The sequence below is a fragment of the Pinus tabuliformis genome, chromosome X (assembly GCF_031772625.1).
Source record: "Pinus tabuliformis cultivar Carrire ecotype Pingquan chromosome X, CPIR1, whole genome shotgun sequence".
NCBI classification, from domain to species: domain Eukaryota; kingdom Viridiplantae; phylum Streptophyta; class Pinopsida; order Pinales; family Pinaceae; genus Pinus; species Pinus tabuliformis.
The window spans coordinates 1,732,585,715-1,732,657,803 of NC_142308.1; the positions used below are offsets into that span (position 1 = coordinate 1,732,585,715).

General features: G+C 38.2%; 2 protein-coding genes and 2 pseudogenes across 2 annotated transcripts; 2 read left to right on the forward strand and 2 right to left on the reverse strand.

The window, feature by feature from the left end:
* The first annotated feature begins 5,850 nt into the window (after window positions 1–5,850).
* On the forward strand, window positions 5,851–6,566 carry LOC149146710 (uncharacterized). The gene has a single exon (XM_089452841.1). It carries the CDS (start codon window positions 5,851–5,853, stop codon window positions 6,412–6,414), a length of 564 nt encoding a protein of 187 aa, XP_089308967.1. The 3' UTR covers window positions 6,415–6,566.
* An 18,297-nt stretch (window positions 6,567–24,863) lies between these two features.
* On the forward strand, window positions 24,864–25,744 carry LOC149146711 (glutamate receptor 3.2-like). Its single transcript, XM_089450026.1, has 2 exons — window positions 24,864–24,951; window positions 25,064–25,744. The coding sequence occupies exon 2, from the start codon at window positions 25,097–25,099 to the stop codon at window positions 25,712–25,714; it is 618 nt and encodes a 205-aa protein (XP_089306152.1). The 5' UTR covers window positions 24,864–24,951; window positions 25,064–25,096; the 3' UTR covers window positions 25,715–25,744.
* Window positions 25,745–30,840: 5,096 nt separating this feature from the next.
* Window positions 30,841–31,164, reverse strand: LOC149146712 (phospholipase A1-Igamma2, chloroplastic pseudogene; annotated as a pseudogene).
* Window positions 31,165–31,167: 3 nt separating this feature from the next.
* Window positions 31,168–31,650, reverse strand: LOC149146713 (phospholipase A1-Igamma1, chloroplastic pseudogene; annotated as a pseudogene).
* Between the last annotated feature and the right edge of the window lie 40,439 nt (window positions 31,651–72,089).

A 72,089-nucleotide genomic window follows, 5' to 3' on the forward strand; every position in this document is an offset into this window, starting at 1 on the left:
ACTCCCTAGACACCCCTTTTCTTTGGAAACCTACAAAGAATACAACATGTAAAACAAAAACTATAGTGATTAAATGAAAATAGTTCGATTCCATACATAAAATCACAATTATTTATTATATTCTCCATTAAAAATTAGCAACTAATATAAGATTGTTCATTTCATGTTAATTTTACATTGCATAGAATTAAAAAATACACATTTAAAGGTATTTTTTCTTCTAATTTCCTTATATATAAAGAAATGTATTGATATAAATTATTATTATTATAGTATATTATTATGTTTAATAAAATACTTCACAGAGATGGTGCTAGGGACATGAGCACACGTGATGTATGGGTCGCATTGTACCACTACATTACAAAGGAAATCGCCTAACCCATAGCCCGAGGAAACCAGTAATTGATCCATACTAGATCTAATATATGAAAGTCATTATGGTGAGGAATGTGAGGGCTTTTGTTATTCATAATGCTGAGCCGGAGGAAATTAGCTCTTAATGATCCTAAGGATAACACGATTTTGTTGTTTATGGTCTCTATTATTGAAGATGATCACTCAATTAATAATGGGAAAGTGATGTTGGATCTTCCTAACCGGCTCCTCTGCGTGTTGTTTACTCCAACAATTCATCTAGATAAGAATTGTTAAGCAATTTTCTGAGCTCCAATAGGTCAACCTGCTTGTGTTAGTACCATTTTCATTAAGGATGAAGGCATTATTGACACAATCGGCCTCATGTACAACTAAAATATTAATTTCATGCTAACATTTTTCCTCTAGAATGGTAGAAAAGGTTGGAAGTGATCTACATATGGTGCTAAGTATCTTTGGGTTCATTGCTTCATGGATAACAATATCAGGGCTTGTGTCTCCATGGATTACAATATTAGGGATCGACATTATGCCTCAGGGAAGGGAGGGATGGGGAAGGCAAGGGACAGGTAGGATATTCTGCTTTAGCGCTGGATAAGGGGTGGAAGAGTCTATATAAGTACACTGGGAGTATACTCCATTAAATACTACAGAGGAGTTTGAGATAATAGAGGAGGTAGTGAGACTAGAAGGTATGTCCATTCACAATGCAAATATAAATAATGAGACATGGATTTGGATTTCTGATGGTAGTAGCAGGAGAGCTAGCGATTTGAAATACGTCAAGGCAATGGTTTATTACTATCACATAAACACTCTAGTAAGGAAGGTATCGATGGTTCGAGACGAATGAGACCTACCAATAAATATTGTTACAACTAGATGAGGTGATTCTTCAAGTCAAAGATATTGGCACCAAGTGTATGGCCTTAAATAAGACGACCCACAAGCTCGAGTTTGCAAGGCTAGGGCACACTCAAAGATAAATATCTAATATCCCATTCAACATCCCTTATGAATGATTTCTAAGAAGCACAAGTTTTCTTCTTTTTTGTTTCTTGGTCACAAGATTAACAATTATACATTCCTTCCCGGATGCGGGTGGCACCATCACCCTTAATGCTTCTCATGCAGAGAATTAAAGTCCGGTACTACCAGCTGCAAAGCAGCGTGGCTTCCCGAGACTTAACCTCATGCGAGCAGGAGGAAGGTATTAATGCAGGATCGGTTAGCAGATCTGCATTAATGGATTGCGCTGATTGACGCAACATTCTCTCAGTTATAATCATGTTGTTCCTCAGCGGTTTTATCATGCCTTATGCTCAGTCGCTCGGCAATGGAACCTGGTTAGCAGAGGCTATTGGTGATGGACTGATTTTGGTTCACTGCCGGGAGCTCCAGGCCAACATTATCAAGGGTAAGTTCTCCCCTGTTCTGGATTTACGCATTGGTTGTATTGTGTTGTCGTCTGTAAGTTCTGTTGGGCATCCCTCTCACCTCAACCGACTCTGTTATGTCGTCTCTCCTGTCTATAATCTCTCTGCGCCCTACCACCTGTCTGTCATTATGGTTCGTTCAGGTAAGAGGCATCGTTCAGGGGGGCGTCGTGACAGCCGCTTGCATCCCTCAGCCGGTCACGCTATGGAAACTGCGCTGGAACCCTTCAATCCCCCCCCCGTCCATGAAGCTGGGCCATCATTAAGCTCTGGTCGTAAGCCTATTCCGAACAGTGCCTTCCAAACCACACACTTTAAATTTCAAAGTAATTTGAACAAGCCCCTTATTACTGCTCACATCACCATTATTCTTTCGGAAGAGGAAAATCAGGTCTCCCCTCTGGCCTGCATCGCTCCTGATCCTTCCCAAAGCGGTGAGCATTCCACGGACAAAGACAGCTTGGAGAATTGGAAAAATGAGAAGTTTGGACAGGAGGAATTTCTCAAAGATCTTCCTCCCCTTGAAGATACAGAACCCGTTACTGAGGAAGGGACTCAAGGTGAAGCAAGCCATTCCATGGCAATCCCTGGCAGCGATTTGGGCAGCAATGAAAGTCTGAGAACCGGCGGTGCAGGTCTGGCTCAGGAGAAGAATCATGGCATGGCAAAGGAGGGGTAGCGCCACCTGGGACTGCCTCTTTATTTTTTGTTTCGGCTACTATTTCAGGCTCACAGTCAGGGTTCAGCACTCATGACCTATGGTTTTTGGCTTCCAGCTGGGGATTTGGTGATACATTTTGTGCTGGTTTGCATTGATTTTGTGTTTCTGTGGCTCAGTTCTCTTTCTCGGCTAAACATGTCACTCTCTATGTCTTTTATCTGGTTTCTTGATCTTTGTAACTGGTCTCCCCAGCTTCTGTTTGTAAGGGGGCAGTTCTGTTCTGTTGAGTGCTCTCAAACTATGTCTCATGAGGCCTCGACACTATGTAAAAATATTTTGCCTTACAGTTAATAGAATTTAGTATTTGCAGAGAAAAAAAAACAATTATACATTCCTCTTTAACAATTATACATTCATCTTTAAGTATATTAATACTTTGAATTTTTGATAAACAACTTCCAATAAGCTAGATGGTCACATGGCTTATTTTGTGTTGTTAGTTTTTCTTTCTTAGTGGCAAGCCAACCAACTTAATATATGTAAAACTAGCACAATCATATAAATTAAATAGTTTGTAAATACTAATAGGCATCAATCCATGAAAAACATAAAAAGACCATGTAAGAGATGTTGTAATGTCATGTTATTTTATGTTATATAAACATTTTGACAAGGCCAAATTACATAAAATTAAAATTAAAATTAAAAAATATAATTAATAATTAATAATTGTAATTAATATATATGTGTGTTAAACCATCGTAGATCCATCTTAACTCCTAACCAAGCATCGAGGCAGATCAAATCTCTCAAGGTGAAAAACTTTCTAATCTCAGCATATGTGACGATGTATAATAAAGTAAATGCTTTGATTGCATCGAGGTGCTATCTAGCCGAGTATAGAAGAAATGTTGTAATGTTATGTAAACATTTTTACTCAATAAAATAAAATTAAAATTAAAATTATTTAGAAAAATTCTCTCTCTCAACCAACCTAGTTCCAAGCATGGAGAGGGATCATACATTTAAAGGTTTTGATCCCTCCCAAGGCTTTATAGATCGGCAGTGAAGATGGATCTAAGTTGGTTATTATTGTTAATTATAAAAGAATGAACATATGAGTTCTCACATTACTTTGGTCACCAATTGAGATGCCCTTGAGACATATTAACATAAATTATTATTTTAACATTTTATTATATTTACATAAAATAATTTAAAGTTTTGTTTCTTTTCTAATTTCCTCATTATATAAATACAATTATATTAACATTTTATTATATTTAAAAAATAATTTAAAGTTTTGTTTCTCTAATTTCCTTGTTATTTAGGAGAAATTATATCAACATAAATTGTTATTATTATCTTGGAGACTAAGGATGATATTAAAAACACTATCAGCCCCATGGAGGTAGGCGAGTTGGTAATCACATTGCGGTGAAGTTCGTTTGCAAGGCAGGCTCCGTATTGAAGGTCACGAGTTCAAATCCCCTGGACTAACCCGGAGCTGTGTGGAGAGGGGTGAGCGCAATCTCCAAGGGGTTACAGTGGCAGTGGCCAGAATCGACCCCGTGTTACGTGAGTTGCGAGGCTGTCCTAGTTGCCGATTCCCCTGTTAGCAAAAAAAAAAAATATTAAAAACACTATCACCTCCAAATTTAAGGATAATTTTTGGGATGATAAAGAGTTAGAGGGAAAAGTGAAGCTAAGATATTAATTATAAGGATTCGATCAAGGGTCACTCTTGCTAACCAGAATTATCTTTCTATCTTGACCCGTGCTAAGAAGAAAATGAACATTGCAAAGATAAGAACTAATTCTCATGAGCTGCAAAGTGAAATTGGGCTTTGATCTATTCCCAAAACACCTTGGGACTCCCTCTTTGTGATACTAGGAGAGTTGTAGATGAAAATCACTTTTCTTGGATTGCCAGCTTTACTCACATACATTTGTCATACTACCAACCTTCTTGACATGTTAAGTTAACAAAACTACAATGACAGTGATCTAGGAATGCTTCTCTCCCTTCTTTTTGAATAAAGAAATAAAATATTAAAGAGTCACCATTAATCGCTTACCCTCTTAAAGTCCAATAAACCATATTAGTGTTTATGGACATTAACCATCATCATCAAAATCTCATTATAAATAAAAATATGTTTTAAATTATATCAAGAACTATATTAATGTAAAATATTTATCAATATTTTATAAATTTTGAAAATATATAAAAATATTTGTTGTAAAATCAATTTTGTGAATTTGAAACATGTAATTAAATTGGTAAGGAAACATGTTAATAGTTTAAAATCCAGTAAAATTTAATAAAAGAGAAAAATTAATTATTATAAATCAACTTGTATTTTGAGATAAAAATCAATAATAACTATTCTCACTGCTTTATTGATTTAAAATTATAATTATAATAGGTATTTCCAATTCAATAAAATTATAATTATAATAGATATTTCTAATTATTATTTTTTTAATAAAAAAAAGTTTTATAATTAATCTCACTTGTTTAAAATCTGCTTCGTAAGTCCATCAACGTACTTTATAATTTTTTATACCCCATTTTCTTAAGCATATGTGAACATTGTCGTCCTTGACCTTCCAAAGTTAAAAGAAATTGACACTTAACTTTTTTGCGTATGGGTTTATTGATGCCTAAGAATTGTCTCGATGATAAAAAATAGTCGTATTAAAAAAAATAAAAGTAAAAATTAGTAAGAGTAATGTTTGAATTATGTTTTTGATAATGGAAATAGATTTATCATCATCAAAAATTTTTGGAGCACTCAAAATCTTGAAGTTTAACAACTATAATCTAAATTTACAAAAAAATTTACTAATAATTTTTCATAATTTTCAAAACAAATTTACAAGCTCCCCGTAGTATTTATATAATAATAGTAAAGTGACGTCAGGAGAGGTATTCTCTTCGGGATAAATCATAAATAAGTTATTGTTAAAGAAATTTATTGTTAATCGAGTCCCTTATTTACTCATTCTTAACTCGCTTGTTTACTGTTTGGCAAGTTGTGCAACTTGCGCCTCAGAAACACGAAGTCCGCCGTAACACAACTCAACAAGAATTGTTGCAGCCGTTGCGCCACGCTTTGCCATCATCTTTAAACGCCAATAGAAATCTTTTTCTTTCGCTTTCTCCGTTCCATGCCACCTCATCGCTAAATGATGAGTTAAGAAAACGGCCAATGATTCCTCTATTAAAGACAAACTGACTGTTTCCACGTCGGCCGATGACAACGAAATCCTTACACTCTCCTGAGTCCCGCCATCTGAAGTCTGCCACCTGGCCTTGTCAACTAATTCTTTGACAGGAAACCCTGCGTGCATCATCTACTCACAATATCCATGGCCACATTTTCTACAAAATCCCACCACACGAAGTTCCAATATCTCATATCAAATGTGGCAATGCCACTGCTGTTTCACACATCGAATCCCGAGTCGCAGATGGATGAATCCCACCGCCACACACGCCCTCCCAACCCTACATTCGCAGGCTTGCTTTTCTCCTGCTGCTTCTGCTGCGGGTCGAACGACGAGCGCTCAATCTTTCGGCCCTCGTGCCTTCAAAAGGTCACGCGATCGAACCCCAGGGCGGATTCCGTAGTCGGGGACTCTCAGAATTGGTGGCGCAGGGGCTGGAACAGCGTCAGACGGGCCAGTGAATGGTCGGAATCTGTCATTGACGACGCCGGAAATTGCTGCAGCGGGCCCAAATTGAAACACTTCGTTCGCGGGTTCAAGACCGATGGAAAAAGCATTTGCAGTTCGAAGCATTCGAGATTCAATTACGATCCTCTGAGTTACGAGCTCAACTTCGACGACGGGTCTCGGCAGGACCAAGAATATCAGCTCCAGGGTTTGTCTTTATCTGCCATCAAGGTTGGGGAGTGTATAGGTAGGCCATGAATGAAACCCTAAAAGCCCTGGCAAATCCCTAAAGACTGCATGCAATGGTGGAGTGGAATTTGTTTTGAGGTTTTCCCTCCTTCGCCCTGGGTTTACTGGACTCGAAACCCTGCCCTTCCATGTAACATCAGTCAGAATCTTATGACTGAATACTGAGGAACTATATATTCTTCTTTTGCATATTTAAAATAAGGTGCATTTAATTTATTTATTTTTCTCTTTTTTTAAACGATAATTTTAAAATTCAGGAAGGACAGGTTTACGTTGTTAAATTTGAATAATCTGAATGTTTCAATTTTTTTTTAAATGGTGTGGCATTTATTTACATATTTTTTAATATGTTTGTAAAAGCATTATCATTAAAGATATCAAAATAGAAAAGAATTGTTTTATATGATTAATATCTATTTTATAATATATTTTAAATTCGAATTCAAGTTTTTGTCATCTATATCATAATGTATAAAATATTATTTCGAAAAAAATTACATTGAAGATTTTGGTTGACACGTTTCGAACAACAACACAAACAACTGTGGTTCATTTTGTTCTGAAAATGAACCACGGACATGATAAACCACGTTTGTTGGTTCTAAACGCCTCGACAAAAATCTTCAATATAATTTATTCCCAAAAAATATTTTATACATTTTATATTGTTTAGATTTCAAAAATTATAAAATTAATTAAATTATAATTTTGTTTTAAATTATTAACATCAATTATTATAAAAATAATTAATAATGATATACACATTATAATAATAATGATTAAGGTTTATTAAAACTTACATTTAGAAAAATATGTGACAAATTTTTTGAACATAAAAATTTAAAAGGCCCATCTTTGATCTCTAATTATTATTTAGAATATTATATACTAGCATTTGCACCAAATGTTGCAAAGGAAACGCCCTAAAGCATAAATTGAGGAACAATCAGGACATGGAATGGGCAAATCTAAATGAAATGTAGAGATGTAGTAGAAATGTAATTGATTTAGGGTGCCTTACACTATTTTTTATTAATTATTGAATTAATATTACATATAAATTGTTGTTCATGACTATGAAGCTACCAAGTTGCTCAATGGGAAAGCTATAGCCAAAGGAGAGGAGAGGTAGGAAGAATACTATATATTGTACATGTGAGTTAATTTGAATTTACTTTAAAATCATAGTAATTTAGTTTCAATTTGAATTTATTTATTTCTAAAGTCACTTTTATTCATAAAAATTAATTAATGGTTGTGAAACACTGAAAGTACAAAACATATGTAATATCTCTATAAAAACATATGTAATATCTCTATAAAACAGATGAAAAAAAGGACAAAGGGTTCGGAGAGAAAACATTACTGTGTAAATTTGAGATAAATTGAATCTGATTGGACCAAAAATTCTTGATTTTATGGTCCAAAGATTCTTGAGATGCTACTTTCCTATCTATTTCTTTATGTTGAATTTTTTTCTTTCTAGGTTATTTTATTTTATATGTAATCTTCAATCTTTTATTGAAAGTAAATATTTTGAAATTTATCATTGATGTCTTATTTTCTTACAATCAAATACCTTCATTTTTGGAAAGCAAATATTTTAGAATTTCTCATTGATGCTTTATTTTCTTGCAATCAAATACTTTCATTTCCTTCTAAATCTACTTTAGAATTCATCCTCGTTGGATTCTCTACTATAGTGGACTATCATCCCCATTCAACTTTCAACTACACCGATAATCTAAGAAAGTTTCATATATCCTGCTTTTAATATCTATAGCCAGGTAATGGAGGATCTATCAGATTTCTTGCTAATTATCATCACTCCATCCTCAATGGATATTTCACTCTGTCCTACAACATTTTAACCCTTAATATCCCTAATATCCATACCTAGGTAATGGAGGATCCATCAGATTTCGGGTTAATTATATGACTCCATGCCTAATGGATATTTCACTTTGTCCTACAACATTTTAAATGGATCCATCAGATTTCTTGCTAATTATCATAACTCCATGCCCAATGGATATTTCACTTTGTCTTACAACATTTTAAATCTTATCGTACATAATATCTAGCCATTATATTGATTAAATAACGAGTTACTGAGGTGACACAGGGTGACTGAGTTATGAGAGATAACTCTCTCTAAGCTGGAAAGGTCCACTTCCAATCTAAAAACTAATTCAATGTTACCTTTGGATTTTCCTTTACACAGCGCAGTAAAATTCCCAGTGATAACATGTACTTTAAACCATTAATAATAAATTCTACTAATTACCACAATTAAAATGATGTACTTTAAACCATTAATGTAAATGTAAGTACAAATTCTATTAATTACCACCTTTAAAATGACCTAATAACAGATAGTGGGAATATTGGGTGGAACCCACTTGTCATAATTATATTAACTCCACCCATTTAAAAATTCAATCACCATTATTGATATTCATTGTTAGATTCACTGGAATGTAACTTATGGTTAAAAACTCTGCAAGTTACAACCTAATATGAATATTCACCATCAATCTCAACTCACTCTGACCCTTCAATATATCAAAAGTGTAAGTTGACTTTAAGTTCTATGTATGTTACGATATGGTATGAATATAGACCTTCAATCATGGGTCATGAGAGCTGTCAGATCCAGTGAAAGTGTAACTTGCTTTTAAACTTTACTTAATTTATGATGTCTTATGGAATTTGGATATTTCTTCACCTTTCACCATTGGATTATTAGATCAAGAGCTTTGGGTTAATGTGCTCACATCTTCTATTCCAATATGGAATAACAACCATCAGATTTATTTCAATTTTCACTATTTGATCCATTAGATCAGCAATTCATTGTTATGAAGTGTTTAGTATAACTTTCAATATGATATTATGGAAATTGATCGCAACTTTTTCATCGCTATTGGAACTATCAGATCGACTGGTTTGTCACAAAATGACCTCTATTTTACATTATAACGTAGGATTTTAGTTATATACACAGTTCATTGCTAAGATTGTAAAAGATGGATTATTGGAAACAGTGAGCCAAAGCAATAAGTCATCTTTGAAGAGATTTCTCACCTTTGGACTGTTGAAGACTGATATGTTTGCTGAGGGTTCTTGTGGAAGAGTATTGAAATTACTTACGGTTATATGAATCTTTTGGTAGATCTGACGAGAAGACAAGGGTTTCTAGTATTTTTGGTTTCTTTGTAAAGGGTGTCCAGTTTCTTCTCTTCAAGTTGTGATCCTAGGTCTGAAGCTTCACCAATAGCACTAATAGCTAAAGACCTTGACACATGACAGAAACCTTGTGTGACAAATCCTTAACGATTTGTTGATGTTGTAAGAGTAACACTGATTGCATGACATTGACTTATGCGTGACTGTAACAATGATAGCAATGAGAATCCTATTAATTGGTTGTATATTGCATATTCATCACCCTCATTTCTATCTAATTCTATCTTTGTAAGCGTGGCTATTTGCATACACAGTTCATTTCTAAGATTGTGAAAGATGGATTGTTGGAAAAAGTGAGTCAAAGCAATAAGTCATCTCTGAAGAGATTTCTCACCTTTGGATTGTTGAAGACTGATATGTTTGCTGAGGATTCTTGTGGAAGAGTATTGAAATTACTTACGATTATATGAATCTTTTGGTAGATCTGACGAGAAGACAAGGGTTTCTGGTATTTTTGGTTTCTTCATAGAGGGTGTCGTTGGGTTTCAATTTACAAGGTTATTTTCCCTGGAAAAATGCTAGTAGCACGGATCTGTAGTTGTTCTCCATATTACTCAATTATCACAATGATTTTCCTCTGAAATTCTCTTTGGTGAATATGAATTTTTAGTGTTAGATTTTGCTGGTGATAAATCTAACAACACTGATGGTTGCATGTGTTTGATTTGTAATTTCTGAAATCTAATCATCTTTGCCAAAATCTGAGGAACGAGGTTTTTTTCAAGGTCCTTCTACCACGAATCCTTCATCAGAGAATATATTGGTAAGTCTCAAAGATGTCGACTTGAACAACGTTTCATGAAGGACAACATAAAACCGATATCCCAATTCATTCATTTCATTATCCCCACTGATTCATCACATGATAAAATGAGAAAATCTGAACATCTTTTAACAAATATAACACCTCAATTGGAAGACTATATCCAGGAATACTCCAGGAATACTGAAACCATGATCAAAGACACAAAAGAATGATCAAACAGAACACATGCCAACTTATAAGACAAAACACATCATAGACTCTTTAGCTCATGATGTTGAAGGCAGATGGAAATCAGTGCAGAAGGCCACCCCAAATGGTCATGATCGAAGCCAAGAAGCAGAAAAACCCATTCATAGATACAATGATAACGTGCACGCGAGGAGCTATGACAGTCCAATAATCTGACAGGTTCAAAGCATGGGAAAATCAACCCTAAGGAAGCCACAAATAACTTCACAATAAAATATAAAATATAAAATCCTGCATGTCGCCTTCTTCATTACCAAGAATTGACTAGCATACATCGATAATCAACAAATTACAAGGACTCACCATGCAATGTAAAGTAGTCCACAACTAAAGGATCAATGGAAACAAATTAGCTACCTGTATGCCTTTCATCAAGTTTCCTTCAACAGGCATCATTCCAGGCAGAGATGTTCAAGGCCAAGTAGCCGTCGCTGGTCCAAAATACCTGCTGAACAAATCCTTGTTTCAGCTCAGAAAATGATTGCCTATTACAAGAAAAAACAAAACAACATGATCAACATAACAGGGTAGAGAGATGTTCATACACAAGAGTAGATAAGGCTCCAGGCCACCCTGCTACAACCATGGATATGGGTGAAGGTCCAACAACTCCATTGGTGGAGCAATTGACAGCACATGAAGCTGAAACGACAAGAGATGGAACATCTGATGGAACCCGACAGTTAGAATTATGATGATGTATACTAGTATGAAAACGTGACCATGACAAATGGAAGAGGTTTTTTAGATGGAAAACAAGCAAGAAAACAAAATCCATAAATTGGATTTTTAGATTAATCTCTTGTCACTAAAAGCAAGTTCACTAACCAGGTTTCTCTTGTTTCTGCATTCTTGAATCAGTCTCGGTGATTACCTCCTGCTTCTGTGGCAATAATTTGCTTGAATCATTATCATTTCCTCGTATACTGTCTACCTGAATTTCTTCCTTAATGTTTTCCACCTTTATATGTCTTTCAACAACACTTCCCTCTATGAGGTCTCCCTTACAAGAGCTCTTCTCCCCTTCTTTGTAATCTGAACTATCTTCCCTTTTCTCCTGATCTCTTACTTTATCTACTGATATAGATTTGCCTTCAAATGCACTGCTGACTCCCATCTGTTACAATCACAAAGCAGAATTTACATGAAATACTTCACCAATGACATGCATTCTTACCTAAGTGGCTGCAATAAAATTTTATACACTAATATAATTCATCCTTGTTATAGTCAATTTATTTCAAAAAACTACTACACAACATGGGATGCAGAAAGTGAAGCACTCTTACAGTTCCTTTTGCTAGCAATTCAGTAGTGGCTCTGTTTGCCGCAACAAAGGTACTGTGAATATCTGAAATGTTAGCTTCTTTCTCTGGAGGTACCTGAACAAAAACCATCATATAGTTATTTAGACCACCTCCCTATCTATCGGGAATATCAGAAATTAAAAGTTGATTGAATTGACAAAAAACATACCATCAGGTCTATCTCCATTTTCTCTAAAGAAGTAGTCTTAGCATCCACGATTGAAGGAGAGCTATCCAGACAGAAATCCAACAAAGCAGCTTAAGGAACTGGAGGAAAAAAAAAAATCCTAACTATAGGAAATTGCATGCATGTGCATCTGTGTTCTGAAAGACTTACATCACTGGAGATGCAAATTTCCCTATTGAATTTTGAGATGCTACTTTCCTATCTGTTTCTTTATGTTGAATTTTTTTCTTTTTAGGTGATTTTATTTTATATGTAATCTTTAATCTTTGATTGAAAGTAAATATTTTGAAATTTATCATTGATGTCTTATTTTCTTACAATCAAATACTTTCATTTTTTGGAAAGCAAATATTTTAGAATTTCTCATTGATGCTTTATTTTCTTACAATCAAATACTTTCATTTCCTTCTAAAGCTACTTTAGAATTCATCGTCATTGGATGCTCTATTGTAGTGGACTATCATCCCCATTCAACTTTCAACTACACTAATAATCTAAGAAAGTTTCATCTATCCTGCTTTTAATATCTGTAGCCAGGTAATGGAGGATCTATCAGATTTCTTGCTAATTATCATCACTCCATCCTCAATGGATATTTCACTCTGTCCTACAACATTTTAACCCTTAATATCCCTAATATCCATACCCAGGCAATGGAGGATCCATCAGATTTCGGGCTAATTATCATGACTCCATGCCTAATGGATATTTCACTCTGTCCTACAACATTTTAAATGGATCCATCAGATTTCTTGCTAATTATCATTACTCGATGCCCAATGGATATTTCACTTTGTCTTACAACATTTTAATTCTTATCGTACATAATATCTAGCCATTATACTAATTAAATAGCGAGTTATTGAGGTGACACAGGGTGACTGAGTTATGAGAGATAACTCTCTCTAAGCTGGAAAGGTCCACTTCCAATCTAAAAACTAATTCAATGTTACCTTGGGTTTTCCTTTACATAGCCCGGTAAAATTCCCATTGATAACATGTACTTTAAACCATTAATAATAAATTATACTAATTACCACAATTAAATGATGTACTTTAAACCATTAATGTAAATGTAAGTACAAATTCTATTAATTACCACCATTAAAATGACCTAATAACAGATAGTGGGAATATTGGGTGGAACCCACTTGTTATAATTCTATTAACTCCACCCATTTAAAAATTCAATCACCATTATTGATATTCATTGTTAGATTCACTGGAATGTAACTTATGGTTAAAAACTCTGCAAGTTACAACCTAATATGAATATTCACCATCAATCTCAACTCACTCTGACCCTTCAATATATCAAAAGTGTAAGTTGACTTTAAGTTCTATGTATGTTACGATATGGTATGAATATAGAACTTCAATCATGGGTCATGAGAGCTGTCAGATCCAGTGAAAGTGTAACTTGCTTTTAAACTTTACTTAATTTCTGATTTCTTATGGAATTTGGATATTTCTTCACCTTTCACCATTGGATTATTAGATCAAGAGCTTTGGGTTAATGTGCTCACATCTTCTATTCCAATATGGAATAACAACCATTAGATTTATTTCAATTTTCACTATTTGATCCATTAGATTAGCAATTCATTGTTATGAAGTGGTTAGTATAACTTTCGATATGATGTTATGGAAATTGATCGACACTTTTTCATCACTATTGGAACTATCAGATCGACTGGTTTGTCATAAAATGACCTCTATTTTACATTATAACATATGATTTTAGTTATATACACAGTTCATTTCTAAGATTGTAAAAGATGGATTATTGGAAACAGTGAGCCAAAGAAATAAGTCATCTCTGAAGAGATTTCTCACCTTTGAATAAGGCTCCAGGCCACCCTACTACAACCATGGATATGGGTGAAGGTCCAACAGCTCCATTGGTGGAGCAACTGACAGCACATGAAGCTGAAACCGCGAGAGATGGAACATCTGATGGAACCCGACAGTTAGAAATATGATGATGTATATTAGTATGAAAACATGACCATGACTAATGGAAGAGGTTTTTTAGATGGAAAACAAGCAAGAAAACAAAATCCATAAATTGAATTTTCAGATTAATCTCTTGTCACTAAAAGATCAAGTTCACTAACCAGGTTTCTCTTGTTTCTGCATTCTTGAATCAGTCTTGGTGATTACCTCCTGCTTTTGTGGCAATAATTTGCTTGAATCATTATCGTTTCCTCGTATACTTTTTACGTGACTTTCTTCCTTAATGTTTTCCACCTTTATATGTCTTTCAACAACACTTCCCTCTATGAGGAGACCTTACAAGAGCTCTTCTCCCCTTCTTTGTACTCTGAACCATCTTCCCTTTTCTCTTGATCTCTTACTTTATCTACTGATATAGATTTGCCTTCAAATGCACTGTTGACTCCCATCTGTTACAATCACAAAGAAGAATTTACACGAAATACTTCATCAATGACATGCATTCTTACTTAAGTGTCTGCAATAAACTTTTATACACTAATATACTTCATCCTTGTTATAGGCAATTTATCCCATATTTCAAAAAACTACTACGCAACGTTGGATGCAGAAAGTGAAGCACTCTTAAAGTTCCTTCTGCTGGAAATTCAGTAGTGGCTCTGTCTGCCGCAACAATGGTACTGTCAATATCTGAAATGTTAGCTTCTTTCTCTGGAGGCACATGAACAAAAATCCATCATATAGTTATTTAGACCTCCTCCCTATCTATCGGGAAAATCAGAAATTAAAATTTGATTGAATTGAAAATAAAACATACCATCAGGTCTATCTCCATTTTCTCTAAAGAAGTAGTCTTAGCATCCACAATTGGAGGAGAGCTGTCTAGACAGAAATCCAACAAAGAAGCTTAAGGAACTGGAGGAAAAAAAAAAAAAAAATCCTAACTATAGGAAATTGCATGCATGTGCATCTATGACCAACTCACAGGCCCTCCGCATAGTAAAAATATGGCCTAACATTGACAAATGCTAGCTCCCATATATAGAAACAAAGCAAAACAACTAAAGAAATATCTAAAAACTTGCATAACAAAACCACCACACCATAATGTAAATCAACCAAAAGAAAGTAAGCCAAATTCACAAAATTAAGGAAGAAATATTAACAGCTGATAATAAGAGCACATCAACCACTTTAACTTGGGTACAATACCATGTTAGCAATGATTATCTAATCACACTAAATATCCATTAAAAGATTGAAAATATATTTATATAATGTTACATCATACGTAACCCATTAAGAAGTTGAAAAGATATTAGTGTAATAGATTAGTTAATACCTTTAACGTCATATTATTTTTATATTAATTTATTTACGAGTAAGGAAAATAAAAGTATAAAATTATTATTATAATCCTAATATATATATATATATATATATATATATATATATAGATATATTAGATTTATATTAATTATCAATATAAATATAATATTAGTTTTATGTTTTTTATTTTATTAGTTTTATTTTGATTAAGAAAAATATTAAATATAACAACATTTTTTCATACTAGGATGTTTATATGTGAGTTAAGTATATTTCTCAACCTCAAATATAAAATATTCACATATTTAACTCTTACACATCTCACATTTAAAAAATCTAATACCTACAAATCTACTCCATACTAAATTAAATAATTAAATTAAATTAAATGATATATATTAAAAAAATAACATTTAATTTTTTTTTTTGGGTTATAATCAAATATATATTATATATTAAATAAAATCACATTAAAAATCCACATTCACATAAATTTTAAATTTTAAAAATCCATGTTCACATATAATATAATATTGGGATGTTCCATATTAATAATGTAATTATTAATTAAATTTATTTTAATTAAATTAAGAATAATATAATTAGTTTTAAATTAGATTAAAATATTCATATTTTTCATACCTTTAAATTTAATAAACCAAAGATATTTCAAAGAAAATAATCCTTTTATAGTCTATAAATTCAAAGTTAAGGTTCATTTAAGAAACATGTTTTTGATACAAACCACAAAATACAACCATTTTATTTATCTCATCGTCAACCAACCAAACATCCTTGGCACTTACATGTTCAGGGTAGCGGGCCTATATTCCTTGCAAATTCAATGCTATCACCTGAAATTTCTGCTAATCCATACTGGTGAGTGAACCCGATGTCCAGCAAGTTTCTTGAGGGAAAGGGCACACCATTAAGAAAATTGTCTTTGATATGAAATATGCGATTCAAATTCCCAAATAAGCGAATGAATTTTTGAGAATATCTATTACAAATGGAATAAACAAACTAAACAAAATATGAAGTAATTGATTACTTGAGTGGGAGGGAGAATTGTGGATAACGTTTAGCACAGAAATCCTCCATTTCTTGCAGAGTGAGAGGTGGAGAAGAACATATATATCGACCTCTCCCAGAGGGATGCTCCATCAAGAATATGTGAGCATTACAAGCATCCTCAGTGTGGACTAATAAAATGGAACCCATGATATCAAGAAGCTCCGTTAACCATTCAAAATATTCAGCGTTGCCTGAGAGATGTGAACATTAATATAAGAACAGAAAAAATGGGCATTTTTCTGTTAATGGCAGATCTCAAAATTATGCTCTTACCCATTGGATACTGAGAATCAAAATGTTCAACATTGATACAGAGATGCGACTTTAATATAAGATTAGATGAAATGAACATTTTTATATTGATTTCAGATTTCATGTATCTTATTGATATGAAACAAAACTATGCTTATACCCATGAGATACAGAGAATCCATAATCAACCTAAACTCAAAGAAATAAAACAATCCATAAGAGAAACACCAAGCCATGAAAATTTACAAAAATAAGATCAAATATCTAATGAACGCATACCATACGTGTGACGAATGGCAACGCTTGTTCAATGCTGGCCGGAAGTGTGGGTGTAAGAAAAGGTCTTGCAACTATAGCTGGAGCTATCGTCACTACTTCAATACCATGATCCTCTGGGCCATATTGAAGAGCTGCTTGCTCTGCTAATGTTTTTACTACATAATACATCTTAAAATCAAGTGATTCGTTACTCCTTATTGTTTTGACAAGATAAAAATGTAAATTACATTTTTCTAAATATCAAGAGATTTGCATTTCAAAGTAATTTCAAAATAATGGTTGAGAAGCTCATTTTACAATCGAGTCAAAATAATGATTGTGTTGGGTAAGAGATTGTGTTAAGAAGCTCATTTTACAGTGGAATATGAAAATTATTTGGGATTTCATCACTTCTTAAAACCGGTCTACATTTATCTAATTCTAAATCTATTATGAGCATATAACTTTACAACTCATAAATTTGATCCTCTGCACCCTAACCCTAATAAATCCAGATTGATTAGATTTATCTAATTCTAAATCTATTATGAGCATGCAAATTTACAACTCATAAATTTGATCTTTTGGACCCTAAATCTAGATTGATTATATTTGAAGTTAAAATAAACTTACAGATCTTTTAATACAAATCTTTGAAGTGAGTAGTAGCAGCGAACTTACCCAGAAAATAGGCTTTTCATGTCTCATGATATCGATTGGGGTCCAGCAAGATTCATCGAGGCGGTCCCTCAATTTTCCATCATCATTAAGTGGCGAGGCTGTAGTTATGGATGATGTGTAAATTACATGCCTCACAGACTTTGCCTGACTGCAAGTCCTTAAAATATCAAGAGTACCATTCACCTCAGCTTCGATAACATTCGTCTGTGTCTGAAGAAAAAGTACATTAAAAGGGAAAATTTATATCCAAAAAAGGGGTCAAAATCCAGTAATAAATTCGTTGTTTCCGGAAGTTTTGCATTCGGGTGGTTGTTAAAAAATACCTGTGCTTCAATGGCGAAATCCATTGTAGTTGCCAAATGAAAAACGTACTCACAACCCTCAATGGCAGCATGGAAGCTTCCCTCTTGGTGAAGGTCGGCTTTGAAGAGTTTGAGCCTCTCTTTTTCTCCCTGCAAGCACAAAATATGGCGAGTTTTGCTATCGTTGCCTGCATCATGTGAAAGACGGTTGACGGTTCGTATGGACCGTCGCGCCTGGCATTGCTCAATTCAAATCAATGGTTAATGATTACCCGATCGTCTAACAACCAAATCGAATGGCACATATTTTGACACGACAACAGTTTGGAGAGTTCATTTCAGAGGGAAACGCCTGTAAATATGTAAAGAAATAAATATGCTAGGCAATAAATATGTAAAGTAAAACTGAAAATAGAGCCGCGTGACGAGACACATCAAAAGGATGGATGGGAGGCTGAATTTTTATAAACAATTCATACTCCAATTTTTATTCTGTGTAAATATAGACACAGTGTGAAACAATTATCCACAATTATTTTCTCTAAATATCTGAATGGCAAAGGAAAAAAATATCACCTAGAAATTCCAAACTTATTATAGATTGATTAATGGAACATTCGAAATAAGAAACTACACCTTGTTATCAATATATCAAAATATGATTTCAAATCTCATGCATTTCTCACATTCATAGAATCAAAGGATCCATGAATTGTGTAAGAACAAATCTAAATGCCATAGTTTAACTAGCTGAGGAATTGTCTGGATTGTTATGGAAATTTAGGTTATATTTAGAAAACATGTGGTAAAGATTTTTGTAAATCCAAGTTATAGTTGTTAAATTTCAAAATTTTAAGTGTCCTAGATGTTTTTGATGGTGCTAAATCTATTTCTACTATCAAAAATTGTTAAGTTATGGTATGTTCTATGCTTATAACAGTTTACTTCTTTTTTTTATTATATTCCACCGATTAGCAATCACATGTACATAAAATAAAGTGCAGATAGAACATTAAACGATCGACAGAAAACAAGCCAAGACAAGAGACACAAGATGTGGCGGCTAGCCAGGGAAAAACCCCACAATGTGTGGGGAAACCCTTTGATCAAATCTTCTTTTATCTTCAATAATTCAGCAGAGAGAAATAGTACAATAAATCTGATTCATATCAGCAGTAGAAAACCCTAGATCATTAGCATCAGCATTAGCGGCTTCTTTATCAAACTAGGGCAGACCATATCTCACAAACCGACAGTCGGATTGACTTCATTCCACCACCAAAAGTTTCGGCTTCCAGAGGAGGTTCAGATGAACCTACAGCGCAGTTCAGATGAGGAGATCTTCTAGGCCACACGAGTCAATCTTTAGTTCTGCAGTTGCAGCTTCAGTTTCAGTAGTTTCCGGCTTCAAACTAGGGCAGTCGATATCTTGCAAAATGTTCGTCGGATTGACTTCATTCCACCACCAAAAGTTGCGGCTTTCAAAGGAGGTTCAGATGAACCTACAGCGCAGTTCCAAAGAGAAGATATTCTAGGCCATGCAAGTCAATCTTTACCTCTGCAGTTGCAGCTTCAAATTCAACAACTTCCAGCTTCACATGTGTGAGAGAGAGAGACCCATTTCAGCGCAGTAGTGAAGAGACTCATATCTGCGCAGTAGAGAGAGAGAGAGAAGTGATGAGATGAGTGAGTCCAAATGAGGAAAAGTCCTCTTATATTTATACACAACGTTGGTGGGTGAATAGATGCGACTGTTGGGCTTCTGAGCCTACATGAGTTGTAGGTCGACTTGATAATAATTCCATAGTCAAAATAAATTCATATCTCCATGAATACTTATCGGAATTGGATGATCTTTATATCAATCCTACACCTCCTGATGAGAGGAATCTAATAAAAATATTATTAGCCATAACAATGTAAACTTTGAAACGGGAACTGATACTGTTACCCGTTTTGTAGAGGTGGCAAAAAAATGACCCGATTTTCAAAAGTGTTGATGCAGAATACACATGTTTTTTTAAGAACATGCTTTTTGGAACTTTAATTTTTTTCATGTGCATTAAGTGGGTGAGGCTCGGTGAATGGTAGTGATTTTCATCCTGATTTTAAAAAGTGTGTATTCTGCATCACACCCTTTTTTTAAAAGACCTATTTTTTGACTTTAAATTTTCTAGTGTGTGAAATGTAAAAAATTATTTTCTAAATTTGATAGTTTTTGAAGTTGTCATTGTATTCATATTTTCTTGTTCTCTATCTTAATTTTTTTTTTTTTTTAGTGGGGTTTTTATTGTTTTGCATTTTTAAATTAGAAAGTCTATAGTTTGAATTTTAGATAATCTACATATTTAGACATCCTTAATTAATTTTTCAATCCACATGAAATAATTGTTTCTAAAAAACAACATTTTTTAACAATGGACATAAAAAATAACCATTTTTAACATAAATATAAGCAAAAAACTAAACGTTTTGATAATTTTTTGCTAGAATTAACATGTCAAAATTACAATTTTTATACAAAAATATTAACTAAAAATGGTCAAATAATAGTTTTTTTTATGAATTTCATGTCAAAAAGATAATAATAACTACTTTTTTTTTCAAAAATTAATGATTAACTTAAATCTAACCTCATTTAGTAACCTAAACAATGTGATACACAAAACTTTAATATTCATCAACCATGTGTAAGACCAACATTATTGTTTTGCCAAAACTAACCATAAAAAATAATTTATCTAATGAATTCGCATCGTGTGACTGCACATATATTGTTGTGGCTATTTAGCACAAAGTTTTGTACCCCACGATTATGATGTCACTCAATCCTAACGAGCCTTCCCTCGCTTATCAGATGATCTACTTGCTCGTACAATTAAAATCAAATTTTTTCATGAGCTACTAACTAGATTCCTTGGTCAATACATCACCGTGTATCAGCTGGGGGATGATAAATTATCAAGGTTTGTTGGGCTGATAAACCACTATTAGAGTGCTTTCCACGACTAATAAACCACATGTAACTAAAATATTGTATGAAATGACCATGATTTCCAAGAGTGTTGGCATGTAACAATAAGATTTTGTAAAGACTTTGTTTTTATAAAGATGTGCTCCCAATTGGTTGATGTCAAGAAACAATTACGAACTTTGTAAAAACTGTTTCTTTTCTTGAATGGTTTTGGCAAATACCATTAGTTTATGGACACCAATATTTTTAAAGGGGGGATTGATTATGGGGAATTAACCCAAAATATATGTGCAAGGACATTTATTCTTAGGGAATTGATTATTTTGTGCCTACAAGTTTATACATTTTAGCATGTGAGCTTGACTCTACTTTATACTGGAAGGAGAATTTATTTTTATTTTTTATTTCTATGGTAGTAAATTATATGAGCAAGTAAAAATTGTGGAATATAATGGAAGATTACAATCCTAAAAATAATTTTTCCAACATGCATATTTTTTTCATTCTAACCATAGAATTGATATATTTCCATTCAATAAATTTGATTCATCCGTTTTCGTAAATCAAAAGTTTAAATGAATCCATACTTAAAACTGACCTTACTAAAGATAAAAAATTGATTTAAGAAATGAATATAAAATAGTGGTACGTTTCCGTAAGAGGCTTCTATTTATATCCTTTTAACATATACGAGGAGAGGGTTAGAAATTACTACTTTGGGTGGTTGTGATATTATAATTTGTTTACATAGTAATAATGAGATAGTGTAAATTTGTTGTGATATTATAATTTGTTTGCAGAGTAATAATGAGATAGTGTAAATTTTTTTAGTTTGGTATGTATTTATTTTTTATATAAATATTTTTTTGGTTGATGTATATTTTAATGGTTATTTTTGTGGAAAATGTTATATGTTTTGAAGTAAAAGAAAAGATTTTGATTTATAGTGTTAATATGGCATTAGTTGGGATTCATTCTAATAATTTTTTTGGCATAAGACTTAGATTTTTTATTTTCTAAAAGATATATTTTATTATAAATGTAATTAAAGATTCATTTTAATTTCAAGCTTAATATATGCTGAGAGAAACCAAATTTCTTAGAGAGCAAATACTTTCAAATTTAAAAAAGTGTTTAATTGAGGAACTGTATCCCTCTCATTTCATGATATCTTTAAAGTTAAGATATATATATATATATATATAAAAGGAGTAATTTGGAGAAAAACTATTATCCTTCCTTTAAATTTTACCAATATACATATCATATAGAGTAATAACAATATAATTTGTATTTATAACAATAACCCTATAATTTTAAAAATACAATAAAAAGGAAAAACTTGTTTAAAACATGTTTAAATTAGTGTCATACACTAGTGAAAACAAATAGTTGGATACCACTTTTCCAACTAAAATTAATGCTATATTGTGAAACTCCAACCCCATTGCTGAAATTCCCTGATTATGTAACTCATAATGGTTCTATTCAGTGTTCCCTTTTACGATTCATGGTTATGGAAGCTTTTCCCTTGGCTGCCGACATCTGGAGGACATTTTCGACAGAAGGCAGTTGTCATTGCATCACGGTACTGTCAAACTAGAGGGAAATAATGATGAAATTGAAATTGGTATCCAATTATCTAATCAAAAGGCACCTTGGAGTCATATTATTGGTTGTACATGAAAATTAATAATCCTGACACTATGTTTTTTTTTAATCTCAACAGGTCCATATCAAATTTAATTGACTGTCACTGTAAACTTACGTTATAAACCAACGAAGCTTACCATTAAACCCCATATGTTAATGGCGCTATGTACAATATGTTAAGGATGCTATGCACAACTAAGGATGGGCCGTTGAGTTTCGCCACACTCGCTGCATGGCTCTCCCCAAGCTTTTGTTCCATTCAACTGATCTTGAATCTCGTCAGAAGGGTCTTCAAAATCAGCATCCAACCAGCTCCTTTGCAAGATCGTCCGTCTCGGCATCGGAAAGACTGGGAGTAGTACATTCAGATACATGGCAAGGAATTTCACTCCATCCATGCCAGTTGGACTTGTTGTCACATCGTCTGTTGGCTCGAGTTTCAAGACGCCGTTGAGTTTCAAGATGATGGGCTCCAGTTTCAAGATGATCACTTACAAGATTGCTCTGAACAGTTCGATAGTGAGCCTGAAGTAATATCATGATAAGGGACGTTGACACTGACTTATGTCAATATTGATGATGGTTCGAAGCCTGAATTAAGACGATTATTTACGGTGGACTGTTTATGTGAATTTATAATTTAGTTTGATCCCTCTGGTAATTCATTTTACTATTTGTGACGATTATGAAATAAAAAAATGTACGGGTGAATTTAGATTCAGAACCACGATTTTAATTAACAGTGGGTTGTCTTTTTAATTATCTAGCAGAATTGTTCAATCGAGAAAATGTGGCCAGATATTTCTTATTATTTTTAGTTTCCTGGATGTTAACATATCATTTATTCATTTTTTCAACAATTTTATATGGTTAAGAATGTCTATGTAATTTAGTATTGAACTCCTTAATCAATTTTAATACGTTTCAGCTGTGATATCATCCAAGTTATGGATAGCCCCCCACATGAAATTAACCCATCCCTCCAATAATATATATCAATCAAATTGCTTCACTTCGGTATATCTCCGCAATAGATGTCAATAGAAGATTAATGCACCAATAGATGTCGTTGGTGTCAGCTGAGCGTTCATTTGAGCATTTCTTCCGATTTGTAGAATCTTCAAGTGTTCATTTGAGCATTTCTTCTGATTTGTAGAATCTTTACTTGATAGAACACCTGGAATCGAGGACAAGGGAGCTATGATAATCTTGTCTGATTCACGTTTTTCTAAACCCTGAAATTTAGATACCAAGATTTTAAAAAACTTTCATTAAATTCAATAATAATCTTACCAAAATTTTCTTATTTTTAAACTAATTTATAAACTATTTAGACTAAGCCAAAAAAAATTTCTATTATTTAACCAAGAAAAAATTAATAATAAATTTATTTCTAATATGCCTTTTACACTTACCATGCGTTTCAAGTGACAAAAAGTAAAAGGACGGTTTTAGTACGGAGGTGATGAGAGTAGTTTAGACAAAGACTTGTAGGGTGAATCTTTAATTACTGTTCAAAGCATTACACTTGTTATATTAATGCTAATCCCACATTACAAAATATAATATAACAATACTTGTTGAAATACAGGACATCCTTTCCACGCACGTTGCGATACCCTTGGCCAAAGGAGGGGAGGCGTCAGCTGCAGCTTCTTGCTTCCGGTTTTCATTAACTACCTCAACTCACCTAGTCATCTTATTCTCATTTTTTTGTCAGTCTATCAGTCCATCCATTCATGTGAATCCGCCTTCTGCAATGACAAACCTACCAACCGGACCGCAACAGAAGACGATGCTTCAGCGGCTTCAGCGTCTTCTGCCTGCACCTCTTATCTTTGGTACTCTGATCTTGTCAATCATCGTGGCGAGAGCCATGCAGCGAGTGTGGCGAAACTCAATGGCCCATCCTTAACATCCTTAACGGCCCATTGATAATATAAAATTATATTATCAAATATAATTTTATATTATAGATATTTTTGATCTAAAATGTTTTGCTGAATAATAAACTAGAGCTCACAAGCGTACGGGTCGATTCCCGGAATCGACCCGCCGCCGGTCGGGCGGCGCGGGGGTGGCGCTGCGCAGCGCCACCCCCGCGCCGCCCGACCGGCGGCGGGTCGATTCCGGGAATCGACCCGTACGCTTGTGAGCTCTAGTTTATTATTCCGCAAAACATTTTAGATCAAAAATATCTATAATATAAAATTATATTTGACGAAATCCCTTATATTTGCATTTTCCTGTCTGAACAAAGGGGATTCACAATAGTTGGCGACACATATAGAACCGGGGGCTTAGGCTTCGTATGTTTCCATCCCATTCATTTTATTTGTTGCTATAGGGTTAAGACTAGTAAAATTGTACTCGTTTTTGGTGTTCGAAACATACAGTGACTTTGATTTTATTTATTCACAGGCATTTCCAAAGGGATCTCCGCTCGTATCGGACATGTCAACGTCGGTGTTGGAGGTTGCAGAGGGCCCGAAAAGTCAGGAAATGCGGAAGAAATATTTCAACAACAGTACAGACTGTAGCAGCGGAGGGCCTCAAGAAAATTCGAATAGGCTAAGCATGGAGAGCTTCTGGGGCCTCTTCCTCATTACGGGTTCCGCTTCAGCGATGGGTCTGCTCATATATTTGGGCCGTCTCCTTTACACATATGTTCGCCATCGCCTTCCACAGGAGCAACAGCACTTCCCCTCCACAAAACATTTAATCTCAAGCCGCTTTAAAAGCTTCCTGAATTACATGGACGAGAAAAAGGAATCCGAAAACTCTAAGGAAACCAGTGGAGAAAGTGATGAAAATCTCCCTAAGGCCCCCAATTTTGGTACCAGTATTTCTACTCCGCCGGCGTGGGAAAGTCCAGTGAGCGTAAACACCGGTGGTCACATAGAAGAAGAACGAAGCGACGATGAAGACAGCGGTGGTCACATAGAAGGCGGCGGCGGTGTAACCACCGGTGGAGATCCCATAGAAGAAGACGACGACTATGAAGACACCTCCTCCTCCGCGTGGTCATCGCGCTCTTCTTCATTCCTTTGGCTGCCGGGGGCAACATCTTAATGATCAACATCTTAAGGTTCTTATCATATTTGAGCTTCAAAACACACCCTTTGCTTAATCACGTCTGTGCTGGATGCGACACTGTTTAATATTCGTTGGCTTTCAATAATCACAGCTGTAACTTTGAAAACTGGTTTGTAAGTTACATCTTCTCATTAAAGAATAGAAAAAATTTATCATAATTCAAGTCAAATTAGGAGTGGGACAACTCTGTCGCCGCCCGACCGGCGGCGGGTCGATTCCGGGAATCGACCCGTACGCTTGTGAGCTCTAGTTTATTATTCCTCAAAACATTTTAGTTCAAAAATATCTATAATATAAAATTATATTTGATAATATCGCTAACTTGAAAACGCATGCCCGAAACACTAGCTTTGATATTATATCCTCAAACTCTCAATAAATTATTTACAAACAATCACAATTTCTAAAAAATGACTAAATCATTAAAATGTTATCGTCACGTGAAACCCTAACATTATTTAACTAGTCCTGAACTTGCCATTCCCTCGAACGTTCCATTCCATGAAACAATAACATCAAAACGGAATAATTGAGCACTTATAATCACCTTAAAAAAATGTTTTGCGGAATAATTGAGTTGTAGACAATGATTTAGATTATTTATGCGCGGTTCAACCCAACTTTAGAATGAGCAAGGATTTCAAAAATTTCAAAGTACATGAATTTTGCTCAAGGAAATTTGGTTTATATATATATATTGGATATAATATATTACATAGAAAAATTGAACTTGTTTCCGAACTTTGGGTTATCATATCAAGTTTTGTATGGGACGTTGACATGTGTTACGAGTATATCTTATGGTCATGACCGTATTAAAGATTCGGCGTGATGCTTTATATTATAATGTTTTGGATTTTAATGTTTTAAAACTTTAACCTTGGTCTGTTGCAGAAAATGACTTGTAAATCGTCGGAGAATGGTCATTATTGTTTTAGTTAGGGCCATATGCAATATAAGAACAACATGGTTATTAAATCGTTGATGATCCTCATAAGAGATGGCACCTCTTTTACAAAGTACATTCATTATTGATTCGGTAATAAAAATGTTTGGCGTGCTGGCACTGCATTGGCAATATCAAAAATATCTATAACAGAGATGGAAATGCGTGAACAGAGATCATTCCCATGAAAATTTCAAGGTATCCTGACGGTGCACCTACCAGTTACTGGGCTAGTCGTCGAGTCACGTCCTAGAGTAGGTCACAATCTGTGGAGAATTGCATGAGACTCACAAAAGTCACATAGTCACGATTAATGAAAGCTACATTCTAGAGGCCCTTTTAAATATTTATAGTGCGATTGCTTTGTGTGTAAATGGCTGACCCTTTTATCACCTTTGGCATTGACACAATGTTGACATAGTGCCCTGTGTTCGCACTGTCTCTTCCTTTCGTGCTACATCAACATTCAACCTGGTGTATGATGCCTTTGATGATTTCCACGCTGATTTTTTCTACGTTCAGATGACACCCCCATATAATTGCGTCTTACTATGCCTTAATTATTTGTCGTGGTCTCTACCATTTCACTTCAAATCCATAACATGTCTTCTTATTCCAATTTAATCCCATCAACAAACTCGAACCATATTCGGCATCACACCTATATGCAGCCATAGCATTTTTTTATCATGATCAGCGTCTCTGGTATGGGATATTGATAATACACATTGAGATATCGCATTCCCATAATAATTGGTTTAGATACAAATTTCCATAGTGTTGGCTTGGAAACTACTCGATTATATATATAGATATATATAAGAGAAATGCAAACATTTGCTTGTCATCCCATTACACCTCTTGATTCCATTTTTTCAAAAGTCTTTTGCCTTAAGTTATATCTCTCTATCGCATGTGTGAGGAATAGAGCTACTGAGTGCACCCTTTACTTATTCGAAATCATCTTGTTGGTAATTGGTTCAGAAAAATGTTTTTTTGGTAATTTTTCATGGGTGCTTTTGAGGCAACCTATCTTATGGGTGTTTTTCTCATATTCTAGTTACCAATTAAGAATAACTTTTACTACACAAACATGGTTTCCATTGTCATGTATATCATCTATTCGCTCGAAAATTCCTTCGCCACAAAGTTATGCATTTGAATCTAAGACATAGTTTATAATAATGTGATTCCAAACCATGGTTGTTGCAAGTACTATTGTGTCGAGCACACACATGCTCGTGGGAAAAGGTTCTCCATTTTTTGTATTTCATGATCCTTTTATATAGATAGGCCTTGCACAATGTATCAAACGTTGGAAAATATGATATCATTGATAGCAGAATAAAAGAGAATATTAGATGTGCTAAGAATCTAGCTATTCAATTTCACATCATGATTATAATAATAGATTTAAACTGCTTCTAAGATTGTATTATTGATTTTTAATTTATAAAATTATTTTTTCAATTTGGTTTGGTGAAATAAAGAAACAAATAGTTCTATCTAATAGCATGTTTGTTACCTAATTGACTTTTCAAGTGTTAGTCTTGGAAAGGGATTTAGAGAATTAGTTATCAAATTTTGCAAATTATTTTCCTATATCAAATAATAAAAGAAATAGCAAAACCAATCCATGGTATGACAAAGAGTGTAAAAGTGCGAGGAGAGCAATTAAGGAAGTTGTTGATGAATCTCTTAAAATGGACAAGATAAAAATATATAAAGCTCTAACTAAAAGGAAAAAGAGGCAATACATTCGTCAAAGACAAGGGAATCTCTTACACCTCTCTAAGCTAGCTCCTAAGAAATTTTGGAGGCAAATTCTGACTAGGAAGACTAAAGAGGTGTCTCACCTCCATTCTTGGAATAAGAAGAAGGATTCAGGGGAAGTTGCTAGGGGGATGCATGAGAGAATTCAAATAGGAGGATTCTCATAGATATGATTGCGCTTAGTTAAAAAACAACCGTGCATATTCATTGAACCCTTATGCTTTGGAACAATACAAATATTAGGATTGGATAAGTTCTTTAGTGATGCATACGCCCTTTGGTTGGAAGTCCTCACATGTATAGTGTATTTCAAGACCATATTACACTTCATGGACTCTTAAAGACTATTGTAATATATTGTATTTTATTATATGATACTGTGAAGGATGCCTCTTAGGTCAGCAATGGTCCAAGTAGCATGTTTTTGAAAAATTAATTGTATATATTAAATTTGTTATTTATTATGTGAATGTTTGAGCAACGATATCTATATTTGGTCGAGCTCTATTAGTTTGTCTGTACTCCAATTATATATAGTTAGCATTATGGTTTTGATGAAAATTTTAAGGTGACGTTAGGTTGCCCTCGCATCCCCGACTACAGGTTTCGAGGGTGGACGTCAGCTTGTATGTGCGATACAACGGATAGAGAGACAGTACGCGACAGAGAGACTCGGCAAAGTGAAAAGACGCAGACATTCTCCATTGACGGGCAGCTTGGGTTTTACCAATTCCACGCATCAAATGACGATCCACATTACCAATTCCACGCGGCGGCACCCCCGGGCCGCCCCACCCCACCGGACCGGCGGCGGGTCGATTCCAGTATCAACACTTTCGTTCTGAAGCTATATTTTGCAGGAAAATTTCGTAGAAAATTTCGTAGTCACTGCCATTTTTAAAACAGCCGCAAAATTGACACCTAAAAAAAAAATCATTATTCCAGTATCAACACTTTTTTTCTGAAGCTATATTTTGCAGGAAAATTTCGTAGAAAATTTCGTAGTCACTGCCATTTTTAAAACAGCCGCAAAATTGACACCTAAAAAAAAAAAACATCGTTCCAGTATACACACTTTTCGTTTTGAGCACTGTTTTTGTGGTTTTTTTGGGGTTTTTGGGCCAGAGTTCTCGTTTTGAGTTTATAGTTCCCGTTTCAAAGTTTACATTGTTCCATGAATAAGATGACCCATATGAAGTTTTGCCCTGGTTGCCAATTTTAACAAAAATAAAATTCAAACACTGCATCTACAAGATTTTTTGAAATTATTTTGCCCAGATTCTGACCACTTTTGGCCATCCAAACAATTCCTCCGTATCCAATTCAAATGGACAAAGGCACAACAAGGCTATTTAAACAAAAGGATCAACAATACTTGGAACAATGTAATAAAATCAGTTTTTCTTCAAAGAATTTAATAAAGTCAGTTTTTCTTCAAAGCAATTTACATGCTTTTTCTTTGATTGCGGATTATCAGGAGGACAATCTTATTTTCTCTATATTATAAACTTTGTGACTGGTTTTTATATGTTCAATAGAACTGATAAATTATATATCTTTCATACACACAACTATGAACCTTTATAAGAGTTTTTATACCATATTATTATTTTGACATATCTTAGCTGGTACTACGGCCATATATACAACATAAACATGTTTTTAAGGTGGTAGGGTACTAATAACTCGGCAAAAATGATTGCATCTGGGGTTTTTTATACTTGTTTCAGTGGCTCAACATCAAAGATATTTAGGTATTTGGGGATGTCATACGGGATGAAACGTATTAATCCATAAAATTTACCTTTCAGCACATCTCATTTGCACATATTTTCCTGAAACGAAAACCATATTACAGATATGCTTTACACACATTGCAAAACCATATTACAGATATGCTTTCCAAAAAAGGTGTGATTGAAACACGTGGAGTCATCTCCTAAGCTTCATATATACAAGACAGCAGGGTATACTCCGGCAGCTTTCATATTTTCTAAATTTTTCAAAATTTAGATTTTGAATATTCGAAAGTTAATATGCTGCGGCATTCATATTTTCTAAATTTTTCTTTGAATATTTGAGAGTTAATATGCTCTTTAGTAGCACTGTTCATGTTTGTAACAGCTATATTTTCTTTTGAAAGACCATATTGACAGACTGTAAATGATTGGAATTTGTTTCGCTTTTTAGTTCCAACATGCCTTGTTAGTCAGAGTCTCGAAAAATGTATTCCTAAAAACTAAGATGCTCTTTTTATATATAAAAAATAGCGAAAATGCATTACTTTCACACATTGATCTGTACACATTCACTATATTGGAACCTCGAAACCCAGAGACTCTTGCACTAGTATGTGGTTAGGAGATGGGATATCCTCAACTTCTCATTCAGGTTGCACCCATCTTCCATACGAGTTGTAGACGAGGCCCTTGTTCTCCAATTGATACCAGTTCCCCGCCACCATTAACTCCGGCCTCAGCATGTCGGAAGCCTTGTTCACCAACGCCACGTCTCGTTTAGCATCGCCTGATCGGAATGGGGCGCACCAGCTCTCGTACCCATCCAACAAATGAAGATATCCCTCCAGGTTGTGATAATCTGCAGGGTCGAGATTTGGTTTCAGAGAAGGCGAACGTCCATGATCCAACTTGATTTCCACTCCAACGTGAGCGTATGTCCAGGGGAAACGGACAAGCAACGGCTTCATCAGTCACTCGTATTTTTCCATCCCTTCGTTGAAGATGATCCCGGGCATCTTGGGAACCATGTCCTGTTCACTCGCCATGTGCAGAACCTTAACCCCCATAGCCTCCAATCTGTCTTTGAAAGCCCAGTTTCCCACTCTCGGAGCTCCGAAAGAGAACACAGTCACAGGGACGTTCCTGTCGGGATCGGTTTTCAGCGAATTGAGGCCCTTCGCTGCGACCTCGTAAGCGTTGAGTAGAGTGAGGGCACCGCCAAGGCTATGGCCGGTCATGGTGATACTCACGTCTTCTCCTTTCTGCGTATACACATCCACCAGGCGACCGAGCTCCTTCATTGCCTGCTCAGACGCGCTAAGCTTGTTGTATCCCGTGTTGTGGTCCTTTGAGGTATATATGCTCAGAAACCCTCGCTCCACCTTCACTGATGAATTCTCGTGCAGGCTGCCTACCTCTCCCAAGGGATGGAGAATATCTTGAAAATCCTCCATCCACTCGAGCTGCGTCACAGTCCCCCTCCACACCACCACGATGTCTCCCCTGCCCAAGCGGCTCACCTTCTCATCTGTGCTCACCACAACGTATCCAATCTAGTTGGAGTCCCTGCTCCATGTATTGTCGTCCATGGAAGATCGGCGACCGAACCATTTAGGGAGGTGAATCTCCAACATGGCGTAGAGATACTTGGTGATGTTGTAACCCGTGTTGTCCAGCCCCACCTTGTGGAACATCTTGTTGAAAGACGGTTGACGGTTCGTATGGAGCGTCGCACCTGGCATTGCTCAATTCAAATCAACGGTTAATGATTACCCGATCGTCTAACAACCAAATCGAATGGCACATATTTTGACACGACAACAATTTGGAGAGTTCATTTCAGAGAGAAACACCTTACGGGGTAAATATTCTATAAAATTTAAGTAATTATATTTCAATTAATATTTTTAATAATAATAATTAAATTAAAATTATAAAAACTTTTTAAAACCAAATATCTCTATTACATTACATTATTTATAAATATTGTGAAAATTTTATAAATATCGTCTTTTAAATTTTTTAGCTTTTTTTTTTTTATATTTAATTATAATATTATCTAAATTTTTAGATAAGGAATGAAAATCTTCGATTTCAAAGAGCTTTAACATGCTTAATTTCATGGAAAATAGATTCTCCTATAATTTGGCTGAAATATATTTATTATTTTCTAAATAAAATTTAAATTAAGATTCCTTGATTCATGTTTATGGTCCGGCATCTTAATCTAGAGGAGAATTACACAAAATTTAAACATTATAGAATAAAAAATTAGAAATTACACAAAATTTAAACATTATAGAATAAAAAATTAGAAAGAAGAAAAATAATTATAACTAAAATAAATTAAAATTAAATTAAAAATAAAAATAAAAAAAGAGTTTAAATAAAGAATTAGAGGAGATTTAAAATCAAATAAAAATAAATGAAATTAAATATTGCTTTAGTATAGAATTTTTGTATTTTAAAAATATTTTTAAAAACAGATTCTTTTATAAATGGAATTTATTTTAAAAAATTGAAGTTTTTATATTAAATTTTTTGGATTATAAATAAGAACATAAAAGGAAAAATGTCTAAAAAACATATTGAATTTTTTGAAATTAATATATAACATATATCATTTAATTTAGAACAAATTTAATAATCTAATTTAGGAAATGTATTATAGTAAATGACTTTTTTAATATTAGATAAGTCATTTAAATTAAGCAAACTATTTGATGTTAATGAACTAAATCAATATAAGAAAACCAAACTCACTTAAGAAAAAACCACTGAATTTTCTTGAAAACCATATAGAAAAGAGAAGACATGATAAAAAATATCAATTCACTAATTTATTACTAAGTTGTTCCATCCAACTTTAATAAATAATAATTAAACAAATAAGATATTAATATAATAACAAGGGAGAGGTGAACATATTATATAAACAATAATGTAATCATTTCAATTAAAGAGCCTAGGAAGGGGTTAATCATCCTGTATATAAATAAAACATGTGATGGGTGTGTGATTCTATTATTATATATTAAAAAACAAATAATGTTATCAGAAATCAAAGATTCACATTGAGGATGATACAATTTTGTACTTTAAAGCTCCTCGCCAAAATATAGGAGTAAGGCTGACTTCTTTTTAATGTTTTCATCAACTAAGGTACAACCATTTTCGACTTGATTACTTTTTAAGATTATGTTTGGGATCGAATTCTCCATCTCCAAAATAATAATTTTCTAATTTTTTTTTTACAAATAATAGTATAATATGGAGAAATTTCATAAAATAATTATTTTACTTTTTGAGTTTTTACACTTTACCACTAAAATCTCTTTTAACCCTTAAAATTCATGAAATAGTTTAATTCTAATAAAAAGTAAACCAAACTATGCTTTCATAAATTAATACATTATAAATTAATTTAACCTTTACAAATTAATAATCACCCAACACCACATGCATAAGATTTGATTTTTCTGGTACCTACACATACTATGTTGTCTTTCATATATTCTCCATGTTCTATTCGAAAATTCCATTCCAATTCAATTAATTGATCAATTAAATTTAATTATTCAAATAAAAATTTCATAAACATAATGCAAAAGTTCTTTTAATACTTATTAAAATTAATCTTTCGTACTTGAAATAAACATTTCATTAAAATAGGGCTAAAGGCAGTATCGGCCGTATTACAAATATAAAATGACATTCTAATGTTTTAGTTTGAATCTGGTTTTCTTTGTGTAATGCTAAATATCTTTTGGTTTTTAAAGCATACATTGTTAAAAATAAAATCTATACTCGGCTTACATTTTTCAAAAAACAATATTGCACCGGTGAAAAAAAAAACCCTATACTAGAGTAAACATTACATATCTAGAAACCATTATCAATAAAATATGAATAAATTTGATTCACGTATGGATTAATTATAATAATTAAATTCTTATATTCTTATAAGAGAATATTTCTCTTCCAAAAGGAATGTACGGTACACCATTCTCGTGATCCTCTACGCTCAGGTACCCACGTGGAATGTATGAATGTATTATTTATGTCTGTTGAGATTTTCTGTTTTAAATAAAATAGACAAAAATCTTAGTGTGTGACAACAATAGAAATTTGTTGCTAGATTAGCTCCAGGTTGTTGGGAGAGAAGTAATGCATCTTTGATGTGAGAGGCAGTTAGATTCTCCTTGCTATAAAATAGGTATCCATACGGATAGTTTGGGGTGAGAGTTTGTGAGGATTTGATTAATTATGTAATCCCCTGTTTGATTAATAAAGATTGTCGATGCCTATGTTTGGTGGACGTAGCCCAGAATGGTTGGGTGAACCACGTTAAACCCTGTGTCTCTTTTATGATGTGATCTGCTGTTGTTTGTCTTTGGTTTAGCTGTATGCTCCAACAATTGGTATCAGAGCATGTTGGAGGTGCATATCAGGGTGATTGATGCCATGAGAAGCTGTATACCTGCGGGTGAATGCGTGAGGGTGCTGGCGGTGCCTGTACATTGCTGTGTAGAGGTTTTCATGTTATGTGACAGCGCAGGAGCGCACTGCTGTTGGTGCTTTGAGCATTAACCAAAACGTGCCTGGGATTACATTTTATTGTTTTTTCTTAAATTGCGCTGGCTGAATGTATATAAAAAACCACGTGATATATATATATAAAAATTTGTTGTGTATATGATTTTACCTGTTGTGCATCTTGGCTCCAACAAATGGTATTAACATTAATCATTTGATCGTTAAGTATTGAATCAGACTCACGTTATCACACAAGTGTCAAACATCTGATCCGAAATGATGTGATATCTATGGCATGGGCTTTATACATGGATGCCATGTATGAGAAGGATGCATGAAATGATGTTGTGACATAGAGGATAGAGCTGGCTCGGCGGGCCATTGATTGATCAGAGGACCGAATGATTCCAGGTTCCAAGGAATAAATTTATGCCATGCGTTCATTTCAGTGGGTAGTGATCTAATAAATGGAACTTCGAATTTTGCTTGAAGTATATTGAAAATTTATTTTTTAGCCTGGTGTGGAAGCATTAAACAGTGGAGTAACTCGCTGCAATAGCGTGAATTAAACACCACGTGGAGCCTGCGTGGATATCTTAAGCATTGTTGCGTGGGATACATATATTTAAACACCGCGTTGTGGATAAATATATAAGCTGCGATTTATATGTATGTCATATATAACCCCGCGAGTGCAGAACAGCGTGTGCTGCGAATTGGCGTGGGATTTGTTAATAACAGTCACGCCAACCATTTGAAATGGCGCGGATCCTATCCAATTAAGTGCGCCAATGCGCTAATTTGCTACTCAGCGCGTATTTTCAAGGTATACTCGCGCCATTTTGTCAACACTTACAGCGTTTTTTAAAAGGCGCGGTTCTTGTGGTCATCAACAAGCGCCATTTGTTTTTTAAATTGAAATCTGAGATTTAAACAGCAAAGCAAAGGGGGTTGTTTTTTTTTAATAAAGGCGAAGGTAAACTGAGGCATAGGCATTTATTGAGATTCAATTTTTTTTTAAAATTGAAATTGGAGATTCTTTGTTTTAGACGAGATGGCGAAAACTCAGAGTGCCCGATTTGAAATCGAGAAATTTAACGGCAAAAATAATTTCGAGATCTGGAAGGTAAAGATGCATGATCTCCTGGTACAACAGGGCGTGGCAAAGGCGTTGTTGGGTAGATCCAAACTGCCTTACCCCGTGACAGATGATGAGTGGAATGAATTGGATGGAAGAGCCTTGAGCGGAATTCGGTTGTGTTTGGCTGATGATGTTTTATTTAACATCGTGTCAGAGAAGACTGCATCTGGTTTGTGGACGAAGTTGGAGAAGCTGTATATGACGAAATCCTTGACAAATCGGATTCTCCTGAAGCGGCAGCTATACAGTCTGCGAATGAAGGAAGGTACTTCCATTATTGACCATTTGAATGTTTTTAATACTTTAATGGTGCAATTAGAAAGCATAGAAGTAAAAATTGAAGCCGAGGATAAAGCCATAACTTTATTGTGCTTGTTGCCTGAGTCGTGGGATCATTTTGTCACGTCTATAAGTCTTCGTTCATCCGAAACCATTGAATTTGATGATGTCGTCAGAGCTTTGTTGTCCGAGGAGACCAGGAAGCGGTTGAATGCTGACACCTCTACATCAGAGGCAATGATGGGTAGAGGTCGTTCTAGAGAAAGATGCTCTGGTAAGCGCAGCGATTCGCGTTCAAAGTCCAAGGGGAAGAAGAGTAAAGTCAAGTGCTGGTTCTGCGGCAAATCAGGGCATTTGAAGAAGGATTGCTGGAAGCGACAACAAACTTCTAAAGAAGCTTCATCGACAGAAAAGAAGGAAGCGAACACGATTGATACAGGTTCAGCATCTGGTTCAGGTACGAGTGACGAAGTCTTGTCAGTTAATTTGTCAAATCATGATCAACATTGGTTGCTAGATTCCGGTGCATCAAACCACATGTGTATTCATAGAGACTAGTTTAAGACATATAGATCAGTGAATGATGGAGTCGTGTACATGGGTAATGATGTCACATCTACTATTGTGGGAATAGGGAGTATACAGATGCAAATGTTTGATGGGACAACCAAAATGTTAACTGATGTAAGACATGTACCAGATTTAAGAAAAAATCTAATTTCACTGGGGGCACTTGATACAAATGGATATAAAACTGTCATTCAAGGTGGAGTAATGAAACTTTACAAAGGTATTTTACTAGTAATGAAAGCTAAGAAAGTAGGAAATATGTTTCAGTTAGAAGGAAGAACAGGGTCAGTTCATATGTCTACCGTGTCTGAACATGACAGTAGTTCCATTCGCCTATGGCATCAGAGGTTGGGCCATATGAGCGAAAGAGGGTTAAAGATTTTGGCTGATCGCAAGTTACTTCCTAATCTAAGATCTGGAAAGTTAGATTTCTGTAAACATTGTCTGTTTGGCTAACAAAGTAAACAAAAGTTTAAGACAGGCAAACATACTAGTAAAGGAATACTTGATTATATCCATTCAGATGTTTGGGGTCCAGCACCTACAACCTCGTATGGTGGCTCGTCGTATTTTGTGTCATTTATTGATGACTTTTCTAGGAAAGTATGGGTCTACATGTTGAAAAGGAAGTCTGACGTGTTTTCAGTTTTCAAGCAGTTTAGAGCATTGGTAGAAAACAGCACTGGTAGAACAATAAAATGTTTAAGAACTGACAATGGTGGTGAGTTTACTTCCAAGGAGTTTGACAGCTATTGCAAGGATGCAGGGATCGAGAGACATAAGACCACGGTTTATACTCCTCAACAGAATGGAGTTGCTGAACGCATGAACAGGACTCTTCTAGAGAGAGCAAGGAGTATGCTGAGTAACGCCGGGTTGCAAAAGGAGTTGTGGACGGAAGTGGTGGCAACAACTTGTGATAAACCGATCTCCATCAACAACGATAGGCTGCAAGATTCCGCAAGAGGTATGGAAAGGACACCCTTGTGATTATTCTAAACTCAGAGTGTTGGTTGTGATGCATATGCTCTAGTGCCTAAACATCAGTGAACTAAATTAGATCCGAAATCGAAAAGGTATGTCTTTGTTGGGTATGGTGATGGAACAAAGGGATTTAGATTGTGGGATCCTACTACCCGCAAAATCATCATCAACAGAGATGTAAAGTTTGATGAATCCTCTCTTGTACAGTTAGATGTAGATAATAAATTGAAACAGGATGATGTATCTGATTTCCAGCACATTCAGTTTGACAACACTTCTAATGATAGTCATGATGACCATAGTTCAGATTCTAGTCATGAACAGGTCTCAGATGGCGATCCTGAAGAAGTTCCTACAGATGATAGACAGCCAATTGTGGAAGCACCACAAACATCCTTAAGGAGGTCTACAAGGATCAAACGTCCTCCGAGAAGGTATGATGATTATGTTACTTAAGTTGCTTTGACCGCTAACGATGATGAACCTTTGTGTTATCAGGAAGTTGTAGAAGGTTCAAAAAGTGACAAATGGAAAGCAGCCATGAAGGAAGAAATGATGGCCTTAAGTAAGAATGGCACATGGGATCTGGTTGAACTTCCGAAAGGCAGGAAAACTGTGGGATGTAAATGGGTTTTCAAGGTGAAACGGGGTGTGAATGATTCAGAGGACAGATACAAAGCAAGGCTGGTTGCAAAAGGATTTTCTCAGAAAGCTGGCATAGACTTTCATGAGATATTTTCACTAGTTGTTAAAATTGTTTCAATTAGAATTGTGTTAGCATTAGTTGCTTTGCTTGATTTAGAATTACAGCAACTAGATGTTAAGACTGCGTTTTTACATGGTGATTTAGATGAGGAAATTTATATGGAACAACCAGAAGGGTTTGTTCAGCATCGCAATAAGAAATTTGTCTGAAGGCTCAAGAAGTCATTATATGGCCTGAAGCAGTCACCTCGGCAGTGGTATAAGAAGTTTGATTCTTTCGTGTTGAGTCAGAAATTTGTAAGAAGTGAATATGATCATTGTGTTTACTTTATGCAGTTAAGTAATGGCATGTTCATTATCTTAGTGTTGTATGTTGACGATATGCTTTTAGCAAGCAAAAGCATTGAAGAAATCAACAGGTTGAAGACTCAGATGGCAAGGACGTTTGATATGAAAGATCTAGGAGCAGCAAGACAGATTTGGGGCATGGAGATTTTCAGAGACAGGGGCAATGGTAAGCTGTGGCTATCAAAACAGAAGTATGTTCAGAAAATACTTTTGAGGTTTGGTATGAACAATGTGAAGCCTATGTCAATCCCTTTAGCTTCCCATTTCAAGCTTTCTTCGAGTTTATGTCCTAATTCAGATGAAGAAAAGGAATTTATGTCTCGAATTCCATATGCTAATGTAGTAGGATGTTTGATGTATGCGATGGTGTGTATGCGACCAGATATTTCACATGCAGTTGGGGTTGTCAGCAGGTATATGGCAAATCCGGGTAAAGAACACTAGTCAGCAGTGAAATGGGTGCTTCGGTATTTGAGAGGCACAAGTAGTTATTGTATTACTTACAATAAGAGTAGTGAATCTGTTTGCGGATATGTTGATTCTAATTTTGCAGGTGATTTGGATAAGAGAAGGTCAGCTTCAGGGTATGTCTTTACTCTTGCAGGTGGAGCTATTAGCTGGATGTCAAAGCTACAAAACATTGTTGCTTTATCCACTACTGAAGTAGAATACATTGCTACTTCACATGCTTGCAAAGAGGCGGTGTGGTTGAAAGGTTTGCTTGGTGAGTTTGGTAGGTTACAGGACAACATCAGGTTGCTTTGTGATAGTCAAAGTGCAATACATTTGGCTAAGAATCCGGCCTATCATAGTAAATCAAAGCATATTCCAATTAAGTACCATTTTGTAAGACAGGTTATCGCTGAAAGGGGAGTCTCTCTTGAAAAGGTGCATACAAAGGAAAACTGTGCAGACATGTTCACGAAACCAGTTTTGTTAGAGAAGCTACGTTGGTGTTTGGCTTCTCTTGGCTTGCAGAAAAGATAAAATAATAAACAAACAGGGCATCAAGCTAATTGTTGTCAAGGTGGAGATTGTTGAGATTTTCTGTTTTAAATAAAATAGGCAAAAATCCCAGTGTGTGACAACAAGAGAAATTTGTTGCTAAATTAGCTCCAGGTTGTTGGGAGAGAATTAATGCATCCTAAATTTGATGTGAGAGGTAGTTAGATTCTCCTTGCTATAAAATAGGTATCCATACAGATAGTTTGGGGTGAGAGTTTGTGAGGATTTCATTAATTATGTAATCTCCTGTTTGATTAATAAAGATTGTCGATGCCTATGTTTGGTGGACGTTGTTATAGACATTTTTGTGCCTTACAACATTGAGCATGAAATGTCCATAATCTAAGGTATCCAAAGTCCCTAAACATGTTGTTCCTACCCCTAGAGGAACAAGGCTAACAAACCACAACAATTCACAGAAGTTCTCCACCAGAAACTGCTCAAAAACAAGTCAATTCAGGATCAATTCAGTGGCTCCACTAGCTGTCTGCGCTGAAATGCAAAGTCAACACTGGCTACCTGCACTGCAACGCAGGTAGAAGCACTATCAGGGTGCGCTGAGCGGGAATTGACAAATGGCAAGTTCATTCCAAGAGGTGTCAAGACCTAGGAAGCTTCCAGAATCTTCCTCAATGACACTTGCCTCAGTGAATTCGACTAGTGATGAGTAAGAGGTTCCCAATCTCCAAGTGGAAGCAAGAACCTCCAAGTGGAATCAAGAACTGACAGAGGGAGAGGACACTAGTCAGATCTCAAGCTGACTCATCCTCTCTCCAAACATCTATATATGGATCTCTCCTCCATGAGATCTAGAGGCTGGAATTTTTTTATTGCAAAGAATTGTTGTTGGTTTGAGACTGGAATTATTGGGTGCTTAATGCTTTGAGGGAAGGTGAAGATAGGAATTTCATTCGCTGGGAAGGAGATGCTGGATTGGAGCCCTCTGGGTTGTATCTCTTCTTGAACCTTGTTATTCATCAATAAAGCTATCTTGGTTTCTCCTATATGCTGATGTGTCTTTGATGTATGATTGCATTAGTGTATTTAGTTTATTTCTAATCCTGAACTAGTTATGAATATGAATCTATGTCTTTGTGTAGTGTTCTCTTCTTGTGATATTGCAGAAACCTCTTGAAGCTGGGCGAGCGAGAAGGCAAGTAGCTGGGAACTCCCAAAGAGAAGAGGAACGAGATCGAGGAACAAACAGAAGACACCGGTTAGTCCATCCATCTCTCTTCATTCTTAATTCATAAAGGAAGAATACTAGAATACCTGTCTCTGTTTGTTGCTAAGGCACTGTCACACCTTAGGTGGATAGGATCGTCCTGCATAGGTATTTTTCCCCACAACAAATTGGCGACTCCGCTAGGGAGATCTGTTTAGTCATTTTATTTGTGTTTCCATCATTGTTTGTTTCATAGACTCAACAACAACAATCGAACTGCATCTGCTATTCTCAGATGAAAAGTAGACAACTACTGCTTTGATCCAATCACTGGATTTGTCTATGATCTGAACAATGGATTCACAAATGATTTGATGATCCTTTGTGATAGATCTTAGCCCTTCCTCAAAGCATCCCTTTGATTGTACCTTGCTTGTTTCTTTGATTTGGCCTGAAACTGTAGATTAAATAGCAAACTGTGACCCAGAACCCAGTGAGAAACTCTTGTTTCTCCTTCAGCGCAGACCATGTGAATAGGTTCTGCATTTCAACGCAGGTCCCGTGAAGGCTACCTGCGCTAAATGTCAAAACCCCTGTGTTGAGGGTGCGCTGATCCAGTTAGGCCTTGTGCAGCTGCGGTTCTCTGCTCTGTTTTGCCCTGTTTTGATCTCTGATTTTTGTAGCCTGTAACCAACATAGGTACCTGTCTGATAACTCCTTTTCTCTGCTTGAATTCCACCTCCTTTTGTACAAAAAGATTGTGAGTGTTTTTATGTGTTTGTGGCGTCATTTACAGTTTTCCTTTGCAAGAGTGAAATAGTCATCCTGTAGCCCTTGATTCAGATCTGTCGATTGTGATCTTAGGAGAGAGTTCATTGGCTGTTTATAGTTGATTATACATTTACTTTTGCTTTTGGTTTGAGTTTGTCTCTTTTAAGTGTCGAAACAAGTGTTCATTTCGAAAATCGTTAAGTGTTGTAATCTCTTCTACCCTTTCTGATTTCGAAAAAGTAAACTTGTTTGTATTTGTCATTTAAAAGCAAATTCAAAGTTGTGAAAAAAGCTTTCTTTTTAGGCATCAATATTAAGAGAGCGGAAAACAAACACCTACATTGTGCATTTGCATCTTGATAGTTTGCATGCTTGATTTAGGAAAAGTGCATTAGAGTGTGCTGATTGCTCTTTGAGAAAAGATGGTGTCTTTCTTTTCCCTTTGTAGCTAGGATTTTCATAGTTGAAAAGATATAAAGCTTGCTTATCATCTTTAGACTGCATTTAGGAATTGTATCATACATCTCGTGGTGAACCTCAAAAGGAAAACTTCTAAAAAGATCAACCTAAAATAAATTGAATGAACTTAACAACGCTTTGTAACATAACGCACAACATAGAGGTCTAGGCTAGAGACGTGTTCCGGCGTCGTAAAGCCTGGTGACTGTCGATCTCGTTGATGGTGGGTGATTCCTCCTAAGAGACAATAGCGCCAGTACGGATTGTGCTCCCACGTACCGTCGCATATATATTGGGAGACCCCTATAGGCATAAAACCTTTATCCTTAGGAAGCCGTGTCGGCCGCCCTACTGATCGCAATGCACTGAACACAGCATTCAGGAAGATCGACTGCCCGTACCTTAAAAAGTATTCTGCGGTTTTGCGAAAAGTTTGGCACACCCTCTACGTAGAACTCCAGAGCAGTTCCTTTTGAACTTTTTCAGACTCTATAACGGAAAAAGTCCATCCGAGCATTTGTCACTTCGGGCTCGTTAAAACATCGAAGGAGACTAGAGTCATCTTTAGCTTTTTCTCGACTCTTTAAAATTGAAAAAGCAAGTTGTGTCTAAGCGTCGTTAAAATTTATTTTAAACGGAATAATCATCACCATTCCCTCGTTGGTCTTTGAAGTTAGTCTTTTTTCATCGCAAGTTCTTGTAGAATCGCTAGAAAATCTTTTGGATAGACTAAATATGTCTGAACAACCGTCGACATCTAGGACTGTGTCATCCGACACAGCAGCAGCAGAACCTCCTGCTGCTACTCCAACGATGTTCAATGGTATACCATCTGTCCCGGCAAGTTATCAACAACAAGCCGGAGTCCCATCAGGGACTGCTTCGACAACATGGTTAGTTCCTATTTCTTCATCCGGATTATCATCTGGTATTTCTTACGTTGAAACTCAACAAATTGATCCAATGTGTCTTCAAAGGCCAATCTACCCTTTAAGTACTAGATTTCCGCCATATGGAGGGCAGTATGCCTTTTCATTGTTCCCTCCCGGAGAACAACCATATGGGAGTTTACAACAAAGTTCAGGTCAAACTGGAATTACATCCAGCGGTTGGGTACCAATACTGCCTCAGCAACCAAGGGTTGTATATTCAATGCAACCAGTCCACCCTGTGTCAAATATTCCCACTATACCTGCTATGGTGAATGTGTCGCAAGTACAAGCGCTACCTGTTGTATGTCAACCCCAACAGCCTCAGGTTGCAATACAACAGCCTCTTGTCTCAACGACTCAATCACAACCTCAGGTTAGTGCCTCCTTATCTGGAGCGACTCAGGCTCAAACAAGTACTATGACTCCTCATCTTGGTCAATCATCCAGTATTGGACAACAGCAAATGGTCCAACAACCAGGGCTGGTTCAATCAGAACAACCGCCATTCCAGCAATCATATCAAGGACCTGAGCAACAAGTCTTTGTAAGTAATGGGCAACCATATTATAGTGGTTATGCCCATCAACCTTGTCAAAGTTGCCAGCATTATGCCAGTATACAAAGACCCACTGCTCAGGCAATTCCATCGTATCCTGGGTATGCTTCGCCTAACCTGAATCAACAGTTGCCCTTTGTAGCAACTCTAGAATTACCAGATCTAAACTGGCTGACGAATGATCCAATTGCTTATGCCCCTTGGTGGCCAGCGATTCCGCATAAACTTCCGTCAGATATTCCTAAATTTAATGGAAATCCAGGTGAAGATCCATCGAATCACGTGATGACATTTCATCTATGGTGTTCATCAAACACCCTAAACGATGATTCGATAAGTCTTCGCCTTTTTCAGAGGACGTTAACGGGTCCAGCGGCAAAATGGTATATTGAGTTGCCTAGAGCTTCGTTCGACAACTTCAGTACCTTAGCCACGACTTTCTTAACCCATTTTCAATTACCGATAAGGTATGAAACGGGAACGGAACTCCTAACCAACTTCAAAAAGACAACGACCACTCACATATCTGATCATATATATGAGTGGCGACGTCGTCGTAGGATGGTGAAAACGTACGTTCCCAATCAGCTATTAGCTGAATGGTTTATCAAATCCATACTTCCTACAATCACGGAAGATGTGGCAAAAGGGGGAGTCGTAACAGAAGAGCAAGTCATCGCTCGTGCTCAATATCTGGACTTGGTCTATACTCAGTCTGGCACGCTCTACGACAAAATACCTGACGCCCCTAGACCGGAATTCTCAATTCCTCCTCCTCCTAAATCAAACAATGACTCTCACGCCGGTGATGGCGTGATTGGCAAAACAGATACGAAATCGACAAAGGCTACATCTAAAAAGGCCTGTAAGATTTCTAGTCAAAATGCAAATGAGGAACTTCTTGCCCCGGAAGTAAATGTCATGTCGACCGACAAGGGCAAACAACTAAAGCAACCAGGGGGCAAGAAGAAAAAGAAAGGGAGAAAAAGGAAACCCCCTGCGAGGTGTCATATATACGATGAGGATCATTGGACGAGAGATTGTCCACATATAGCTGAAGTTAAGAAACTCTTTAAGAGTTCAAAAACCCCAGCGGTATTGATTGATCCGTTTCCAAGCCCGGGAACCAAACTGGTTGCTAATCAAAATGCTTCCCGATCCCAAGTGCTTATGTTGTCTGTCTCAAGGCAGCAAAATGATGCTTTGACAAGGAATAAAGATTACGGGAATCCACGGCTGTCGAATAACAAGGCTAATGAACAACCTAGTAGTTCGACGACAACTTTAACCAAAGTTGTGCCACCCATCATTCCTGAACCAATGATAAAGTCGCCAAAGGGAGTAGTACACAAATCGACATTTAATCCTCGTGCCAAAGTAGCACAGAATTATAATATAGTAGAGGACCTGGCCCAATCGTCGTCCGCTATGTCGACACTTGAGGTACCGCAAAATTGCCCCTCCCAAGAGCAAGTTTTATTATCAACAATAGGTGGGATTGGCCCAATGGATTCCAATCTTGTGGCCTTTGATCATAAAGAATATGACCCTCAGTTACTAGCTCAACTAGCTTTCCTTATTCAAGTGAAAGCCCTCAACAAAAATGTTCATCGAACATTTATTGATGAGGGGGCATCTACATGTCTTATGTCGATGAGTTGCTGGAAAAATTTAGGCTCACCACCCTTGTCGAAATCGTCAACGACGTTAAAAGCATTTGATGGACGATCATACACTCCATACGGGATTTTAAGTAACTTGCAAGTTGAACTGGGGGGCAAAACAGTAGAAGTTGATGTTGAAGTAATCGATGGAAACCTCGATTACAACATCCTACTGGGAAGGCCCTGGATATATGCCATGGCCGCAGTTGTGTCGACCTACTTCAGGAAGATTGCATTTCCCTTTCAAGGAGGAATTACAGTCATCGACCAACAAACTTTCCTCCCCGACAGCTCACAAGTTACGGGAAGCACTCCAACGATCCATGGAAGCAATCATTCGCTTCAAAACATTGGAGTAGGTCTCCTAAAAGACCCTGCCTTAATGGGTACTTTTTCCCTACCGCCTGCGAGTAATCTGGCGGAAGTAGCCACAGTGGAAAACTACAATATGAAATCTTCTATATCTAATGGATTCGGAGGATTCCTAAACATTTTGTCAGCATGGATCATCGCCCTAATAGAAATACTGTAAATACAATGGGCTCCGAGGACGGTTCTTATCTCGTGTCAACCTCGTTAAAAAATGAAACAAGGAGTCATGAGGATAGTTCTTTTACTGTGTCAACCTCATTAAAAAATGAAACAAATCCCCTTTCCGAGTCTCAAAGGTAAACCTTCATTCCAACCACCGAGTTGAATGCAATGAAGCTTGGGGGGCATGCACCTCGATTTGCGTTATTATGCTGGGGGCATGCAAACTTATCATCGAGCAGTTTTAGCACACAGTTCATGCTCGTTAAAAAATAAATGCAAGATTCGAGTAGTTTTAGCACACAGTTCATGCTCGTTAAAAAATAAACACAAGATCCGAGCAGTTTTAGCACATAGTTCATGCTCGTTAAAAAATAAACATAAGATTGAGCAGTGTTTTTCCGCGTTTAAGCTCGTTAAAAAATGAACTATCTTCCGGTAAATAACCACCGTGAATGTAACATTATCAGCCATTAAAGCCTTGGTCGTGTTTGCGCCGTCACCTCCACTTTTCCATTGGCTGATCGTTCACCTCCATATGATTGTTTACCCATTTTGAGGAACAGCTGCGAAGAGTGATTTCACTAGCCATCCTTATGACACTGCCGTGATTGGAAAATTCCAACCCGCACCAGGAATCAGCTGCTAACCCGTTTTATCACTCGTTCCTCAAAAGACGAGTCTTCTTTAAGCTCTTTTCATCTGACTCGTAAAATATGAAAAGATTTCCGAGTTTTGGCCTTCCAGCTCGTTAAAGTGACCGGAAGTGCTACCCCTCCTCTAGATTTTAATCTTTTTGGACCTGAGGGATTATTGCAAAAAAAGATCGAGCGCTGAAAACTCATCCCTTCTGTATTGTTTTATACTTTTTCAGACTTAAGGGATTAGATGACGAAAAAAGACTTTCGGAGTTGACTTTACGTACCTTTTCAGACTCTCTAAAAATGAAAAGGACCGAGTTATCTTTGTCGTTAGACTCGTTAAATGCATGAAATAGCGACAAACTTGTCTTTAGACGAGAACGAGTTTCATTATCGCTAGGCTCGTTAAAACATAGCGATGGGCTTGCCCGAAGGGCAAGTTATAGAACAAGCATATGTTATCCTCCTCAAGCTTGACAAAAATAAAGAGGTACTGGTCAGCAATGACTAGGGAAAAATTGGGAGAAACTCAAGAAAACTTTGATGGTAGCAAGTCGCTCTTGAACATGACACTTTTCCTCCGTACCACAATCGGGTTGGGTTGTTTCATTCACCGGTCACATCACCATGGTCTCGCCATACCATCCATATTTGGGGTAATGCTACCGATCCATCGCATAAGTGTCGCCATATGTTCAAGAGAAGTCGTTCAGAGAAGTCAACCGTGTCCCATCCACTACCGTACATTATCCTTCATCCTTTCATGGCTGCCACCCTGAATCATATGTCACAGATCGTTTTCACCTCCATCAAAATCATTAGCTCCGTTCCATGTCATTGATGTGGGATTCATTAAGGCCCTCCTTTGACGGATCGCTTCTTGTCGACATTAGCTCATTATCCAAGAAGTTGATCTAGGAACAACCCCTTCAGTACTTTGAAGCTTGCATGCCTCAATGGCAAGTTTCTCACTTCCGGCGACAGGTATACATCAATGACCTTCGACCGAAAGATTTTGCGTGGTGTTCGACGCCAAGTCCTTTATTCACACCACGTGAATTGTACTGCAGTACCTTGAGGGTCATTATCATTATCGGTGATTCCTCTCGCGCTTGTTAACGGTTTACCTCATTGACCGGTAATCAAGCGATGTCTTTCCATGTTCGACTTCAGAACATTTCTCACATGGATCGACTTGTACTTAGAGTGAAGATCGAACGAGTTTGAAGACCCCGGATCTAGTTTCATCCATCCGGGCTGCGATATATATTCAGAAAAGATAAAGACATTGACATGTACATCATTGCAGCAGATAATCATCCTACCCAAAGGATGATAATTTCATCAAAATTATCAGTCTACCATCAGACGATTGTCTGTTCTATGTACAGAAAAATGAATTTATAAAGCTGATAATGGGAATGCCCACCTCAGCTAGATCATGAAAGCAGTATGAAAAATAATGTATTGTATTGTATCTTATTACAGGTCTCCTCCCAGCATTGGATGAACTTCGGATCCTCCTGATAAAGCATTTCACCCGATAAACGGCCTCATACTTTAGGGGGAAACTGTTATAGACATTTTTGTGCCTTACAGCATTGAGCATGAAATGTCCATAATCTAAGGGATCCAAAGTCCCTAAACATGTTGTTCCTACCCCTAAACGAACAAGGCTAACAAACCACAGCAATTCACAGAAGTTCTCCACCAGAAACTGCTCAAAAACAAGTCAATTCAGGATCAATTCAGTGGCTCCACTAGCTGTCTGCGCTGAAATGCAAAGTCAACACTGGCTACCTGCACTGCAACGCAGGTAGAAGCACTACCAGGGTGCGCTGAGCGGGAATTGACAAATGGCAAGTTCATTCCAAGAGGTGTCAAGACCCAGGAAGCTTCCAGAATCTTCCTCAATGACACTTGCCTCAGTGAATTCGACTAGTGATGAGTAAGAGGTTCCCAATCTCCAAGTGGAAGCAAGAACCTCCCAGTGGATTCAAGAACTGACAGAGGGAGAGGACACTAGTCAGATCTCAAGCTGACTCATCCTCTCTCCAAACATCTATATATGGATCTCTCCTCCATGAGATCTAGAGGCTGGAATTTTGTTATTGCAAAGAATTGCTGTTGGTTTGAGACTGGAATTATTGGGTGCTTAATGCTTTGAGGGAAGGTGAAGATAGGAATTTCATTTGCTGGGAAGGAGATGCTGGATTGGAGCCCTCTGGGTTGTATCTCTTCCTGAACCTTGTTATTCATCAATAAAGCTATCTTGGTTTCTCCTATATGCTGATGTGTCTTTGATGTATGATTGCATTAGTGTATTTAGTTTATTTCTAATCCTGAACTAGTTATGAATATGAATCTATGTCTCTATGTAGTGTTCTCTTCTTGTGATCTTGCAGAAACCTCTTGAAGTTGGGCGAGCGAGAAGGCAAGTAGCTGGGAACTCCCAAAGAGAAGAGGAACCGGATCGAGGGACAAACGGAAGACACCGGTTAGTCCATCCATCTCTCTTCATTCTTAATTCATAAAGGAAGAATACTAGAATAGCTGTCTCTGTTTGTTGCTAAGGCACTGTCACACCTTAGGTGGATAGGATCGTCCTGCATAGGCATTTTTCCCCACAACAGGCGTAGCCCAGAATGGTTGGGTGAACCACGTTAAACCCTGTGTCTCTTTTATGATGTGATCTGCTATTTTTTGTCTTTGGTTTAGCTGTATGCTCCAACAATGTCAAAATCTTCGTGGTGTATAAAATAGTTTTCTAAAAAACCGACAAAATCATTTTTCTATTCGTTTATTTAGCAGTATTCTCCACGAAGAGAAAAGGTCAATTGGTGAGGAGGGGGGCACATGGCCTTCCAAATTGTTCATGTACTTTGTGTATTTACTTGATTTTAGGTGATTAATGGGTGAGGAAGGGGCACATGGCCTTCAAAATTGTGCATGCACTTGATGTGTATTTACTTGATTTTAAGTAAATATGTAGTTAACATAGGGTTAATGAGATATTTGTAATCGGACAAATAAGATCTCTGTAATCATCAGATAAATAAAGTGTATGTGCACTGAGGTCACTGTAGTTAAGAAAATTCTCACGTCTAAAAATGAGAACATATTACGGGAGGTCGTCAGGGGCAAGAGGCCAAATGAAGATCAACTTGCAAAATCTAGTCATACATAAACCCATACATAAGCTTAAATGGCAAGATACACAATATTCACAAAACCCTACCATAAGCTTTTTCGAACCCTACCTTCCATAAACCATGTCGAATAGTGCAACAAGAACTAAAATCCCCAACAACAAGTTCAAACTGTTGAAAAATGCAGAGTTTGGCTAGTAGGATTTAAAATCCTACCATAGAGTCACAAAAGCCACCACCATGGCTAAACATTGCCCAAACCTTGTCATGCAGCTTCTGCGATAGCCAGAAAGATTACCTGCAACACAAACACATAAAAATTACCATTTTGGCACAAATCCAAGAGAAATTACAACAAAATCCCAACAAAACTCCACGAAGCTTTCCACTTACCAGAATGGACCTCAAACCCTGCATGTCCGCCATCAAACTTGAACCGAGATAATGGATCAAAACTAAGCAACACCTGGAAACCCTTACTTGAAATCTTAAACAATCAATAATTAACTGATATCCCTTTTAATAATTTTAATAACTCCTCTCTCATTAAAAAATTAATAAAATATAAAAATCAAAACAACAATGAAACATTAACTCACAACCTCCTTAAAAGAAAAAAGAAAAAAAGAAAAAAAGAAATTATAGGTAATTAATTAAATAAATTAATAAATTAATTAAACTAATTAACTAATTAATTAAACAATTTAATTAATTAATTAAACAAATTAATTATTTAACTAAACATATTAATAATTAATAAACTAATTAATTAATTAAAAATATATATATAAAATAATAATAATAATAAATAAATAAATAAATCTGGATATTAACAAACTAAATGGATAATGGCCGACCTAATTTCTTAGATCACTTCTTTCATAACATATATATAACGTAAAATATAGCTCATGGATACATCATTAATATCTTCAGAATATCTATTGACGCATCCCCTGATGATGGACTCACTTAGTAGTCCAAAACGTCGGGTTCACAAAACTCTATAACAGGTCATTCCTCCTCTATCAATAAATCGAATCTCCCACGGGCTCCTTCACAAACAAAATGCCGCACAATCGAAACAACAACAACCGTATTGGTAAGCCCCCCACGAACCAGAACGAACAACCTCAAGCACATTGGTTAACCTCCCTCGAACCAGGTAAAGAAACCACAGCCGCAACCCTAAGTGACCCATGAACTTATCCAAACAACAATGCCTGATGAGCAATGCAAATATGATAGTATAGGTGAACCAGTACTTGAGCCTAGAGGAGCCATAGTTGGGGGAGATTGGTATAGGTTTTAAGCATGTACAAAAATTATCTGCAAACAAATTCTTAAAATAAAAAATATATAATGGTAAGAACATAAAACAAATATACAGAGATTTTCCCCTAGATCCCAAAACCGAGACTACCAATTTGATATTTTGTTCGCTTATTGGGGCCTGACCCAGGTTCAGAGTTGATTTAGCCAAACAAATCTAGGTACTACTGGCCCTTTCGGCAACAGTCCGCGGAGCACGGATTGAGGTCTCATCCGAAGTAGTATGAGAGGGTGCTAGGACCAAGTTTCCGCATCCTGGAGATGTATGATGAGTTCAAGTGGTCCGCAGTTCAACCCTATGTGCATGTCGCTACACGCACTTTCCCGTACCTTGCAACCTGAGATGCTGCCTTTGTGCAGCCCTACTCGGGGCCGAATGCTGTTATTACCCAAGTCCTTACTAGTATTCCAATTTTAGTTGAGTATTTTAGCTTATTTGTGTGCTTTAAGTTAAACTTAACAACATAAATCATTCATATAGGTGCGCGCAGTAAATATACAGTGTATTTGCAATTTATATCAAACATGCATTAACCCAAGAACAAATACACAGATTGATATCAAACTTCTCTTTATTAATCCCTTCTTTGGTTACAGACTCGACTCCGCCCTGCTCACCTAGTTGCAGAGCCTTCTCCTACTCTACTACCCAAAGACACAGTTCACTTAGTCACTTAGACTCTTGCTCTTCTAATCTTTATTACTTCCCTATATTTTACACTTAGAGCCTCGCTCTATTTATGCCAAATCATGATCCGCAGACCATGGGTAGGCCGACATTACATTACAAAACTAGGGCGCAGAACCCTGTGACTCTATCATACTCTTCGCACCCCGCTTCCGCAATTCATAGAACTTTACAACAAAATTCGGTCAAAACTTGGGCTTTGAGCCCCAAAACATGCCTTAGGAGGATTTCATGCCCAACAGGCACCCAACACAAACATCGTGACTCGCCCTCGAGTCACTTTGTAGGGGCAATGATCTTGGCACGGAGTCCCTCCAACTTTTCTCGAACTGCGCAGAGGTCAGCAACACACTGAGCTGCTACTTGTTGGATCTAATGTATACGTTGTTCCGAGACCTCTATGTCTGGGGTGCTTCTCTGAATCAATGTGTGCATCCCCTGTATGTTTGCGAGCTTGCCTTCGATGTCTGCCATAATGGTGAAGGCCTCGTCGATCCAAGGCTGGATGCGTGCTTTGAGAACTGCCTCCTTATGTCACGTCGCAACCACCTGATCCTTCAGTGCTTTAGCCTACTACATCCTCACAAGCTACCGAGTGAAGACCACTGTGTGTGCAGTTCATTGGACACTGTCATATTGTTGTTGGAGTTCTTGCGCCTCTGTCTCTAAGCACTGGATGTTGGGGTCCTCCTGTAAAGTTGTGAGGACCTCAACTGATTCTTCCAACATGTTGGTGCAGTCTCGCACTGCACCTCCGATTTCCTCCAATCTCGCTGTGATAGCACTAGCGCGATGTTCTCTGACTTCTTGGGGAGTGGATGGCTGCGCCTATAATCATAGCTCGGCAATCTGAAGATTCAGCTCCAACTCAACCTTTGTCGATTCTTCCTTGGCCTTGTGGGCTCTGGCTACTAAACTATGAATCCACACCTCTACTGGTAGATCTGCTGGGACGGCCAGCTCCGGGACGTTGCGGCAAGCATCACCTATCACCTGCACCAACTGTTGATTTTGTGACACCAATTCATCACACTGCAAGCTGAGTTGTTTCATGTTTATCTTCTACTCACTTAGGACTTGGAGCGCGCGACTCTCCCTAACGCGCAGCTCTACTGTTATCCCATCCTGTAATAGATATAATGTCTCACTTGGAAGGGCAGTGACATTAACCCTGAGACCTTTCATCGTGCTAACTGATGGCTTGTCTTCCTCATTCGATGCCATTGGAGCCCCCTCTGACAACACGATTGTGTTCGTCATCTGCGTGTGCAACATCTGCTCTGTTGTCATGGATCCGACGACAAGGTTGGTTGAAAGGGTAGTAACCTAAGGGGGGTGCTCCTGTAAGTCCTACAACTGTGCTCTGAGGGCCCCCAACACAGTCTAGTGCTCCTGCATGAAATCCTGAAGAGCTTCATTGGTGACATCGCACACTGTCTCACCAATGTCATGTAGATCACCCTCGGTTAGGGTGATCGGGTCAATGGACAACTTCGAGGCCTTGACCTTCTTCCACGGCCCTACTCTCTCCGCTGGGTGTTGTCGCTTTAGCTTGGTGGACACGATCCATGGGTCCACGCCTCCTTCTTCTATTTCTGCCTCCTCTGCCTCCTGCCCCTGCGAGGCCGTTGCTTGGCCCTCTCCCACCTTTACGGTTGCTTCCTACGCTATTGCTACTGCTTCTGTGGCCTTGTTTTGCTCAACATCTTTCTATGCCGCTTCCCGTGCTGCCCGCACCTCGACTGCTGCTGTTTCCTTTCGCCTTTTCTCAGCCAACTATGTGATGCGCAACTTGGCATCATCTTTCTTCTTCTGTGATGCTGACCGCTCGAGTTCTACAATGTCGGGGGTGCGCTATTCTAAAGGCCATGCCTCCAAAACAGTAAAAATGGTGTCGTTAGTGGCTAGAAAAGGTTGCTTCATCCACTACTTCATCGGATCCTTGCGCACCCTAATAAAGATGTTGTGCATGTCTGGCTTGAATTCTGCGAAACTCTGCAGACTGTTGTAAACCGTAGGTGACAATAGTGGCTTACGGTTGATCCACATTTAGATGGTCATCTCCATGAGCAACCAGAAGATATTTGTGTCGCGTATCCTTGTCGCATCCTTCGTGGCCCAGAATGAAGCGTACTTCGCAGCCTCTGGTAAATCTCTGTCAATTTTGGGGAATTGACTATCCTCCGGAAATTCCCCTGCTACGAGCACTATGGACATCAATAGCCATGCATACTGGAAGGTTTTACCCTTCTCTTGGGCTTCGTGACAATTCTCTAAGAATTATGTGCAGAGGAATTCAAACCAGTTAAACTAGACTGCCTCCGCGCACTGCTCGACCAGTGCGACCACCAACGCAGGTACCTTGTCTGTGTGGCACTTCCACATAGCTTTCTTGCCAAAATTTGGGTTTCCATGTGTACCACTTTGTCCTTGATGCTAGAGATGGCGTAACCCCTCTTCTTCTTTTCCAGCTTGTACTTTGTCTTCATGGCCTCCACGACGGCCAAATCACTTCCCTTTCCTTCTGATATGGTCGTGGGGTCCTTTCCTTTGTACGGAAGCCAGGAAACATGATGAATCAGGTCTTCCATGATCGGGATGGGCTCTACCAGCCATAAATACCCATCATGTACCAGGCAGAGAAGTTTCCTGATGATGAAAATGGTTTCTGGGGGGTGGTGGAAATGTGACACCCAAAGTAGGTTCAGAAACCCAGCCTTTTCGACACCGTGCAACCATTTCCACAGCTCTAATGTTGTTACCACCCCCGCAGTGTGCTGCTTCATGAGGTTTCCAATCTCCAGGTGGGGGAATTTCTCACAGTCAGTGAGGTCCCAATATTCAAATTTCATGGTCAGCACGCGGCCCAGGTGCATGCCTTCAAATGTAATGCCATCTGGGAGGAGCGGGGTTGGAGCGAACTCTTGGTCTCGTCCAAGTCCTTGGGGACTTTGGCCTTCCCTTTCCGTGGAGGGACATAGGCGGGTAGTTTTGTCGCAGAGTGCCTAGGCTGAGTATCCACCTCCATGCCTTCATCTTCTTCCTTCGCGATGATAAGGGCCTACAAATCTTCCTCATTTCTTTCTATCGTGACAATGTTCCCCTTCTCTTCCATCGACAATTTGCTATGTAGCGGGCTCCGCGGGGACACGCGTACGGGAGCCATTACTTGTTTATCCTTCTTGCGTCTTGGCGTATGTGGTGATTTCAGGATCTCTTCCAGAATCTCGACACCTTCTGGAACATCCTCCACAGTTAGGGCCTGCACGGCCTCGCCAACGGTTACCTCTTCTATTCCCAGGCCATCCTTAGTTACTGTCATTGTAGCTGTGTGGGAATCTGTCACTAACGAATTCAGGAGCTCAATCAACGCTCGACTCTCAATACTCAGGGCTCTGCTGAATCGCTTAATTCGCAAATGACCAAGTGTTGTTTGTTGGGAAGCCCTTTGTGTTTTATAGTGATTTTTGAATTTGAATTCGATCGTTCCCCCCAAGTCTGGTTCATTAAGCTTTCTTGGCGGCATATTTTTCCAAATCTTTCCCATAAATCACATCTTAAATTTCTGCCACCCACTCCATTTATGATCTGAAAATGGGGCACAAAAGGCTTCTTATCAAGCTTACAAGAACCTCTCCCACTTTGAAAGCTTAAATATTCCCAAGATCTAGTGATTAACCAATTGCGGAATTAATAATGCTTGAAATAGGTGTATGCTTGTGTTTTTTTTTAACTAATCATGTGCCTTAAATTCATTTTCTTAAACTGATATAAAATACATATAATAGTAAATAGAGTAGCAAGTAAGAAAACACATAAGACAACAACATAATTAGGATTTCACCCAAAACTCTTGGGCTACGTCTCTGTGAGCTCTAGTCAACTCAACTAAGCTCTCTGGGATTATGGCTGAAATCTTTTACAAGCTCAACGCTCAACTCCATAGATTTACAAACATGACTCTATGGGTTTAGAATGCCATCTTATCCTGCTAGCTATCCTCACTCTATAGACAGATCTATGCTTCTCTAGACTTGACTCCTTCAATTAGTGCTCTGAGCCATCTTGCTCTAGCTTGCACCAACTCCCTCAGAATTCTCTTAATTGTCTTTGGAATGCTTTCTTCTGTCTTCAACCCACTTTGGACACTAGCAACAACTTGATCATTTCAACCCTTCACTATTCTGCAGCTTCACTACGTCATCACGACTCTTAGACATTTGCTTTGAGCTCTATGGCTCTGAGGCTCTGCTTCCATACACTAGTGGTTATGCCTCTCTCAAGCACTCAGGCTCTGCGGCTCTAATGTTCTCACTCTCTACTCTGGCTCTGGCTCTGGCTCTGGATCTCATGAGCTTCTCTCGGCCTCTGCGTACATCAAGGGATCGCTCGACCTCCAAGTGCCCCTTAGCAACCTTCCAGCGACCTTCAACAACAACTCGCTGCTATCAATTGAGCTCTTTGTCAAGCGTCCTCTGTTAATCGTGCTCTCTATGTTTTTGTGAGGAATCCTCTGACTTTGTGACTCCCCCAATTGTTCCTCTATCTCTCATCATGACGAATCATTCCCTTGTGGCCCTTCAGCTCTTCGATTGACCCTTTGGCTCATTGGCTCTATGGCTCTGCGTCTAGCCCTCTGGTGCTCTGGCTCTACTTCTGGCCCTCTGGCACTATGGCTTTGTGATTCTGTGTCTGGCCATCTGTCTATGTGGCTCTGTGGCTCTCTACATGTAACATATTCCCGCCTCATTGTTACAAATTTCCACTTACAGCGTGGTAAGGAGAATGGGACAATTACAAAGGAAATACACAAGGAGCCTCTTTCCACGACAAAATCTGTGAAAAAACCATATTTCCAATGCACAAAGAATATACATGGAATTACACTATCGGATGCAAAATTTGGACTTCAAAATATATGAATTTATGCTCATAATCCCTATCAGGTCTACCATCCATCGCATATTACAATTTCATAGGCGGGAGGTCTAAAAACCTCAATATACGGGAATACACAAAAATCCTGAATTCCCAGATTTAAAAATTTATGAAATCGGGTCTATAAACCCATCGGGTCTGGCACTTATCATCATATCACTATTGCAATCGCATTGGCCCTGGCATCGGGGATCGCTGATTAAATCTGGACAATTGATCTGCTCCTTAATCGGACGGTCGATATTGCATCGCATGTCGCTATCGCAACGACCCTTTGTATCGGGGATCATCGATCTCCCGACCGCCAATTGAATCTGGATCGTTGATCTGCGCACCCAATCCAACGGTCAATATCGCATCTTAACGGTGCGCACCGGCATATCACATTCGCTAAGGCCTAGGGGTTCTTCCCTTATACCATGGCATAAGCTGACACCAATCTGCCGACGTCGATATCGCAATCACTCCATCGCATATCGCCCAGTGGCACGTCGCTATGCCTGGGGTCCCGATATCAGGCGAAGGCCTACCTCCAATGCCATAAGTCGGAGGTCGCAGTTGGGGGTTCCTTCCACCCTTGCCTTAAGTCCTCCACTTAACCCTTTTGATGCGGTTTTCCTTTATAAGGCCTTTAGCCCATTTTTAGAAGAAATGCCTCCTTTTTCAAAGGACAAAGGCAACCTTCTTTCTGTGATAAATTCTTCATCCGAAGTCCATTTTAGCCCATTCAAATTGCAGTAGATTTAGAATGAAAATATCTACGCAATGGGATTATTTCTAGGACTACCCCTTGACTTTGATTTTCCTCTGTGAAGAACATTTTAGACTTAGAAGTCTATCCAAGATCCATTTTGGATCACGCCTTCCCAATAAAGAACTTTTGGTCTTCAGAAGACTGATATACTGATATGGACAATAAATGAGAGTACCTCACCCTCTTCTTTCAGCCTCCATAAACTTGCCTCTGCATAGTACCTCTGAACCAAAGTCTCTGACCACTTTCCTTCCTGGATGTGCTGGTCCCCCTGGGAAGAACTGTATTCCTCATTGCCTTCCTATAGAACTCCTACTGAGAAGGTTAAAAAAGGTAGTTTGAACTTCTCTACCTTGATCATTGATCCAAGGTGGCTCAAACAAATGTGAAGTTACATCCTCTTCACAAAATTTTTATTTGTACCTGTTTGACAAGTTGTCAGCAACAACTGTTAACAACAATAGAAATACAAACAACAACTAGATGGCCTAAACTCTTGCTTCAACAAAAGTAATAGATTTCAAATCTTGTGAATTACCTCCATGTCTTACATCTTCATAAAATGATGGACTAGATAACAAGCCCACAAAACATGCCTTTAAAACAAATGACCCTTCAAGTCAAGCATGTAGAAAAAGACCATTAGGACTCTTTTTCAAAAGATGAAACACTTCATCATCATCTCCATCTTTGAGACCAAATCAGCTTTTCTCAAGTCAATATTACATGCATGCCAAAGCAACCAACCCTTCAAGTTAATTACACATACATGTTTAAATACAAGGAAATCATCAGCATCCCTATGTTCATGCATATCATGCTCATGCATGCATTTCATCTTTCAACTTTCACTTAAGCACACTGTATTGTTGAAGCTGAAACGAATATAATGTTGCAGCAATAAAGTGAGTCTCCTACTCAACTTTTCCATTCACCTTCTTGGTAAAATCCTGCAACTTGCATTCCATTAACAAAGAAATGAAAATAGATGCATCAAATCAAAAGACATGCAATCTTTAATTGGATAAGAACTCTAACCATTTCTTAACAATCGATTTCAAAGGTACTACCTTTGTCTGCACTGTAGAAATTTTGAATAATATGACACTTATTCACAGAGATTATCTCGATTATACACTATTGCGGAATACATGCATAATACATAACCTCCTCTACGTTGATCATCAATTTTGCGGAATTAAAAACAATGAAACATCAATTGCATGCACACATTAACACAGTATGTAACCCGGGGAAAGCATACAGCTGAAAACCCCACACTATCTGTATATTATATTGATTGAGAACATGTAACAATACATAGTACAATACTCCTCACAAGTACTCAGTACTATCTCCACCTGTTACACACAAACTAGCTAAGATCTGAATCAATCACAAGTTCAAATCTCCTCCGTTGCTTGCCTGCCTCCATTGCGCAATCCTGCATGAGAATGAATGAGAATGGCTGATCCAAACTCGTATTTCCCTTGGCTTAACCACACAATCCTCATTGGCAATATTCAATCCATTGATTGTGCAAATCTCATGCACAACTATAGTCACAACTGATAGTTGTCTCGCCCTTTCACTTACCTCTAACACCTGTCTCCACTGAACTGTCCATGCATTGACTTAACTGATGTATTATTTAGTTGCTTTATGAGTTAATAATTAGTTAATTAATTAATAATTAATTCACATCACTCATCACTAGTGTATTCTGTAGTTAGACTAAATACAACTAGTTCAACTAAGTCAAACTGAACACAACTCCATCAACTCCTCAATCAACTCCACCAAACTCAATCACTTGAGTTCTAACTGAAGTCCATCATGCAATAACTCAATTGACTCATAAGAAAAGAGTATTTCCTTCTGACGGTTGCATGTGCCACATCCATGGCTCGAACTGAAGTGCTCCAAGAGGATAAGATAATGTTTATAGTCCAAATATTATTAAGAGCTAATAATATTCGACTGTTCTATTTTTAGCCTAGCAGTCTAAAAATAGACTTCGCCCATATTTCTAAAAATAGAAGTCTATATATTTTTACCAACATGACCAATCATCCATAAATAGAATCCTGCAACTCATAGACCATGATCCATATGCCTAAAAATAGACTTTGCGCCAAAAATAGCTTGCGGGCCCACTTAGTGAAGGCGAATCCTTTCCACTAAGCTCCACCATCTTGTTGCATTTTCAACACTCCCTATCAACAAGATATAGATTATCTGCAACCCCTATCCTGCAACTCTGGAATGTTCTGCATGAAACACATTTGCCCGGTCCACTTGCTCCAACAACACTTGGAACAAAAACACTCCCAACTGACCACTCTATTGGGCTAGGAACATACTATGATGCTGAAGCTCTACCTGCTACTGACAAGTGCTCCCTCTCTGACATCTGCACTACTGCAACATCTCCATGCATCTTGCACCATTACACACTTCTCTGTGCCACCTAACACTATGCAAAACACTTGTGCCTCTCGCATTACTGCAGCCTGCTAGCCATACGCTATCCTGGGATTCCCTACACTGTCGCTCTCTCTGCCGCTCCATCCACATCTGTCTCTACCCAATCAGTTAGTTCCTGCTACTCCACATCGGGGCTACCGTAGCAAGGTCTCATCCAAGAGGTTGGGTACCTCAAGGATCCTGCCCCTCCTCCTTGGGACGATCAATCCACATCACCCCACCTCCTACCTGGAGGTATGGCTGCATGTGATCCCTCAGCCCACCTGGCTCGAAATTTCCCCCTACTGGAGGTCTCTGCATGAGTAGATGTCTCTACTCAATCTTCTCTCAGCTTCCCTTGTTGTGGCTGCTCCACAACCTCTTGAAGCTGCTGCACCAATCGTGGCTCCTCCACAATTGTCTGAGACTTCTTCTGGCTCTGCATGTTGAGAGGTAATATACGCTCCCTCTCAACCACCAAGTATCCATCAGTTGCCTCGCTACTCAAGGCTTTGCATGCATCTTGAACCTCAAGAGCATACAGGTTCTTGACCTGTGAACCAATCTGCTTCACTTGTCTAGTGGTGATGTGTCTAAGGAAAACCTTTCCCTTATTGAAGACTACATCACAGCCTCTGTCTTTTAGCATCGCGATCGACACCAAGTTTCTCTTTAGTCCTGGTACATACTTGACATCGGTCAAGGTAAGACAAGCTCCATGCTCCCTCTGAAAAATAACAGTGCCTACACCTAAGACACTATACTTCTCATCATTACCCATCGCTATGAGTATCTGGAGATCTTTCTCCTCCAAAGTACTAAAAAAACTCTTGTCACCGGTCATGTGGAAAGAATCTCCACTGTCAAGAAACCAACCACTTCCCATCATGGATGAAACCATGCATGCGAAGAGTGTGAAATCCAACTCAAACTGTGAAGCAAGTGCCTCACCTTCAAATCCTTCCCCGGATCCCTTCTTAGATTTCCTCCGTGGACAATTTGAAGCATAATGGCCCACTTCATGACAACGAAAGCATCGCACTTTTGATTTTTCAACCTTCTTCCCATCATTGGAAGAACTAGATTCGGAAAGAGAACCCTTCTCCCTCCCCTTCTTTGCTTTGGCAGCCAAAGCGCAATTTTCTTCATCAGATGCCTTTGATGAAGATCCGTCCCTGGTATTCCGCCTGATCTACTCTTGCACAAGATTCGACCAAAGTCTCTCCCATCCTGGCAATTTCTCCTGACCATTGACAGAGTCCTGATAGGAATGCCAACTCTTCGGAAGACCAAGGAGAGCCAAGCTCACCAAGTCCTCATCATCGACAGTCACCCCCACACTTCCCAGCTCATCTCGGCATTGGGTGAACTTCGTGAGATACCTGGGCATACTGTCTCCATTCTCACACTTAATGTTTCTGAGTTTGTCCTTGAGCACCAACTTCCTCTAGTCGCTCTTCCTTTGGAATATATCTGTTGACGCTTTCCACATCAAGTATGGAGAAGCCTTTCCATGTAGGCTGGATGCAATGTGATCCTTCACGCCCTCCAACAGAATCCTTCGACACTTTGCTGTCTTCTTTTGCCAAGCCTCAACTTGAGTAGTATCAGTAGGCTTTGGGACCTCAACCTCTATGAACTCCTTTAGCCCATTGTCATCTAGTACCGCCTCCATCCTGTCTTTCCATGCAATATAATTCGAGCTGCCCTCAAGAGCATACTCCAATCGCAATCCATTGAAAGACATTTCAACTTTGACACCATGAAAACACTACTACAAATTCGAATTCCACCAACTCAAAACTCAACCACTTCTGATCTAAAATTTGTGAGAACAAAGTATTTCTCGTACAGAGATTGACTATATGGGTTTTTACTGGATATCTCACTTTCCAAAAGAAGGATGAATCCAGAGGCTTCCTAGCCCGATTACAGACTCTGCCTGAAGAAATAAAATGTAAACACTTTCTGAATAATAGATCTGATGATCAACTTGCTCTGGTACCATGTAGAAATTTTGAATAGTATGACACTTATTCACAGAGATTATCCCGATTATACACTATTGCGGAATACATGCATAATACATAACCTCCTCTACGTTGATCATCAATTTTGCGGAATAAAAAAAAATGAAACATCAATCGCATGCACACATTAACACAATATGTAACCCAGGGAAAGCATACAGCTGAAAACCCCACACTATCTGTATATTATATTGATTGAGAACATGTAACAATACATAGTACAATACTCCTCACAAGTACTCAGTACTATCTCCACTTGTTACACACAAACTAGCTCATATCTGAATCAATCACAGGTTCAAATCTCCTCCGCTGCTTGCCTGCCTCCACTGCGCAATCCTGCATGAGAATGAATGAGAATGGCTGATCCAAACTAGTATTTCCCTTGGCTGAACCACACAATCCTCATTGGCAATACTCAATCCATTGATTGTGCAAATCGCATGCACAACTATAGTCACAACTGACAACTATCTTTCCATTTCACTCACCTCTAACACCTGTCTCCACTGAACTGTCCATGCACTGAGTTAACTGATGTATTATTTAGTTTCTTTATGAGTTAATAATTAGTGAATTAATTAATAATTAATTCACATCACTCATCACTAGTGTATTCTGCAGTTAGACTAAATACAACTAGTTCAACTAAGTCAAACTCAACACAACTCCATCAACTCCTCAATCAACTCGACCAAACTCAATCGCTTGAGTTTTAACTAAAGTCCATCATGCAATAGCTCAACTGACTCATAAGAAAAGCGTATTTCCTTCTAACAGTTGCATGTGCCACATCCGTAGCTCGAACTGAGGTGCTCCAAGAGGATAAGATAATGTTTATAGTCCAAATATTATTAAGAGCTAATAATATTCGACTGTTCTATTTTTAGCCTGGCAGTCTAAAAATAGACTCCGCCCATATGTCTAAAAATAGAAGTCCATCTATTTTTACCAACATGACCAATCATCCACAAATAGCATCCTGCACCTCATAGACCATGATCCATATGTCTAAAAATAGACATAGTCTAAAAATAGACTTTGCGCCGAAAACAGCCCGCGGGCCCACTTAGTGAAGGGGACTCCTTTCCACTAAGCTCCATCATCTTGTTGCATTTTCAACATGCACATCAGTATCAATATCTGAATCATCCTGAAACACATCAATCATGGAAACTTCCTTTCTGTTTCTTCCATTTTCTCTTTCCACCTTCTTCAAGTTTCGTGGAAGCATTACTGGATTCAGGGTCCAACATTTTGCAGCAAGATGTTCTTGCTTATGGCAGTAAGTGCAACATATATGCATCCTCTTGAAAACATGATTTTCCTTGTCCAATGGACCTTTGGCTTCTTGCTTTGTTTCCTTCAACAGTTTCCTATATGTGGCCATTGTCTTCCAACATCTAGAAACATTATGGTTATCTAAACCACAAGAGGAACATGCAATTCTTTTCCCATACTTATGTGGAAATTTATCATGCTGCACATAATCAAAAGGAAAATGTTTAGAACCAGATTTATACCTTTCTCTTTCACCTTTATTGCCTTCATGAGGAGGTGAATCAAATGAAGAAGTGGCTCCCTTTGGAACACCATCAATCTCTTCAAGGCTGTTAGAGTTTCCACAACTCTTTGGTTCAATTGTGTGCTTTTGAACACCTGCATCCTGCAAATGATGTTTCAAGCTATTTCATTCCTCCTGAATACAATATTCACACTCTTGAGGTAGAAGACCTGCAATGCAACTCCTTCTTGGAGCTATTTCAATGACCTTCATGGCAGCTTTGGAACTTTCTCCATAGGACTGTCCATAGCCAAGACCCAAATACTTAGGCCTTTCCTCAACTATTATTGGCTCAACAATACCTTGTGCATGTTTTCCCAAGCCCCTTCCTTCATAGCCCATCTTGGATATTAGCTTGGAACCTATGCCTCTGTTATGTTTTTAAAAAAGGACCAATACAAGCATTCTTAGAATAATTTGAAGACAAACAAGAATGGTTTACCTCTTCTTCAAGCTGATACTTGACTAAGGCTTCTTTGGCAACAAAGAGCTGTGAATTCAACTCATGCATCCTTTTAAGGTTCATATTTGCAATGTGAAGTTGCTTCTCCATTTCCTGCATTTCGTCAGAAAGCATTTTCTTCTCTTCCTCCATGGAATTCAACTGCTCTCTAAGTATGCTGCTCTTCCTTCCACCCTCATACATTTCCCTCACCATATCCATTATGGTGAACAAGTCTTGCTTCTTGCCTTCATCAAAGATTCTTGTGAAGAAAACCTAATTTGAGGATTCACTTATAGAAGTTGTTATTATGCCAATGAACAAAAGAACTTCAAACAAGATTAATAAAAAGCTTATTCAGCAACCTTTTGCAACAAACCTCTTGTGCTTCAAGGATTTCCTTGAGGTCCTTTGGGATAAGAAGAATGCCTTTAGCCTTTCTTCCTTTTTGTCCTCTTCTAGACTGAGCTATCATTAGCTTTCCCTTCACCTCTGCGAACTCAAACAATAGTCAGTTTGCAAACAAGCATACGATCAATCTATAACTGTTTAAACACCTTTCAGACAAGCAATCTTTGCTCTGTCAATCAAGCATTCTTATCTAATACCACTTGCTCCGGTATAACCAGCTTTGATATCACCTTCCTGAAGGTGGGGTTAATCAATCTCAGGCTCCGATACCACCTGATTTGAAAATGGGGCACGAAAGGCTTCTTGTCAAGCTTACAAGAACCTCTCCCACTTCCAAAGCTTAAATATTCCCAAGATCTAGTGATTAACCAATTGCGGAATTAATAATGCTTGAAATAGGTTTATGCTTGTATTTTTTTTAATTGATCCCGTGCCTTAAATTTATTTGCTTAAACTGATCTAAAATACATATAACAGTAAATAAAGAAGCAACTAAGCAAACATATAAGACAACAATATAATTAGGAGTTCACCCAAAACTCTTGGGTTACATCTTCGTGAGATCTAGTCAACTCAACTAGGCTCTCTGGGATTACGGCTGAAATATTTTACAAGCTCCACGCTCAACTCCATAGATTTACAAATATGACTCTATGGGTTTAGAATGCCATCTTATCCCGCTGGTTGTCCTCACTCTACAGACAGATCTAGGCTTCTCTAGACTTGACTCCTTCAATCAGCGCTTTGAGTGATCTTGCTCTAGCTTGCACTTACTCGCTCAGAATTCTCTTAACTGTCTTTGGAATGCCTTCTTCTGTCTTCAGCCCAATCTAGACACTAGCAATAGCTTGATCATTTCGACCCTTTGCTATTTTGCAGCTTCACTATGGAATCACCGCTCTTAGAAGTCTCCTTTGAGCTCTGTGGCTCTAAGGCTTTGCCTCTATACACTGATGGCTATGCCTTTGTCAAGCACTCTGGCTCTACGAATCTGGTGCTCTCGCTCTCAGCTCTAGCTCTGGCTCTCACGAGCTTCTCTCTGCCTCTGTGTGCATCAAGGAATTGCTTGACCTCCAAGCGCCCCTTAGAAACCTTCCAGCGACCTTCAACAACAATGCGGTGCTGTCAATTGAGCTCTCTATCAAGCGACCTTTGTCAATAGTGCTCTCTATGTTTTTGTGAGGAATCCTTCGACTTTGCGGCTCCTCCAACCATTCCTTTGTCTCTCATCATGATGAATCATTCCCTTACGACCCTTTAGCTCTTCGACTGGCCCTCTGGCTCACCGGCTCTGTGGCTCTTCATCTGTCCCTCTAGCTCTGTCGCTCTGTGGCTCTCTGCGTGTAATGCATTCCTGCATCATTGTTACAAACACCCACTTACAGCGTGGCAAGGAGAATGGGACAGTTACAAAGGAAATACACAGGCGGCCTCTTTCCAGGACAAAATCCACGAAAAAACTATATTTTCAATACACAGAGAATATACACAGAAATACACTATCGGGCACAAAATTGGGACTTCAAAATCTATGAAGTCGCACTTATAATCCCTATTGGGTCCACCATCCATTGCATATCGCAATCGTATAGGCAGGAGGTCTAAAAACCTCAATATATGGGAATGCACAGAAATCCCGAATTTCAAAAGTTATGAAATCGGGTCAATAAACCCATCGAGTCCGACCCTTATCAGCATAGCGCTATCACAATCGCATTGGACTTGGTATTGGGGATCGCCGATCACTGATCGCTGATTAAATCTAGACTGTTGATCTGTTCCTTGATCAGACGGTCGATATCACAATGCATAACGCTATCACAATGGCCCTTTGTATTGGGGATCACCGATCTCCTGACTGCCAATTGAATCTGGACCGTTGATCTGCGCACCCGATCACATTTCCTAAAGCCCAGGGGTTCTTCCCTTATACCATGGTATATGTCGACTCCGATTTGTCGACGCCAATATCGCAACCGCTCCATCGCATATCGCATGTCGCCTAGTCGCATGTCACTATGCCTGGGATGCCGATATTGGGTGAAGCCCTACCTCCGATGCGATAAGTCGAAGGTCGCAGTCAGGGGTTCCTTCCACCCTTGCCTTAAGTCCTCTGCTTAACCCTTCCGATGTGATTTTCCTTTATAAGGCCTTTAGCCCATTTTTTGAATAAATGCCTCCTTTTTCAAAGGACAAAGGCAACCTTCTTTCTGCAATAACTACTTCACCCGAAGTCCATTTTAGCCCATTCAAATTACAGTAGATTTAGAATGAAAATATCTACACAATGGGACTATTTCCAAGAGAAGCACTTGACTTTCATTTTCCTCTATGAGGAACATTTTAGACTTAAAAGTCTATCCAAGATACATTTTGGATCAATTTGGCCTCAAGTTGAGCATCCCATTGTGAATAGTGACTTCAATGGTCACTTTCTGGTCAACCCACATGGTGGCGCAGCCCCCGTGCACAGTCGCGAACCCTATGACTCTCTTATTTTGTGCCCATCTCCAACATCGTGCAACTCTCAGGCAGGATAGTTTATAGTCCCATGCTCCCTTCCAACTGCCTATAGTGCTAAGACTGTCCTTCCCTTAGCTAGTCAAGTGGCCGCACCACCCATATCGAGCTGCACCCTGTCCTCCATCATGGTTCTTGGAGAATCCCCACCTTCTATTGTTGTGTTCGGCATCACACACTTCACTATTTGGAATGCGCTACCCTAGTCACTACGCTTTCCAATATGCGGTCCAAGCCAAGGCATCAGACTAACCAATTCACGACGATAGTTCTCAAACTTGTCAACATGATTGTACGCACCATGCCTTACCATCCTAGTTTTTTCAGCAAAAATCTCTTCCTTTATCTCGTCCTCCAGCTTCTTGACCTTCGTGTCCATCAAATCACTTTTATTCCTTAACCGTACCCTTTCTTTTTCAAGTTCACGGAGTCTAAGGTTTCCCTGTTGGATTTCTTTCTCAAGTCCCATGTGTTATGTTTCTTGCGGCTGTGTGATTCCTTCTTTTTGGGCTTCGCGAACCGTCGTATCTATGGGTGCTACTACATGCAGACTAGGATTTGCATGCTCCATAGGGATTACAACATCTACTTCATACGTCAGCATTGGAAGTGCCCGCACGATTAGGGTTTTGCACATGATCCTATAAGCCCATAGAACTGCTAGTACGCGCAGGTCCCAGTCATTGCATCTCACATGGTGGACTACATTCAGTACTTCGCATACTTTTTCAAAGGCTTCCATGCAGATAATCTTCGGCACGCTAGGTATTATCATACTTCATCGTTCACTCCCCCATCTTGCCCTCTCCTGCGTGTTCGTCTTGTTTCCTATCACTAGGACGATGTGCGTTCATTCAGGTTGCATACCATACGCCTATACCCATCTAGAGAGGTGGGCACGCAGGCTGTTTCATCCATCATACCCGAATTTCATCCACATCTGAGGCTTTCCAAACTACATGAGCATCATCCTTCTGCATTCGTGCCAGTCCTCAAAACTCCTTTGATGCGTACCCCACCATCTTGTGGGCAGTGCCCATCTCAGAGCGTCAAAATGCTATTGTTCTCGTACTTCTCTTTCAAATTTGTTCAGGAAATCATCCACCGTTGTCAACCTATCCTAAATAGCCATATCTCTTACCCCTTTTACCGTGCAGCGCAGTGACTTTATCATCATGTTGCAGTTGAGCGTGGTTACCTTGTGTAATCGGTTCTGCCATCATTCTATTTCCTCGTCTAAGTCTGAGGTGCAGGAGCTTTCGCACTCCCATGAAATCCTGCCATCCACTGTTGGATTCACCCAATCCTGCTCCTACGTGGTTATCTTGTAGATATATTCTAGATTGTTGTCACTATTGTAGTCGCGCTCCAACTATGTGTAGCGCGATCCTTCCACAGGGTCTAAAGGTACCACTACGCGGAGTGACTTTTTCTCAAAACTCATCTTGCACTTCCTTAGATTTATTACTCCATTCATGTCAATGGCCCAATACATTCCCAATAGCATGGGATAGGGATTGTGTCATAAAAAATCTTTATCACTTCGAAATTGGCAAGTGCGCTCGCACCTTCGATATCTACCGTTATTCCCTGCAATCTTCCCATTGGTAGGATATTTTGCTGGTTTGCCATTCGCAATTGAATAGGAGACCATTGCAACACGGGCCTACCCATGCGCTCCCATGTCTACTTCGGTAGGAAGTTCGCGTCCGATCCTAGATCCAAAATCACTTGATCCATTTCATATTCCCCAATCTGCGCGGTTAATCTCATATCTCTTTCAGTACGTGTTGTGTGCTCCCTGAGCTTCTAGACTATGCGCAGTTCTCCTGGTGTAATCCTAGCGCATCTTGTGATGAGTTCTTGCAGTTCCTTCATGGCTTTGTTATCACGCAATTTAGCTTCATGCATGTCTCCAGAAAGGTAGTGAACATTGATGGGTCCATCTCCAGTTCCAGTTTGTCTTTACTACTTGAAGTGGAGGCCTCTATGAAGCTCTTCTTAACTTCCATGAATGTCTCCATAACGCACTCCAAATAAAATTTTGGTTCCTTTGTTGGAGCCTTGCGAACCTAGGCACTCTCTTCGGGTTGCTTGTCTTTGCCATCTCCTGTCGTGATACCACTTCAAAGCACGATGTTTACGTTCGAGTCTTCCTCGCACGAATCAAACCTTATCATTTGTAGGTTTTGAGTCGGGGGAGGTTGGAGTGTTCCTTTATCACTCAACTTCGATATCAGTGTGGGTCAGTCCTCCATCTCATGATAAAATTGGGTAAAATATAAGCATGATGCTCTCGTAATATTTGTACAATCGTGGGCATAATGCCCTGGTCCTATGAAATTGTAACAAATCAGCTATCCACGACCCCTTCCTAGCCCCATTCCAACTCGATATCATTCGAGCCCCTGAAATCCAGTGCACGTTGTCCCTACGTTTTGATCGAGGGCTTACGTTTCGGTCTGAACTTTGTAGGTAGGAGTCTGATCCATCATTAGTTCATAACTTCTACAGGTACACTCATCACAGACTACTAACCTGCAGAAATTATAGAACAACTATTGAGACGTCTACGTATATTTATGTAATAGAATGGTAGTTATCTGTAGCATGCTTCCCTCCTATTTGACAAATTGCACACCATAATGCAGGCGTCATGCTCGGTCTTGCTTGTGCCTCTGGTCTCAATGGCATTGGCCCTCCTCCCTCCAGGTAGTTCACGAAGACTGGACAATGGTCCTTGTCATGTCCCTAGCCTTTTCACTTTATGCACCATACTTCCTCGTGCACTTCCGGGTGAGCTGTCCTTTCTTGTTTCAAGCTCTGCATTTCGAGGCATAAGTTTTTCAGTTGCGCGTGGATCTATTGGACTTCCAGGATAGGATCCTGTATTGGGGTCTCATGCTATGTCATTGCAATCTCCAAGGCCTCAGCCTGAGTGGATAGCTTCTACTGTGACAGCGGGGTCCTTAGGTGCAGCGTTAGCGATGCTACAAACCATGCATGGTGTTGCCCATTGTAAAGGTCATGTTGGCTTCACAAATCATACCCTTCAGTCTCTGATCCAGCTCCCAGGGGGTCTCACATGGAAGCATCGCGATTTCCTTAAATCCGATAATCGACTGTGTCTCTAATTTTGGCTTGCTAAATGTTGGGTTGTGTTATATTCTTTCCATGACTAGCCCACGTAGTTAACTGGGGGGTTAGGAAGGGGGCATAGCCCCCCCTTGTTGTGCTGATTGCGTAGCGGGGGTAGTCAAAGGGGGTTTGAGGGGTGCAGGTAACCCCACTCTATAGGGTCCGGGGCAGCACCCCAGAAGATTTTGGCTTTGGACCCTATGTTAGGTTGGGAAGACCCACCTATGGTTTTGTGCATGATTTTCACACATGTTTTTGGATGCGATGGTTTTCGGTCCATGGTTTTGGACTCGATGGTTTTCGGTCCACGGTATTGGATGCTTTGGAATGTATAAATATGTATTGGAACATTGAAAGGAACATAATGAAAAATCAAGTTGGTAGTCCCAGTTTTGGGATGCAGGGAAAATCTCTATGTATATGTGTTTTATGTGTTATGCTCTCGCATTGTTTATTTTCTATGTTTTAGGATTCGTATGCAGGTAATTTTTGTACGGGGTTAACACCTACATTTGGTATCAGAGCAGATTTGGCTTCAAGGGGACACCTTTATTACTGAGGTGTTTCGCTTGGGCCTATGGTAGACCCTGTTCAGTGGGAGATCTGCGAGATCAATTCTGGTGGTGAAAGAAGATGGCGAGTAGTGGAAAGATAAAGATCGAGAAATTTAATGGTCAGAGTTTTGAGTTGTGGAAACTCAAGATGGAGGATTTGTTGGTGGATAAAGATCAGTGGATCATGGTAGATCCAGGTACTAAACTAGCGAGAGTGTCCGATGAAGAATGGAAGAAGTTGGATCGGAAGGCAAAGAGCATAATACGATTGTGTGTCTCAGATTCAATATTGTTGAATGTATCAGGGGAAGCTACGGCGAAGGCTTTATGGGATGAGTTAAGGATTTTATACCAATCTAAGTCTTTGGTGAATAAACTGTTTCTGCAGAAAAAGCTGTATAACCTGAGGATGAAAGATGGAGACTCAATGACAGGGCATCTGAATGCATTTAATACTGTGGTAAGTCAGTTAGCATCTGTTGATATTAAAATTTCAGATGAAGATAAGTGGATCAATTTGTTGTGTTCTCTATCAGATTTGTGGGATAGTTTGGTTATTGCAATAGGTAGTAATGCAACTGCCTTGTAGTTTGATGAAATAGTCTCATCCTTGTTGATGGAGGAGATGAGATGGAAAAATATGGAGAGCTAGAATGGTGATGCCTTGTCTGTATGAGGACGGTCCCAGAACAGAAACAAAAATAAGTCATCGAGTGGGAGATCTAAATCTAGAGGGAGATCTAAATCTCCAGGAAAACCTATAAAGGTGGTGTGCTGGAAATGCAGAAAGGAAGGGCACTACAAAAGGGACTGTAAATCTAAAGCTCCTGATAAAGGAAAGGGATCTGATGATGCTCCTTCTACAAAGGCAAAAACGACCTCAGATGAAGGTGTGGATGTGTACTTAGCTTCTTCAAGTACACATGTAGATCATGAGGCATGGTTGAATGACTCAGGTGCATCCTTTCACTTCACTCCCCATAGAGAGTGGTTCTGTGAATATGAGAAATACGATGGTGGTGATGTCTTCTTAGGGGATTATAGGAAGGCTAGAATTGTTGGTCGCAGAAAAGTAAAGTTGAAGTTGCAAGGTCGAAGGGTTAGAACACTTCCGGGTGTTCTGCATATTCTTGCATTGGCTAGAAATCTGATTTCTGTAAGTAAGCTGGATGATGCAGGTGTAAAAATAGTGTTCAAGAAGGATACCTACAAGATGGTTTGGTGAGCACTGGTATTGATGCGGGGAGTTCGGATTGGAACTCTGTACAAGCTACATGGTAGCATTGTTGTTGATGGATGCAACAACTCTGTGGTTCTTGAAAGTGGAGCAGAAAATTTAGTGGTCTCTGGAGAGAAGACCATGCTATGGCATCAAAGGCTTGGACATATTAGAGAGAAGGGCCTTTTAATACTTCATGGTAAAGGTATGTTAGAAGGTATGAGTAATAGCTCTCTGGATTTTGATTTTTGTGAAAATTGTATATATGGGAAGCAGAATCGGGGAGTTTCCCCTTTGGTGGTAAAAGGGTGAAACAGATATTAGAACGTGTGCACAGTGATGTGTTTGGACCTGTGAAGGTTCCATCACTGGGTAAGTCTGTGTACTATGTACCATTTATA

Excerpts from the sequence above, each read along its gene's own strand:
- LOC149146711 (XM_089450026.1), top strand. The coding sequence starts at position 25,097 with ATGTCAACGTCGGTGTTGGAGGTTGCAGAGGGCCCGAAAAGTCAGGAA.
- LOC149146710 (XM_089452841.1), top strand. The coding sequence starts at position 5,851 with ATGGCCACATTTTCTACAAAATCCCACCACACGAAGTTCCAATATCTC.